General features: G+C 35.5%; 1 protein-coding gene and 1 pseudogene across 1 annotated transcript; one reads left to right on the forward strand and one right to left on the reverse strand.

Annotated features, from left to right (window-relative positions):
* Positions 1-3,549: 3,549 nt before the first annotated feature.
* Positions 3,550-55,199, reverse strand: GCSAML (germinal center associated signaling and motility like). The gene is made up of 5 exons (XM_047774364.1): positions 55,080-55,199; positions 31,647-31,706; positions 27,845-27,894; positions 5,092-5,120; positions 3,550-4,187 (listed from the first exon to the last, which is right to left on the reverse strand). The coding sequence occupies exons 1-5, from the start codon at positions 55,106-55,108 to the stop codon at positions 3,954-3,956; spliced, it is 402 nt and encodes a 133-aa protein (XP_047630320.1). The 5' UTR covers positions 55,109-55,199; the 3' UTR covers positions 3,550-3,953.
* Positions 18,480-19,050, forward strand: LOC125123880 (AP-3 complex subunit sigma-1-like; annotated as a pseudogene).
* Positions 55,200-72,089: the final 16,890 nt, after the last annotated feature.

Below are 72,089 nucleotides of genomic sequence, written 5' to 3' on the forward strand. Positions count from 1 at the left end.
TAGTCCTGTAGGTTCAAACACTTCATTATCATAATAAAATTTTTTAAAAAAGAAAAAATAAAGAATCTATTTATTTCCTTATTTCCCTTGCCCACATTTTATGATTTTAATGTCATTTTTTAAAATTTTATTTTATTTGAAACACCTTCATATTTAGATCTATATGCTGGCTTATTTAAAGATTGCTTTCCAGTTGTGTTTTCCTCCATCTTAGATCTCTCTCTCTCTCTTTTTTTAATTTAGAGAAACCCTTTCATTATTTCTCTTAGAATGGGTTTTGTACTGATGTATTCTTTTGGCTTTTGTTTGTTGGAGATATTCTTTATTTCCCCTTCTATTTTAATTGATATTATTGCTGGATAGTGTAATCTAGGTTGCATATTTTTTTCCTTTCAGTGTTTTAAGTATATCTTGCCACTCCCTTCTGGCCTGCAGTATGTCTGTAGAGAAATCAGCTGATATCCTTACTGGGGTTCCCTTATAATTAATGCTTGCTTTTCTCTTGGTGCCTTTAGAATCCTCTCTTTATCTTTAACCCTCGCCATCTTTATTATAATATGTCTTGGTGCAGGCCTGTTAGGGTTCACCTTGTTTGGGGCCCTCTGTGCCTCCTTCACCTTGATGTCAGTTTCCTTTAGATTTGGAAAGATTTCAGCCATGATTTCTTCAAATATATTTTCAATCCCCTTTCCTTTTTCTTTTCCTTCTGGAATTCCTCTTATGCATAGATTGGTGTGCTTTATATGATCCCATAGGTCTCTTATATTATTTTTCCATTTAGTCTTCTGTCTGCTGTCCTGATTGTGTGATTTCCATTTTTCAATCTTCTACATCACTCATGCCTTCCTTTGCATTATTCATTCTGGTCTTTATTGCCTTTTGCTCAGTTTGTATATCTGCAAATAAAATTTTCTGGGTTTTTTTGGCTCCTCCTTTTATTGTCCAGTTCCCTTTCCAAGGGAATCTGCATTACTGTTCATATCCTCTCTTAATTCCTTTAGTATTTTCACAATCTCCCTTTTGAACTAAAAGTCTGTAAGACTGCAGAGGTCTGTTTTATTGTTGACTGCTTTAGGTGAGTTCTCTTGTTGCTTTAACTGGGAATGGTTTCTGAGCTTCTTCATCTTGCTTATGTTTTTCTTTTTCATGGTGTTGGTGCACTCCCCTTTGCTGGGCAAGCTTTGCCCTGGCACTGCTGTGGAGTGCTTCCTGAGGGCATTGGTGTTGGCGAGACTGCAATGAAGCAGTGGGACTTTTCCCAAGGGTGGGCAGCCCTTGCTATGTCACTCCGCAACAGAGGGTGCTTCCTGAGGGTGGGCAGGGCTACCAGCATCACTCTGAGGCAAAGGAGCACTTCCTGAAGGAGGGTGTTGCTTTGCTCCCCTGGAGTGGGGCGGTTCCTAAGGGTAGGCAGAGCTAGCCGGCTCATTCCAAGCCATAGAAGCACTTCCCAAGCGTGGGAGGGACTGGCAGGTGTGCACTGTGGTGGAGGTGCACTTACCATGGCTGGACAAGGCTTACCCTGGTTCTCCTGGGACACAGAGCTCTTCCCAAGGGTGGGTGGTGCTAGGTGACTTGCTCTGCAGCAGTGGGGCATTTCTTGTGCGTGGGCAGGCTGGGCTAGGGAAAGCCATGTTGATGTTTGGTTTCCCACATGTAGTGAGGCCAATTTTCAGGATGGCAGGTGGCTTCTGGCCAGGTGTGTGTGGGGTGGGAGAGGGAGGATGTCCTAGGAAGCTCTGCTCTCTGTCAGCTGGCAGGCAAACTCCCACACTGGGGTGAAATGAGTATTGTATGGTGGCCTTCCCCTCCTTCTCTCCCCTCCCCAAAACTAGTACCTTGTCTCTCCTGTGGGTCCAGACCTTCTCCCAGGTTCATTCAATTGTGGCTTTCCACTCCCCAGTCCTTAGCCTATTGCTCCCTCCACCCACAACACACCACTTCCTACTCCCTCAGGCTGTCTCCACACCACCAACCTCAGCCTACTCCAAGGGACTAACCTCTGGAGCCTAGGTCTCAGTGTGCAGCCCCCACCTGAGCATCTCGGTTTTTGGTGTCTGTGCCAGTGGTTCAGATGATCTGTGTGGCTCTTGCTCTGCTTTTCAGATCTCAGACCCACTGCTGAACTTTTCTCAGCATCTGGAGATCCTTCCTACTCGGTTGATTTTTCCATTGGTTAGGTGACTTTCCAGGGTGTGGGTTCCCTTTCTCCTTCATAGTTCCCACTCAGGAGTGCCAGTCCTGTCCTGATTCCCCTTCTTTCTCTCTCCTCTTTTCTCTTCTTTTACCCAGTTATGTCAAAAGGTTCTTGCTGTTTTTGGAGGTTTAAATTCTTCTGCCAGCATTCAGTTGCTGTTCCGTGTGAGTCATTTTATGTGTAGATGTGTTTTTTGGTTGTGTTTGTGGGAGAGGGCAAGCACGTCCCCCTAATCTTTGGCCATCTTGCCTCCTCTCAAGAGTAAATAATTTTGTCATTTCTTAAAGTTGGCTGATTTCTGCAAGACTGGCATATTTCTGATAGGGTTATTTTTTTCAGAATTCCAAGATTTCTATTAAATTCTCCTTCTAGACATTGATGTCACCCCAAAGGCACAAAAATTTACCAAGAATAGAGTCAAACATTTTATAAAACAAAAAAAAAGTTACACAAGTAGAATATAGCAAATGTTCAATAAATGTTCATTATCAGCATCTTCTATTATATGGAAATATTCTTAATAAATAAAGAGAGTTACCCAAATTTTCTTGACATGAACCATCACTTTCTGTTAATTTGTTTATTCTACCCATCCATCTACCCACCCTATTCCAAATAATTCTATAGGGGAGGCAGTAATGGAATTCCAGTGTAGAAAATAACTCAGTTTAACCTCCTATTAGAGAGAAAATACTGTGCATGGGAGAATAGCCTATATTATTTTATATTAGGTCTGGTATTAAACTAATAAGTAGAAAACAGACCCATTTCTACCAATATATGTCACTGTATTGAAAATAAAAAACAAATAAGTTAGCTGAAGTCCACCTATTTATCCTAGTCAATGATCAAAAAAGTCAGTATATTTTAACTATATTAACAATAAATTATGAATGTTTGTCAATTATAATTTTTATGTCTTTATCGGGAAGTTGGCATTTCATTTAGAATATCCTTGAGAATGAAAGTAAAAATGAATGGATTAACACCAAATTGCCTATATTTTAAAAACAGACTCTATTCACCCTTCTTTATTAGAGATAACTCATCATAGGTTAAATTAACTATTACATTGTGAAAAAAGCAATAAGTACAAGTATACTTTCTTTTTTTTAATAATCTTTAAATGGAATAGTCTGATTTACTATTGGAAAGAAAAACAATGGGCAACTAAACCTGATTCATTTCTTCTTCTTTTTTTTTTAATGGCACTCTCAGCTTCTCCTCTCAGAAAGGCTAAAATAAAAAAACTATTAATACTTGAACTGCAACCACAAATTTATAAGCAAGAATCTCCATCATATGGAAAACACAAAACTGAAGTAAATATCAGGTTAATAAAGTGTCTGCCAACTGGTCTTATATTTTTAAAGTTTGTTGAATAGATTAAACCTCCAGTGTTGAGCAGATTACATTAGGAGTATGAATGCTTTGATATTTGGAAAGCAGGACTGGAATTGAATATTCTAGGTAATATATCTGTAGATGTTTATTGTCTTAGGAAGGTTTCCCCCACAAAACATTATAAATCCAAAAATGTCAAATACTCTATGTCATTATGTCAATTAATATGGCTTACCCAAACCACAGATATGACATGGTTTTGGAGTTTCTTAAGGCAATATAGTAAAAAGATCTCATGTCTAAAATCTGTCCATAAATTAATGTTTCATGAAATTATGAATTTGAAAATCTCCCTTGGAGGCAACTCTTCTGTATAATCTTTGTTACTGGAGGATGATGAGGCTTGAGGGTTCTAGTGAGGAAGCACAAGTTCATAATCATTCTCAGGGGTATAGGAAGAAAAACTAGGAGTGTAAGTCGTCCTGAGAAGGGCATATTCTGTTTCAGACCCTCCTCTTAATGGTCTCACTCTCTTTGTGACGTTCTCATAACCATCATCATTGGAGCTCAGGGAGGGTCTCCGATAGGGCCTGTGACTAATGACAGTGTAGCACACTTCTTCAGATCCACTGCCATTCTCATTTTCCTGTCGAGCACAAAGAAAACAGAAATCAAAGATCCAGGCTCAATCATCAAATTTGAGCTCTGTGACCCACCTCGTCTTTCTTCTTGTCTAATGATGATCTTACACCTCAGGTATTCAAAGCCCTTTCTCCAAGTCCTGATGTCTTAGAGATTACATTTTATTGACATTAACTCTGCTTCAAACTACTACTCATTCTGCTTTCATTTCACTTAATATAATAAAAGAGGAAGGAAAGACAATCTCATCTCCCTGAATATCTGGAGAAAAGCAATTGTATACTTTATGTAATACATTATGTGATGCAATGTATGCATCAGACCTCAATAAATAATTAACCAAGTTACAAAATAATAAATCTTCATAGGGTAAAATGCAATTAATAAAATTTATAGTTTAAATAAACTTTCAATTGTATAGACTGAAAAAAATTAAAACATTAAACTACTACATACTAAGTCCATAAAATGGTTGCAATGTACTATTAAAAAAATAAAAATTTTGTCATATGTTTATTGATACCCACCATGTTTATAAATATAAATGCTAAGTCTTAGACAACAATTTTAAAATAATGCAGAAAACTGAAAAGAACTGATGCTTTATGGTGGTCGAATTTTAGCTGAACTTGATTTCACTTATTTTTGTTATAACTTTGAAAATTAAAACAATAGACTTTGGTACACTTGGGGAAGCAATAAAATCTTACCAATCACTTCAATCTGTTAAAATATTTTGATTTTTAAATTTCTTTCCACTTCTGCATTAAAATTGCCAAGAGTAAAATTTAAAACATGAAAGACTTTGATAAGTGTATTGAGAAGTTACAAGTAAAGGAAAACCCACAACTAGATTATATGAAATTTTATTTTGACATTTTCAGACAAATGCAATAATTTTGTGTTACCTGATTAGAAATGGATGCATCATCTTTACCTGGAGGATAAAAATAAAAAGAAAGCAACCTAAGAGTTTTGGAAAATCATAAATTGGGAGTAAGAGGTGATGAAAAAGATAGAAAGCAATGCTAAAACTTCAGAGAGGCACACCATCTAAACATCTGACATTATTCTATGTTATTATTGAGGTTCTCAAGGTTGTATGACAAGATCAGGGAAGAATATATATTCTGAGGCATCATCAATACTACATTTCTATGTAAATGATGCATACCAAGGCTAGTGAATAAAACTGAATTTTCGAATTGGGTAATAGAATTTTGTCCATAAACTTGCTATGGCAATAAAGTATGGCAAGTATTTAAAAGGAATGATTATGCTTATAAATTTAAGATAAATTCTATAAAATTATAACAGGAAATTCATATAATTCTTAAGATAAGCATTTTAGAGATAGGTGCTAAAATTTAAAAAATAGCTTTCAGGAGTTCCCATCATGGTTCAGTGGTTAATGAACCAGAGTAGCATCCCCAAGGACACGGGTTCAATCTCTGGCCTCACTCATTGGGTTAGGGCTCCAGCATTGCCACGAGCTCTGGTGTAGGTGACAGATGTGGCTTGGATCCCACATTGCCACAGCTTTGGCATAGACCAGAGGCTACAGCTCTGATTAGACCCCTAGCCTGAGAACCTCCACATGCCATGGCTGCCGCTCCAGAAAGACAAAAATGCAAAAAAAATTACATATACAGGTTGATTACGGCTATGAATACTGAAGCAAATTATACATGTGTTAATCACTACTAATATTTTTAATAAAGAAGTTAGAATTAGAGAGGTTGCAGAACCCTAAATACAGTTAAATCCCAATTTATAAAAGGAACATTGACTGATTCTTAAATCTACAACCTAATAAGTTTGAAAGTGATTCTAAGAAAAATCTTAGAATATGTTAAACAAGTTAAACAGAATCTGTATAACAGAAGTATGTTAATTTTTAATACCTTTGTTCTTCACAAAAATGCCATGTTCAATGCACTAATTTAAAATATAAAATGTTATGTTTATTCATATGTCTTTATAACTATAACCATTTGTAATGACAGTTAAAATATATGTTTTAAAATTAGTATCATTTTATAATCATAAACATAGAATTTGTAGCCTGAGAAGAAGTCAAGTATAGCATTAGAGATAATGATTTGGAGAATCAAATGTCATGATGAAGGATATAAAGAAATCAAACACCAGTGGGTGAGGTCACAGTTTTTGATTCTGGAAATGTTAAAATATTTATGAACAAGCATATTTACTCTCAGACCAAAAATGTAAAATATTCCATCATCAGGCTAAAGGTCAGCTGAATTGATATCCTGAGTAGACTTGTTATTAGAAGTTAGGGCATTGATTGATTGGGAAAAAAATAGTAGCCTTAGAACCAGAATGGGAATATTGGAGAAAATTTCTGATGACTTTAACCTGAATTCCAAGCTGCAATAAGTGAGACTCTTCTGTGTGAGGAGGTATTCCCTCTGGTCCTGGAATATGGGACTCTTCCTTAATTGATTGGAAACCCTGAGGAAAATCATCTAGCAAAGGAAAGCCAGCCAATATCCTTCACAAGATCACATCTGAAAGTAAAAATCAGACCTAAGCATGCCCTTTAAATGGAGTATATAATAACAGAAAGAGAATGTTTTTTTTATTTGTTTTGCTAATATTTATTTTGAATTCAGCAGCATGGTGTTGCTATTGAATTGATTCTGTGAGTCCTGAATTATGAAAGAAAACACAAATATGTTATGGGAATGAATGGATGTCTCTGCACCAATAGGTACACCTTCCGGAAGATCTGGACTCCATACAGCAGATAAAGAGTTGAGAGCACTTCCAATTATTAATTAGGGTCTCTACCTAGGAATTGATCTCAGTAATGGTCTATATAAGACAGCATTGCTGTTTCAGGTTGTTTGTCTTATACTGCTGCTATTAACACAAAACTGATGTCTTTTTTTTTTTAAAGTTCATTGTGATTTTTATAGGACTGCATTGAATCTGTAGATCAATTTGGAAAAAAACTGACATAATAACAATGTATTTTCTGGTCCATGAAGATGTTATATTTCTCCAGAATATATGGTAGTTTTTAATGTACAAGTGGTGGACATATTTTTTTGTGTGTAATGATCACAATTGTTAGGGTTAGGGTTAGGGTTTAGGGTTAGGGTTAGGGTTAGGGTTAGGGTTAGGGTGATCATTACACAACTAAAAAAAAAATGATGTCTTAAAACAAGGCCAGTATGTTATCTTGCACTTCAGGATGTCAAAATTCTGAAATAAGTCTCACTGGGCTAAAATCAAGATTGACCAGGTTGCATTCTTTTCTGGAGGCTCTAGAGGATACCATAATTCTTTGCCCTTTCCAGCTTCTATAGGCTTCCCTTATACCCTTGGTATGAATGCTCTCTCCAGTGCTTCAAACAGCAATGGCCGTTTTAGTTTTTCTCACTATGACACTGCCCTTTCTGCTTTTCTCTTCTACATTTTAAGAAACTTTGTGTTTACATTGTGTTCACCTTGACAATCCAGGGTACTCTCCCACCTCAAGGCCTTTAATTACCTCTGCAAATTTCCTTTTGATATTAAAAAAAATTCAAACCTGGATATCTTTTGGGGCCTATATTCTACTTACCACACATGTATTCCTCATTATAAAGAAAAAAATGAAAATATCTAAATATTTAAGAACATAAGATATTTAAGTAAATATATTAATATAACCTTCTCATCCTTGCCCCAGACATCCAGAAAATGGCAAATAAAACCTTCTTTTCTGCAAGTCCATGAGACAACATATGGTGAGTATTGCATTATTTCTGAAATGCAAATTTTTCTTGCTGTTTGTTTGGTAAATCTGGTAGCACCTTTTAATGTTGCATAAGCCACTTGTAGACTGTCATGTCTTTTCTGAAATCCAATCCAATAATTATGACTGAACAACAACTGTTGGTACCAGGAATGGTTAAAGCAACAAACACCCAAGCGTATGAGAATCCGGGCTTAGTTACATCACCTGGTTTAGTTTAGAAGCAGAATGGATCCCATGAGTACTAAAAAAATCAGATACAAGTGATACATTGTACATATGGCAAAAGGCATAATAAAGTTTATCTGTGGTCACCTGAGTGGAAGACATTAGCCTAAATGACTGTTTTAACAGAATTTTGGGAAAATACTAAGGAATATAAAGACTGATCCATGATCTTATTCTTTTCTGAAGCACATAAACAAAGAATATGACACAATCATCCTGTTAGATTTGTGGTTCAAGAGGTCATCAAAGAACCAAGGAAACCGTCCTGAAAGAATCTTTTGTTTTTTAACTCTATCTATGTCATAATGTGCTGAAAGTGTCCATAAACACATACTATGAATTTCACCATGACTTGAAAACATTGGTGAAAAGAGGTATGTTACCCACTTGCAGCATCATCACATAGACTATCCTAACCTGTCATGTGGGCATGGTCCAAATGGAAAGTAAATTCAAGAACTAACAGCAATACAACTTCCTTAAGGAAATCAGGAAATTATTGACTTGAATATCAAAAAATGCAGAGATGGTCATTTTGATCACTTTTGCATTTAAATTCCCTTTATGACCTTAGTAAAGGATGGCTGGGTCTTAGATATTTTCATAACTGCAACTAAGAGCTCTTGTGCAGCACATCCTGAGGGAGCTAAGCAGTATGAGGTGGTTTACATGTGGTAGGGAGAACTACCACATTTATCTCTAGCTCCAGTGGTGGCAGTGTCCTGATACCAATAGGGGTCAGTGAACAGGCACCACTTGCAGCCCCAATCACCGCAAGGGCATCACAGGTCTTTGCTTCTGTTGAGAACCCAATGACCAGGCAGTGATTGTTGGCATTACCCATTCCCTCTTTCTCCCTGAAAATATACTGAGTATCCCAGGGTAACAACCTGCTGACACCAAGAAAGAGACATCAAAGATCCAAACTCCCACACCAAAGACAAAGAGTAACCCCCCAAAAAACAAAAAGGGGTGTTATTGCATAGAAATAGATTTACAAGACTACAGTATAGCTTCCCTAAACTCACAGAAAAAAACACAAGCAAGGTGAAGAAGCTCAGAAACCATTCCCAGTTAAAGCAACAAGAGAACTCACCTAAAGCAGTCAACAATAAAACAGACCTCTGCAGTCTTACAGACTTTTAGTTCAAAAGGGAGATTGTGAAAATACTAAAGGAATTAAGAGAGGATATGAACAGTAATGCAGATTCCCTTGGAAAGGGAACTGGACAATAAAAGGAGGAGCCAAAAAAAACCCAGAAAATTTTATTTGCAGATATACAAACTGAGCAAAAGGCAATAAAGACCAGAATGAATAATGCAAAGGAAGGCATGAGTGATGTAGAAGATTGAAAAATGGAAATCACACAATCAGGACAGCAGACAGAAGACTAAATGGAAAAATAATATAAGAGACCTATGGGATCATATAAAGCACACCAATCTATGCATAAGAGGAATTCCAGAAGGAAAAGAAAAAGGAAAGGGGATTGAAAATATATTTGAAGAAATCATGGCTGAAATCTTTCCAAATCTAAAGGAAACTGACATCAAGGTGAAGGAGGCACAGAGGGCCCCAAACAAGGTGAACCCTAACAGGCCTGCACCAAGACATATTATAATAAAGATGGCGAGGGTTAAAGATAAAGAGAGGATTCTAAAGGCACCAAGAGAAAAGCAAGCATTAATTATAAGGGAACCCCAGTAAGGATATCAGCTGATTTCTCTACAGACATACTGCAGGCCAGAAGGGAGTGGCAAGATATACTTAAAACACTGAAAGGAAAAAAATATGCAACCTAGATTACACTATCCAGCAATAATATCAATTAAAATAGAAGGGGAAATAAAGAATATCTCCAACAAACAAAAGCCAAAAGAATACATCAGTACAAAACCCATTCTAAGAGAAATAATGAAAGGGTTTCTCTAAATTAAAAAAGAGAGAGAGAGAGATCTAAGATGGAGGAAAACACAACTGGAAAGCAGTCACTTTAAGCCAGCATATAGATCTAAACATGAAGATGTTAAAAAGAAAAAGACATCAAAATCATACAATGTGGGCAAGGGAAATGAGAAAATTTAGATTCTTTTTCATTTTTTTAAGGATGCGTTTGAGCCTATATGTTTATCAGGGTAAAGCAAGCTGATATAGGAAGGGGTTAACATACTTAAAAAACAGGACAACCGCAAATCAAAACCAAACATTACATTCACAAAAAATGAAATGAAAAGAATTCAAGTATAAAATAAATGGAAATCATCCAACCCAAAAAATAAAGGAAGCAAAGAGACATATACAATAAATTGGAAATCAAGTTTAAAATGGAAATAAATGCATATATATCAATAATCATCTTAAAACTCAATGGTCTGAATGCTCCAATCAAAAGACACAGAGTGGCAGATTGGATACAAAAGCAAAAACCTTCAATCTGCTGCCTACAAGAGACTCGCATTAGGGTAAAGGACACATATAGATTGAAAGCAAATGGAAGGGAAAATATATTTCATGCCAATGGACAAGATAGGAAAGCAGCAGTTGCAATCCTCATATCAGACAAAATAGACTTTAAAACAAAGGCCATAAAGAAAGACAAAGAAGGACACTATTTAATGGTTATAGTATCCATTCAAGAAAAGGATATTACAATCATCAATATATATACCCCAAATACAGGAGCACCAATATACATACAACAAATACTGACAGACATAACAGGAGAAGTTGAGGGACTACAATAATAATAGGAGACTTTAACACCTCAATCACATCAATGGACAGATCTCTAGGCAGAAAAACAACAAATTTACTTCTCTCATAAAAACAACAAAATTCACAACTAAAAGCTGAGCAATCTCCACCCAAATGGACCAGAAACCTTAAAAGACATCCTACTCCAGAAGAAAGAGAGGAGGGACATCAAGAGGCAGGAGGGGCGATTTTGCAATATAAACAACCCCATTCCTCCCAGGTGGGAAGCCCCACAGACTGAAAACTAAGTGGTTCACAGAGACTCACCTACAGGAGTGAGAGTTCTGAGCCCCACATCAAACCCTCACATGCTGGAATCTGGCACTGGGAGAAAGAGCCCCTGGAGCATCCGGCATTGAAGGCCAGTGGGGCTTGTGTGCAGGAGCTCCACAGGACTGGGGGAAATGGAGACCCCCTTCTTAAAAGGCACACACAGACTTTCACGTGCACTAGGTCCCAGGGCAGAGCGAGGTCTCCATAAGAATCTGGGTCAAACCTGACTGCAGTCCTTAGAGGACATCCTGGGAAAACAGGGGTGAATGTGGCTTGTTGTGAGGGAAGGGCATTGAAGGCAAAGCTCTCAGGAATATTCAGCTGCAGCATGCCTTTCTCTGGAGGTGGCCATTTTGGGAAAATCTGGCCCCACCCATCAGTCAGCACAGACAAGCCCCAGGGCAAACAACAACCCAGGTGGGATCACAGCCCTGCCCCTCAGTAAACAGGCTCCTTAAAGACCCCTCAGGCACATAGCTGCCTCTAATCCCATCCAGAGACTAAGCCCCACCCACCAGAAGGATTAGGATCAGTTCCACCTACAAGGGGGCAGGCAACAGCCCCTCCCATCAGGAAGCCCACAGGAAGCCCCCCACACCGACTTCAGCCACAGGGGGCAGACATCAGAAGTAAGAGAGGCTACAATTCTACTCTCTGCAAAAAGGTCACCACACCAAAAACCTATCAAAATAAAAAGACAAAGAACTATAACTCAGATGAGGGAGAAAGGGAAAACCCCGGAAAATCAGCTAAGTGATGAGGAGATTCTCAGCCTCCAGGAAGAAAGACATTAGACTGTCGATGCTGAAGATGATGCAAGACACTGGAAGTAAACTGGAGGCAAAGATGGATAACTTACAGGAAACACTGACCAAAGAGACACAAGATATAAAACTTAAGAAGAGATGCAAAATGCAATAACTGAAATAAAAAATTCACTAAAAGCAGCTAACAGCAGAATACAGGAGACAGAAGAACGAATAAGCGAGGTGGAGGACAGATTAGTGGAAATTATGGATGCAGAACAGAAAAGAGAAAAAAAGATTGAAAACAAACGAAGAGAGTCTCAGAGAACTCTGGGACAACATTAAACGCTCCAACATCCATATTATAGGGATGCCAGAAAGAGAAGAGAAAGAGAAGGGGACAGAAAAAAATATTCCAAGAGATAATAGCCGAAAATTTCCCTAACATGGGAAAGGAACCACTCACTCCAATCCAGGAATATAAAATAAAATAAACCCAAGCAGGAATACACTGAGACACATATAATCAAAATGACCAAAGTTAAAGACAAAGAGAAAATCTTGAAAACAGATAGGGAAAAGAAACAAGTAACGTACAAGGGAACCCCCAATAAGGTTATTGGCAGATTGTTCAGCAGAAACTCTGCAAGCCAGAAGGGAGTGGCATGATATACTTAACGTGATGAAAGGAAAAAACCTCCAACCAAGATTACTCTACCCAGCAAGCCTCTCATTCAGATTTCAAGGAGAAATCAAAACCTTCACAGATAAGCAAAAGCTGAGAGAATTCAGCAACGCTAAACCAGCCTTACAACAAATACTAAAGGAACTTCTCTAGGCAGAAAAGAAAAGACAGCAACAGGAAACAAAAATTCCACAAATGACAAGGCTCACCAGGAAAGGTCTATATGCAGTAAAGATACGAAATCATCCATGCACAATTATACCACCAAAATCAGAAATCATGAGAAGAGGTGGGTACAAATGCGGGACACTGGAGATGAACTTGCAATTAAGAGAACAACAACTTAAAACAATCTCATGTACATATAGACTCTTATATCAAAACTTCAGAATAACTGCAATCCAAAAATCTACAAGTGATACACAAACAAGGAATCTCTGAAGAAGAAATATATCTCATAGTAGATAAGTGCATAATCCACCATGAAGGGGGTCATTTGACATCATTCTTGGGAGGCTGAAGTCTTCTTAGAAATGATTCTGATTTCCTCTCCATCAAAGAATTTATGATAATTATAATTAAACAATGCCACTGTACAATTAAATAATACAGTTCTACAATTGTACTATTAATAACCATTTCTCTCCATGGTACAATGTAAGGTCTATAATGTCTTGTTTATCACATCACCTGGAGTGGTGTGTAATGCCTATATGGAAGAATCAATAAGATGTAACAAATTGTGAGGACATATTTATATAGTTACTTTGTTTTTTAACCAATTTATGCATTTTATATTTTACTTATTTTCAGAGGGTGTATTATTTTTGTTATTCTTACCAGTTAAGTTATTCTTTTTATTATGCTATATAAAATATTTAATGGTATATAAGGCTTTCTTCTTTATAAATTTTAGTTGCATAATATACACAATTTTAATACAATGCTAATTTTTAAAGAAAAATTGAAATGTAATAGATAATACTAAGTAGTAAAGACGAAAGCCATCAAAAAATGGGGTAAAGTATAGAATAAATTTCCTATTTGTCTAAGCATATTTTCCATTCCACCTCTCCAGTGGGAGTCACTTAATCTCTTTCTTAAGATCCATGATATAATAATCTGTGTGAATGTAATTGTGTTTAAATATATGTATTTTATTCTGCAAAAAATAATAAAATAAAATTTCAAAAATAAAAAAATAAGAATGTGCTTCCATTTGTAAAAACGAAAATCAACAAAGCAACAGAGATCCTAAAGGAAACAATAGAAAAGTTAGACAATATTTTCAGGACATTACATGCATAAAATTCAAATTATATATTCTTCCCAAATGCTCATGAAACATTCTTAAGAACTGATCACAGAGCTAACCTCCACAAATTTAAGAGTACAGAAATTATTTCAAGTATCTTCTCTGACCACAATGGCATGAAACTAGAAATCAACCACCAGAAAAAAAATGAGAAAAAACCAACAACATGGAGACTAAACAACATGCTACTAAAAAAACAATGGTTTTTTGAGGAAATCAAGAAGGAAATTACAAAATACCTTGAGACAAATGATAATGAAGGCACAACCTCTCAAAATCTATGGGATGCCACAAAAGAGGTGCTCAGAAAGAAGTTCATAGCAATACAGACCTTCCTCAAAAAAGAAGAAAGATCTAAAATCAACAACTTAACCCACCACCTAAATGAATTAGAAAAACAAGAACAAACAAAACCTAAAGTCAGCATAAGAAAGGAATACATAAAGATCAACGAGGAAATCAATAAAGTAGGGATTCAAAAAACAATAGGCAAAATCAATCAAACCAAGAGCTGGTTCTTTGAAAAGGTAAACAAAATTGACAAACCTAAGGCTAGACTCACCAAGAAGAGGAGAGAAAAAAAAACAAAATAAACAAAATAAGAAATGAAAAAGGAGAAGTCAAAACAGAAACTGCATAAATACATAAACCATAAGAGAATACTATCAACAATTGTATGCCAACAAAATTGATAATCTAGAAGAAATGGACAACTTTCTAGAGACAGCCTGCCAAAACAGAATCATGAAGAAATAGATCACCCAAGTATACTGATCACTAGAAATGAAATGCAATATATCATAAAAGCACTCTCTACAAATAAAAGTCACAGACTAGATGGTTTCACAGGTGAATTCTAGCAAACATACAAAGAGGAAATTATACCCATCCTCCTTAAATTTCTTCAAAATGTTGCAGAAAATGGAACACACCCAAAGACCTTCTATGACACCACCATCACCCTAATTCCAAAGGCAGATAAAGATACCACAACAAAAAGAAAATTATCAGCCAATAACTTCAATGTTTTTGATGCAAAAATTCTCAACAAAATTTTAGCCAACAGAATCCAACAACATATCAAAAAGATTGTACAACACAACCACGTGGGATTCATCCCAGATGCACAAGGATGGTTCACCATTCACAAATCAATCAACGTCATAAACCACATTAGCTAAAGAAAAGTTAAAAACCACATACTCATCTCAATAGATGCATAAAAACCACTTGACAATGTCCAGCATCCATTCATGATCAAAACTCTCACCAAAGTGGATATAGAAGGAACATTCCTGAACATCATCAAAGCCATTTATGACAAACCCACAGCAAATATAACACTCAATGGAGAAAAGCTGAAAGCCTTCCCACTAAAATCTGCAACAAGACAAGAATGCCTACTGTCACGACTGTTATTCAACACAGTATTGGAAGTCCTAGCCACAGCAATCAGACAAACAAAAGAAATAAGAGGCGTCCAAATAGGAAGAGCAGAGGTAAAACTGTCACTGTATGCAGATGACATGATACTATATATAGAAAACCCTAAGGACTAAACCCAAAAACTTCCTGAATTAATCAACAAATTCAGCCAAGTAGCAGGATTTAAGATTAACATTCGGAAATCGGTTACATTTCTGTATACTAACAATGAAATATTAGACAAGGAGTACAAAAATACAATACCTTTCAAAATTGCACCCCCAAAAAAATCAAATACCTGGGAATACACCTGACCAAGGAAGTAAAGGACATATATGTTGAGAACTATAAAACATTAATCAAGGAAATTAAAGAAGATGTAAAGAAATGGAAAGATATTCCATGCTTCTGGATTGGAAAAATTAATATTGTAAAAATGGCCATACTACCCAAAGCAATCTACAGATTCAATGCAATCCCTATCAAATTACCCATGACATTTTTCACAGAACTAGAACAAACAATACAAAAATTTACATGGGACCTCAAAAGACCCAGAATCACCAAAAAAATTCAAAAACCAAGCTGGAGGCATCACTCTCCAAGACCAGGCAATGTTACAAAACCACAGTCATCAAGACAGTGTGGTACTGGTACCAAAACAGACAGACTGACCAATGGAACAGAATAGAGAATGCAGAAATAAACCCAGATACCTATGGCCAATTAATCTTTGACATAGGCAAGAATATAAAATGAGAAAAAGACAGTCTTTGCAGCAAGTATTCCTGTGAAACCTGGACAGCTACATACAAATCAATGAAACTAGAAAACAACCTCACACCATGCACAAAAATGAACTCAAAATGGCTGAAAGACTTAAATATAGGACAAGACACCATCAAACTCCTGGAAGAGAACATAGGCAAAACATTCTCTGACATCAACCTTAGAAGTGGTTTCTCAGGTCCTTCACCCAAAGCAACAGAAATAAGAGCAAAAATAAACCACTGGGACCTTATCAAAAGAAAGAAAAAAGAACAAAAATACAACTTATAGAATGGGAGAAAATAGTTTCAAATGATGCGAGTGACAAGGGCTTAATCTCTAGGACATACAAGCGACTTATACAACTCAACAGCAAAAAAGCCAACAACCCAATGGAAAAATGGGCAAAAGACTTGAATAGACATTTTCCAAGGAAGATATACAGATGGCCAACAAGCACTCAAAACAATGCTCAACATCCTGATTATTGGAGAAATGCAACTCAAAACTACCACCAGATACTACCTCACAGCTGTCAGAATGGCCATCATTAATAAGTCCACAAATAACAAATGCTAGAGGGGGTGAGGAGAAAAGGGGACCCTTCTGCACTCTTAGTGGGAATGTAAGCTGGTACAGCCACTATGGAGAATGGTATGGAGGTACCTTAGAAAACTATACATAGAACAACCATATGACCCAGCAATCCCACTCTTGGGCATATATCCAAACAAAGCTCTCCTTAAAAAATATACATGCATGTGCATGTTCATGGCAGCTCTATTCACAATAGCCAAGACAAGGAAACAACCCAAATGTCCAACAACAGACTGTTGGATTAGGAAGATGTGTTTATATATACACAATGGAATACTACTCAGCCATAAAAAAGAAGGAAATAATGCCATTTGCAGCAACGTGGATGGAACTTGAGACACTCATTCTGAGTGAAGTAAATCAGAAAGAGAAAATAAATATCGTATATCACATACCTAGAATATAATACACAGAACAAATGAACCTTTCCACAGAAAAGAAATCATGGACTTGGAAAATAGACTTGTTGTTGCCAAGTGGGAGGGGAAGGGGGAGGGAGGGGGAGGGCCTGGGAGCTTGGGGTAAATAGATTCAGAATGTTGCCTTCAGGATGGATTAGCAATGGGATCCTGCTGTGTAGCACTGAGAACTCTGTCTAGTCACTTATGAATGGAACATGTAGTGTGAGAAAAAAAGAATGTATACATGTAAGTGTAACTGGGTTACCATACTGTACAGTAGAAAAAAATTATGTAAATAAAAGACTAAAAAAGATACATGCACCCCTATGTTCATAGCAGCACAATTCAAAACAGCCAAGCCATGGAAACACTGAAATGTCCATTCACAGATGAATGTATTATGATGTGGTATATATACATAATGGAATATTACTCAGCCATAACAATTAATGAAATAATGTCATTTGCAGCAACATGGATGGAAGTAGAGATTCTCATAGTGAATGAAGTAAATCAGGAAGAGAAAGACAATTACAATATGATATCACCTATACATAGAATCTAAAATATGGCACAAATAAACCTATCTACAAAGCAAAACAGAGTCACAGACTTGTGGTTGCCAAGGGAGAGGTGTGATGGAGTGGGATACACCAAAAATTTGGGGTTAATAGATTCAAATTATTATATTTAGAATGGAGAGTCAATGAGGCCCCACTGTATAGCACAGGGAACTTTGTCCATTCTCTTGGACTAGAACATTATGGAGGACCACATGAGAAAAAGAATTTATATATATTCATTATAAATGACTAGGTCACTTTGCTGTGCACAGAGATTTATATAATAATGTAAATCAACTATACTTTAATAAAAAAGTAAGGCAAATGAAATTTTATTCCATAATAATATATTGGAAATAAATGAATTTTAGTAAAAGTTATTGACCAAATAGTAGATAGAAAGGGTTCTCTCTTGCTCTTTCTCTCCCCAGCCCCTTCAATAGCAATGTTAGGAATAAAAAAGAGGGCATCACTATAGAACCTGCAAACATTAACCCTAGACAAGGATATGATTAACAATTTTAAGTTTAGCACCTTGGAATCTTAATTGAAAAGGACAAATTTTATGAGAAATGTAATGTGATCTGAAAAGACGAAACATAATACATAAATAGTATAACTACAAAAGTATTTGAATCTGCATGTAAGAAAAGTTATTTACTGTGAGCTTTGGGGGTCAGGTGGGGAAGAATTGCCACCAAGATCTGGAGACAAGCCTCATGTGCCCACCATTGCCCTGGCTCCTGACTCCCACACAGTGGTCCTGGCTCACACATGATCAAGTTGTGCCTCATCTTTAATAACCATGGGAATTTGCAATTCTCCAAGTTCTACCAGCCCTACAGTGAAGATACACAACAACAAATCGTCAGGGAGACATTCCATTTTTTTATCTATGAGAAATGAGAATGTTTGTAATTTCCTGGAAGGAAGATTAATAATTGGAGCATCTGACAACAAGCTGATTTATAAACATTATGCTACATAATATTTTGTTTTCTGTGTGTATTCTTTATAATGTGGTGAACTTGGCCATTTTGGATCTAATTCAAGTATTTGTGGAAACATTAGACAAGTGTTTTGAAAATGTCTGCTTGGATTTAACTTGCCATGTAGATAAGGTCACAATGTTCTTGAAGAAATGGTGATGGGAGGAATGGTATTGGAGACCAACATGAATGAGATTGTTACACAAACTGAAGCACAAAATAAACTGGAGAAATCTGAGGCTAGCTTAGAAGGAGCACCAGCCTGTTCTGTATCAGCTATAAAGAATATGAATCTTCCTGAGATCCCAAGAAACAGTAACATTTATACTGACATCATTATACCCTCTTTTAAGTAAAAAATTTAAAAGGTCATTCCCAGGTAAAAATCTAGGTGGAAAAGTCCTTTAAGTTTTCTATGCATTTGTTTACCAAAAATAGAGGAGGAGAATTTTAACTCTTGCTCTTGGATTTAAATTAAGGTACTATATGGAACTTATGTAAAATCTGTATGGAAATTCAGCATAGCTTTTCTTTCTCAGTGATTTTGAAGAAATTGAGTAGTTCAAAGTGTTATTTTTTTTCTTTCTTTTCTAAACTGTATTCCTATGGCCACATAAGGCATGCCTTTATGTATTGGCTACTATGGTATTTTGAAGTGTGTGAGAAATTTATTTTAATTATGTACAACCAAAAATACTGGTGTTTTGTATAGATCATAAGGGCAGCTTTCCTTCATTCTTTCTGTCATTTGTCACAATTGTTTAAAGAACCAAGTATGTATTACAACAAAATATTATTACCTTTTTCTTTTAGTTTAAATACACTCCAAGGTAACTGGACTTCTAAAAAAAGTTATTTACAATAAATATAATATCCCATGGATGTCTTTCCCCATAAAATTGTACCAAGGCTTAGAAGAAATAAAATTAATCATACACAAACACTTCATAGATTAAAAAGTCTCTAAGTTTGGATCAATAAAAGCACCAGCATTTTAGATATACTGGATGAAAAGTAGTATCAGATAGAAGAGGGGTGTTCAGTGATTGAGGATACAAACATAGGGTGTAGCGTCAAAGGGAGGAAGGAAGAATTTCAGGAGTGAGATGTTAAGCAACATTTGTAAATTCTAGATATAGAGTGATTGAGATTAAGATTAAAAAACTGTCCTTTAGAGTCTGCACAATTTTTTGACAGAGGCATTCAACTTTTTAAACATGACACATAGCTAGAAATAAATTTTATACCTTGGTTTAGTGCAAAATAGCAAATAAAATTTTAAATAAATATATTAATACAAATGCAATGATTTTATGTGCAATGCATTTATGATGATTTTTTAAATATGTTATTCTAGTTATGACTGTGATGGTGTTTGGTAAAATGCATTACTTGTAGCCCATTGAATGTGTTCAGTGGAGTGGTAGTACCAGAAGGAAGCAACTGTAAGCTTAGAGGTGATTGATAAATGCAATGTTCCAAAAAATGAGGCCAGATGATTCTTTAAAGAAGCTTTCAATATTGGAGACAAGATAAAGGAGTATGGCTTGAGGTCACCTATTCTCACTAAAACACAAAAATCACAACACTTCTGAACATCCATCAACAAAAAAAGACTGGAACCTACCAAAAAATATATATTTTTTATACCCAAAGACAAAGAGGCTACAATGAGATCGTAGAAGGGGAGATTTCACAAGATAATCATCACATATCTGGTGGGTGGGAAACTCACAAACTAGAAAATAATTATGTCACAGAGTTTCTTCAGAAGGAATGAGAGTTCTGAGCTCCACATCAGGTTCCCCAGACTGGAGGGGTTAGCATTAATAGGAGGAGACACAGAACATTTGCTTCTGAAGAAAAGCAGGACGGGGGAAAATAGAGAATTTCCCCGTGGAAGGCACACACAAGGTGTCATGTGCACTAGAACCCAGAGCAAAGCAATGATCCACAGAAGCCTGGACCAGACATACTTGTGGGTCTTGGAGGGCCTCCTTAGGAAGCAGGGCTCGGCCCTGGATTGCTGTGGAACAAGGACACTGGTCATGGTGGACCCAGGGAAATTTCATCAGTGTGAGCTTTCCAATAGATCATCTTTTGACACTGAGACCTGGCCTCACCCAAAAACCTGAAAGCTCCAGTGCCATGAAGCCTCAGGCCAAACAACCAACAAAGTGGGAACATAGACCAGTTCCTCAGAAGACAGGTTGCCTAAAGTTTTACTGAGCCCACAGCCACCTTATCTATAAACATACAATTTAACATAGCCCTACACACCAGAGGAACCCAGACCCATATCCACAGATCATTGGGCAGGCAAGAGGTCCTCCAACCAGGGAGCCTACACAAGTCCCTGTAAAAAGCTCAACCACCAGAGGGCAGACACTAGAAGAAAGAATAACTATATTCCTGAAGCCTGTGAAATGGAAACCAAAAACACAGAAAGTTGGTCAAGTGAGATGGCAGAGAAATATGTTCCAGATGAAAGAATAATATAAAACTTAGAAGAACAACTAAGTGAGGTGGAGATAGGTAATCCAATTGAAAAAGAATTTAGAATAATGATAGTAAAGATGGTCCAAGGTCTCAGAAAGAGAATGGAGACACAGACCAAAAAGATATAAGAAATGTTTAACAAAGTTCAAGAATATGAAGAACAAGGAAACAGCAGTAAATAAAACAATAACTGAAATGAAATATAACCAGAAGGAATCAACAGTAGAATAAGTGAGTCAGAAAAATGAATGAGTGGAAGACAGACTGGTGGAAATCACTGCCATTGAACATAATAAGGAAAAAAGAATGAAATGAAATGAGGACAGTCTAAGAGATCTCTGGGACAACATTTAATACCCCAACATTTACATTATAGGGGTGCTGGAAGGAGAAGAGACCAAGAAAAGGCCTGAGAAAATATTGTAAGAGATAATGGCCAAAACTTCCCTATCGTAGAAAAGGGAACACTCAGGTTGAAGAGACACAAAGAGTCCCATACAGGATAGACCAAGAAAAAAAATGGCAAGATACATATTTATCAAACTAACAAAAGTTAATGCAGAGAGAAAAGACTAAAAGCAACAAGGGAAAGCCACAAATAACATACAAGGGAATCCCCATAAAATTACCATCTGATGTTTCAACAGAAATTCTGCAGGCCAGAAGGGAGTAGCATATTATATTTAAAGTGATGAGAGGGGAAAGCCTCCAGCCAAGAATATTATGCCCAGTAAGGCTCTCATTCATATTTGAAAGAGAAGTCAAAAGCTCTAAAAACAAGCAAAAGCTAAGAGAATTCAGCACCACAAAACCGGCTTTGCAACAATCCTACACAAACTTCCACAGGTGGGAAAGAAAAAGCCACAGCTAGAAACAAGAAAATTATGAACGTGAAAGCTCACTGGTAAAGGCAAACAAACAGTAAACATAGGAAAACATCCACACATAAATATAATATAAAAACCAACAATCATGAGAAGAGAGTATAAATGCAGAATATTGGAAAGGCGTTAGAAATTGAGACCAGCAATTTTAAAAAACCTTGTGTGTGTATGGCTATGTCAAAACCTCATGATAAACACAAACTAAAAATCTACAATGGATACACACAAAAAAAGGAAAAGCAATCCAAACACAAAACTAAATATAGTCATCAAATCACAAGAAAAGAGGACACAAGCGGAAAGGAAGAAAAAAGACCTACAAAAACAAAACCAAAACATTAACAAAATGGCAATAAGCATATAAATATCAATAATTACCTTAGCAAATGGATTAATGCTCAATTAAAAAACAAGGCCTGGCTGAATGGATATAAACATAAGACCTGTATACATGCTTTCTACAAGATACTTACTTCAGATTAGAGGATGGAATAAGCTATTCCATGTAAATGGAAATAAAAAGAAAGCAGGAGTAGCAATACTCATGTCAGAAAAATGGACTTTAAAATAAAGACTGTTACAAGAGAAAATAAAAGGACACTACATAATGATCGGGGGTCAATCCAAGAAGATATATCAATTATAAATATATATGCACTCAACATATAAGGAGAAATTGACAATAACACAATAATAGTGGGAACATTAACACCCCACTTAAATCAACGGGCATATCATCTAAACACAAAATCAATAAGGAAACACAAGTCTTAAATGACACATAGACCAGATGGACTTAAATGATGCTTATAGAACACTCCATCCCAATCAGTATGATAGACATCTTCTCATGTGCACATGGAATATTCACCATGATAAATTGCATACTGGGCTAAAAAGCAAGCCTTGATAAATTTAAGAAAATTTAAATCATATCAAGCATCTTCTCTGACCACAATGCTATAAGACTAGAAATTAAGTATAAGAAAAAACAACCTGAAAAAAAAACACAAGTGGAATCTAAATTACATGCTACTAGAAATAAATAAATAAAAATTTAAAAATTAACTAGGTAAATAAATGAATAAATTACATGCCACTAAATAAATAAATTAGATGCTACTAAACAACAAATGAATCAATGAAGAAATCAAAGAGGAAATCAAAAATACTTAGAGACAAATGATAATGAAAACACAACATTCAAAAAACTAGGGGACTCACAGAAAGCATTTCTGTATTGTTTATAGCAATATAACCTTGCATCAGGAAACAAGAAAAAAATCTCAAGCAATCTAACCTTACATCTAAAGCAACTAGAGAAAAAAGAACAAACAAGACCCCAAATTAATAGAATAAAATAAAGCTTAAAGATCAGAGCAGAAATAAGTAAAATAGAGATGAAGAAAATAATAGAAAAGTTCAATGAAACTAAAAGTTGGTTCTCTCAAAAAATAACCAAAATCATTAAACCTTAAGCAAAACACTTCAAGGAAAAAAAGGGCTCAAATCAATAAATTAGAAATTAATGGAGAAGTCACAACTGATACCACAGAAATGCAAAGGATCATGAGGTTACTATAAACAACTATATGCCAATAAAATGGACAACTTAGAATTGGACAGATTCATAGTAACCACAAACTAAAAATCTACAATAAACACACACACACACACACACACACACACACAAAGAAAAAACAATCCAAACACAAAACTAAAGATAGTCATCAAATCACAAGAAAAGAGGATACAAGAAGAAGGGAAGAAAAAAGGCCTAAAAAACACACCAAAACAATAACAAAATGGCAAAATCATATACATATCAATTAATCCTTCAAGACTGACCATGGAAGAAACAGAAAATATGAATGCATCGATAAGAAGTATTGAAATAAAAACAATGGTTTAAAACCTGCCAAAAACAAAAGTCCAGGACCAGATGGCTTCACAGGTGAATTCTATCAAACATTCAAGAAGAGTTTAGATCTATCATTCATAAACTATTCCAAAAGATTCCAGAGAAGAGACACTACCAAACTCATTCTATGAGTCCTCCATCATCCTGAAACAAAAACCAAAGATAACGCAAAAAAGAAAATTACAGACCAATACTACTGATGTATATAGAACAAAAATCCTCAACAAAATACAAGCATTCTGAAGCCAACATTAAAATGATTATACGCAATGAACAAGTGGGATGCATCTCAGGGTTTAAGGATTTTTCAATATCCAGAAATCAACTAGCATGATAAGCCACATTAACAAATTGAAGAATAAAAAACATGTAATCATCTCAATATATGCAGGAAAAACTTTTGACAAAATTTGATACACATTCATGATTAAAAAATAAGCTGTCAGAATGTGGGGGTCAAGGGAACATACCTCAACATAATAAAGGCTATATATAACAAACACACAGGTATTATACTGAATGTTGAAACTTTAAGATTAGAAATAAGACAAGGACATTCACTCTTGACACTATTATTCAACACAGTTTTGGAAGTCCTATGGCAATTATAGAAGAGAAAAAAATAAAATTTCTCAAACTGGAAAAGAAAAAGACTTTCACTGTTTGAAAATGACTATATATATATATATACACACTAGAAAAAAATATATATACTAATATATATAGTTCATGGGCTTGTTGTCCATCTGTATCTGCACAACAGGTGGACCACAAGAAAATGATCCTAAAGATGCTACCTGTAAACTACTAAAGCTCATTAATGAATTTGGCAAAGTTACAGGATACAAAATTACTATATAGGAATCTGTTGTATTTCTATAGGCTAAAAATAAAAGATCAGAAATAGACATTAAAAAAACAATCACATTTACCATCACATCAAAAAAATAAAATACCTAGGATTAAACCTACAGAGTAGGTGAAAGACATTTTATCTGTAAACTAAAAGACACAGATGAAAGAAATTGAAGATGACAAAAACAAATGGAAAGATATACCATGTTCTTGGAATAGAAAAATCAATAGCATCAAAATAACTATACCAGCCAAGGCAATTTACAGATTCAATGCAATCCTTATCAAATTATCAATGGCATTTTTCACAGAACTAAAACAAACATTTTTAAATTTATATAGAATACAAAGGACACTGAATAGCCAAAGCCATCCTAAGAAAAATGGACCTAGAGGATGCAGGATCCCTGGCTTCAGACTATACTACAAAGCTACAGTCATCAAAATAATATGGGATTGGTACAAAAACAGAAATATTAAGCAATGGAATTGCATAGAAAGCCCAGAAATAAACCCAAGCACCTATGGTCAACTAATCTATGACAAAGGAAACAAGAATATACTGTGGAGGAAAGATAGTATCTTCAGTAAGTGGTGCTGGGAAAACTGGACTAGCTGTCCATGCAAAATAATAAAAGATCACTCTTTAAACACCACACACAAACATAAACTTGAAATGGATTAAATACCTAAACATAAGATCAGATACTATAAAACCCTTAGAGGAAATCATAGGCAGAACACAATTTGACATAAATTGCATTATTGCCTTTTTGGATCTGCCTTCTAGAGTAATGAAAATAAAAACAATAATAAAAAAATTAGACCTAATTAAACTTAAAAGCTTTTGCACAGCAAAAAAAAAAAAAAACATAAACAAAAAAACCACCAAATGGGAGAAAATATTTGCAAACAGAGTGACTGACAAAGTATTCATCTCCAAAATATACAAAAATCTTATGTAACTATATATCATAAAATAATCTGGTTAAAAAAATGGGCAGAACATCTAAATAGACATTTCTCCAAATAAGAGATACAGATGGACAACAAGCACATGAAAATATGTTCAACATCACTAATTATTAGAGAAATACAAATCAAAAATACAAGGAGGTATCACCTCACACAGGTCATAATGCCCATCATCAAAAAGTCTACAAACAATAAATTCTGGAGAGGGTGTGGAGAAAATGGAACCCCCTTACACTGTTGGTGGGAATGTAAATTGGTACAACCACTATGGAAAGCAGTATGGATTTTCCTCAAAAAACTAAAAAATAGAACTACCATATGATCCAGTAATCCCATTCCTGGACATTTATTCAGATAAACCTATAAGTTAAAAACATACATGCATCCCAATGTCCATTGCAGGACTATTTACAATAGCCAAGACATGGAAACATGGAAGTTTTGGATTGGCATATGCACACTGATGTATATGGAATGACTGGCCAACAAGAAGCTGCTATATTTCACAGGTAACTTAACCCAATATTCTTTGATAATCTATGTATGAAAAGAATCTGAAATAGAAAGGATGTGTGTACATGTATAACTGAATCATTGTGTTGTACAGCAGAAATTATCACAAACTTTAAATCAACTATGTTTCAATAAAATAAAAAAATGAAAAAAAAGATGCATGCACCCCAGTGTTCATTTTAGTGCTATTTACAATAGCTGAGACAAGGAAGCAACTTAAATGTCCATCAATAGAGAAACAGATAAAGAAGATGTGGTACATATATATACAATGGAATATTACTCAGCCATAAAAAATGAAATTTGCAGCAATATGGATGGATCTAGAGAGCATCATACTATGTTAAGTAAGTTAGAGAAAGACAAACATCATATGATATCAATCATAGGTGGAATCCTAAAAAAAAAAAAAGAAGATCTAAATGAACTTATTTGCAGAACAGAAACGGACTCACAGAGTTAAAAAACAAACTTGTTACCAAAGGGGAAATGTGGGGTTAGGGATAAATTAGGAATTTGAGATTAACATATACACAGTACTATATATAATATAGGTAAGTAACAAGGACCTACTACATAGCACAGGGAACTCTTCATTATTCTGTAATAACCTATATGGGAAAAGAATCTGAAAAAATGTATGTATGTATATATATATATATATATATATATAACTGAATCATTTTACTGTGCACCTGAAACAGAGCATTGTAAGTCAGCTTTAATACAATAAAATGAAAATGAAATTAAATTGGAAAAACAAGCTTGACTGTAGAGGGTGAGAAGCAATAGTGATAAGAAAAGGTGAGTTTCGGAGTTCCCGTCGTGGCGCAGTGGTTAACGAATCCGACTAGGAACCATGAGGTTGCGGGTTTGATCCCTGCCCTTGCTCAGTGGGTTAATGATCTGGCGTTGCTGTGAGCTGTGGTGTAGGTCGCAGACGCGGCTCAGATCCTGCGTTGCTGTGCTGGGATCCTGCATTGCTGTGGCTCTGGCGTAGGCTGGCGGCTACAGCTCCAATTAGACCCCTAGCCTGGGAACCTCCATATGCCACTGGAGTGGCCCAAGAAGTGGCAAAAAGACAAAAAAAAAAAAGAAAGAAAGAAAAGGTGAGTTTCTTTCATAATTGTCCATTTTAAGTAATTACATGATTACTACACCTATATATGTCAAACAGCAAATGTTTGAGAAAAAAAATACTCAGTAACAATTCATATTCAAAATGGTGCTATTTAAAAATACCATTATAAAAATTAAAATTCATAATTTTTGGTTAAATTCTTCCCATAGTAGTCTATGAGGCGTTAGAAATAAACCTTATGGAAGTATTCCTATAATACAAAGAATAAAGAGAAAAGTTTTTGAGACAAAAAAGTGAAGAACTAACAAAGGACTCTTAGTGACATTTCCTCTAGCTGTATCATGGTATCAGAATGTCATCTAATTTGTATTTTAAATTTACAACATACATAGTATGGAAAATATTATGAAGCAATGACTTACTTTTCTTATCTTGACCTTGATTTTCTTTCTCAGATGTAGTCATTTCCTGCCTACAAAGGAAAAAGATAACAACATCAGACAATCCATTTCTCCGAAACTAAAATTTCACTTGAAAGAAATGTTTCATTGTCCTAAACCAAAGGTCATTGCTAGATTTACAATTCAAAGTTAAGTAAAATTAAAATCCTTCTTACTCTATCCCCTTCTGAAAAATCTTGAAATACAGTTCATAACACTGTATTGAATAATTGACATAGGCTAAGAGAGCAGAACTGAAAGGCTCTCACATTGAAAAAAAGGAAATATGTGAAGTAATAGATGTGTAAACTATCTCTGTGGGACAACCTTTCAAAATATGCACATATACCAAGTCATCCTATATACTTTAAATATCTTAAAGTTTTATTTGTTAATTATACTTCAATAAAGCTGAAAAAATCTCAAAAACATCTAAGGAAAGAATGAAAATGAAGAACAAATTCCATATTTTAGGAATTTGTTGAAGTTAGGAATTACTAAATTATTAAACCATGTATATTTTATGTTATCACATGAATGGAAAACACATGAGGAATGTAGTGAAATTGGGAAAGCTTCAAAAGAGAATATTTTAATTCTGTTTATATCTCTGCTGTTTTTGATGATGAACATATTTTTAAAGATAAATGTGAAGTCTTAGAAATTCTAACTACAAACTGACAGTGATAGACTTTAATAAGGGTGAGCTAGTAATGAGAGGACTAGAGATTAACTCTCTAGGGACACAATTCTACACCACAGTAGGAAAGACGAAGAGGGAATGGAGTTGCCAACACATCACTTTTCTTTTTTTCTGTTTCCCAGACTCCTAAACTTGAGGGAAGATATGGAAGTAACAAAGAATACAACCTGTAATGACCTGCCAACCTCAAAGAGGGTAATACACACAGAACAGAGGTATGCCAGTGCAGAAGGAAGAGAATACTTGGTGAGGAGGCAGTCTGAGACAACATATTGAAATCAAAGACCGTATCTTAGTTTTCTCCTCTCTCCCAAAACAAATGCACAAATGTACACACACATTACTTTATCTCATGAATGATCTGCTTGCATTCAAAGTACGAAGTATGAAGTTTCAAGCATGAACTGCATAACAAAAGTGGTACAGAAATTGCAGAAACAATGAATTAAAGGCAGATAAACAGTAATTAACAATAATTATTGTTGATAATAACAATAAATGGAGTGGGAAAGTGAACATCATAAATCAGGAAAACAATTGAAAGAAAAGGCAAAAATTTTACAACATTGAAAGAAAAAGGTAGAAAACGGTGAGAAAGAGTGGTTAGAGAAAGAATGGTAATTATGGGAAAAAAATGCCTAATATAATCATAACTGTTATTTCTGAAGATGAGAACCAGAAACAATAATGAATGCATATAAAGATATAATAATTTTTTAAAATCCTGGAATGAGAAATACTTGAATATGAAAATTGATTTTACAGGAGAATAAAAACCACAAATTATATGGAATATTAATATGCAATAGCTTAAGAACCTCAACAATAAATAATGAATCCTAGAACATCTATGGGGATAAAATTGCAGATGTAGAGTACAATCAGAACCTTGGTTCAGTAGCATCATGACATATTTGTTATCTCCTATCCATCTGCAAAATGTAAAGGGAAATTGTAAAGAATCAAAGTGCAGGCATAGACACTATGATTTCTACCTTTTCCTTTGTATAGAGAAAGCATGGGTGAAAACTTCCCTTGGAAATGATTGACTCCTGCAAAAATTATTTAACATAACCAATCAATATCTAGGCATTTTTCTCAATCCCCCATACTTTTACATATTTGTAAGAACAGAAATGGACTTCTCAGAGATATAAAGCCAGCCCCTGATATGAAATGATTAGAAAAGAGGTTGAATATAAAGATATGAACAACACATGATTAACAAACAAGTCAGAGCGTTTCTGTTAATCTAAGCCAGGGCAAGATATCAGTGTCCCAATACAGATTGGTTTTTTGCTGTTGTTGTCACTCAGTTTTGTTTTTTTTTTCTTTTTACCTTTGAGGGTCTTTTAAGAGTTGGTCATTAAATAGGCCCTAGCAAGTCAAGCAGTGGTCACAGTCATGATGAACACATGGTATATAGAGGGAGATGGACTGTAAAAATCTAAACTATCTGATGATGGTCTTATGGCTGGTGTAATGTGATACCTCATAGTAGTTTTGGTTTGCATTTCTCTAATAATTAGTGATGTTGAGCATCTTTTCATGTGTTTTTTAGCCATCTGATAGTAAGAGCGCAAAGAAAAGGAAACCCTCTAACTCTGTTAGTACAGTATTGGTGGGAATGCAAATTGGTGCAATTACTGTGGAAAACAGTATAGAAGTTCCTCAAAAACTAAAAATATAACTATCATATGATCCAGTAATTTCACTCCTGGACATCTATCCATAGAAAATCCCATAATTCAAAAAGATACATTCACTGCAATGTTCATTGCAGCACTATTTACAGAAGCCAAGACATGGAAGCAACCTAAATGTACACAAATAGAGGAGATAAAGATGTGGTACATATATACAATAGAATGTTATTCAGACATAAAAAAGAATGAAATAATGCCACTTTCAGCAACATGGATGGACCTAGAGATTATCATACTAAGTGAAGTTAGTGAAAGACAAAAAACATGTTATTTCTTATATGTGGAATATTTTAAAAAGAACAAAAATGAACTTATTTTCAGAATAGAAACAGACTCAGACTTTGAAAAACTTATGCTTACCAAAGGGGATAGCTGCGGGGAGTGGAATAGGGGTTTGGTATTGACATATGCACACTGAGTATATGGAATAATTGGCCAATGGTTACCTGCTATATAGCACAGAAAACTCTACCAAATATTCTGTGATAATCTATGTTGGCAAAAATCTGAAAGAGAATGGATGTGTATATATATATAACTGAATATCTTTGTTGTACAGAAGAAATTATCACAACTTTGTAGATCAAATATACTTCAATAAAGCTTAAAAAACTAAACTAACAATATAAAGCTATAAGTTAAGGGCAGACATGGCAAGTATATGTAGGGGGCAGTGTAGGAAATCCATGAGGTGTGGAAACATTCATATATAATCTAGTTGGGGAGGATTTCAGAAAAATCATAAAAGCCAACATCTCCAAAAGAGATGTTATCAAGCACAAGTAAGAAAAATAAAAACCACATTCACTAACAGAGAGGCAGGTACCGGAGCCCTGAGGTGAAGACGATTGATTGCTTGAAGATCATAACTCCTTAGGAAGTAGTGTGTGAGCATGGAGGGCGAGAAATGAGATTGGAGAGATACACAAGGATCAATCCTTATTTGGCTGTAGCCTGTAGAGATGAGTTTGGATTTTACTCTGAATGCAATAGAGATCTATTGAGGCATGTTAAGGAAAAGCCATGGTTAGACTTATATTTCCCAAAGATTATTCTGGCTGAGCATGAGGACTAGGTTGGAAGTACAGTTACTGCAAATAGCCAACCAAAACCAAACAACTTTTATTTAGCTATACATGTCAACTATACATTTGCTTTATAGAACTATTAAGAAATGAAACATGTGCACTAATACCCTGTCTTTCATATTTAGGTAAAGTCTCCATCTAACATTCTACCAAGTCTTAGAGGCAACCACCAAAGTATTCTATCATTATGGCTGTAAGAGGTCTAAGATAAGATCTTAGCTCTCATTGGACAGAGATTCTGGAAGTCAGTCTCAGAGAAAAAATACTCTGATATGCTGTGTACTTACCGTTTTCTCTTCACTTCTGGGTTTACCTTCTCAAGCTGATTTTGATTGTCTTTCAGGCAACTAGATGAAATCACAAATTAAAAAAGAGATTATTACCTCCATGCATATGTTTTCATCTCCTTTTCTCGCTTACTTTACTATTAAAAACAAGCAAGCCTGCCTTTCCTTTTTTCCAAACCTCTCTTCCTTTTGAAATTGCCAGTCACTTGGAGTTCCTGCTGTGGCTCAGTGGAAATGAATCTGACTAGCATCCATGAGTATGCAGGTTCAATACTTGGCCTCCCTCAGTGGGTTAAGGATCTGGTGTTTCCATGAGCTATTTTGTAGGTCACAGAGGTGGCTTGGATCTGACATTGTTGTGGCTGTGGCATAGGCCAGTGGCTACAGCTCTTACTCAACTCCTACCCTGATAACATCCATATGCTATGGGTGTGGCCCTAAAAAGCCAAAAAAAGAAAAGAAAAGAAATTAGCAGTCACAAGTACAGAATGAAATTTGGAATTGACCACAAAGGTCAGGCTTATTATTGCATAAAATATCTCTGATCTTTGATTCTCTCGGTCTTGTTTCTAATAATCAGGAAAGTTCCAGGGCTGGGATCATGATCAGGCATAAAAATTTCCTGAGTCTCCAGAAGAGAAAGGAGGATACAAGAAGACAGAAGGACCCTAAAAATGGGAATGTGCAGCTTCTCCAGTGAGTCCATAGAGAATCAGCATTTTATAAGTGTCCAAGGGGAGTACTAGAACTATTGACCCTGGCTCTCTAAGCTGCCACAGTCTCCAAACACTGCTGTTTTGCCATCCATGTAAATAGAGGGCAATACAATCTTCACCTACATTTAGGGAATTTTATGCTGTCCATATTACTTTTAGGGTTTTCCTATCAATTATAATCATTGTTATGAGAAATCAAGCAAACACTGAATGATGAAGTAGAGACCAGAGAAGCCAGTAATCTGTGTGATTACACAGTGTTTATATGATATTTAGCAACAGAACCAAGCCAGTGTCAGTCAATTTCTTCACTACACCCATTATAAAAACATAATATTTATTTGAATAGTCCTTTCCCATTGATAATAGTGGGAAATCCCCCAAACTGGTCTATTTTCTTGTTTCTATAATGGCTGTATGTAAAATACTTCAGACTATAAACCTCACATTTGCTTACTGGAATTATCCAGAAAAGTAATTTCCTCAGTATTGGTGTTTAAAGTTTAAGAAATACAGTTATATTTTGACATATAGGAAAGAAGGGAATTTGTTAAATACAAAATAAATCAGATTTGCAAAGGAATGGACCCTTTTCTTTAACAGAATATGCTCTAATCTAGAGCTTTCTGGATAATATTTTAAAATAGTCAAATTTGGATGTAATGTTATTAAGTAGTATATATTGTAAATCAGACAAAATTGAATCAGTATCCCCTGTTCTGTTCTCCTAGAGTCCAGTTTTCTCATGATTTCATTTTCCTAAACTGGCCAATGAATAAAGAATCTGCTAAAATAATTCTCCTTGAAGATATTAATGATTAAATAATTTATATGATAAGGAATGTTTGTGTTTTAAAGTTTTTTTTTAAAAAAAGAAGCATAAAGTTCTTAACTTAGGAACCTAAATGGAATTCCATGTCATTAATACTACTGAACATAACTTTGAATTAAATTCTGTTGTAAATAAAGTAAAAGACTTTTTTAATCAAGTAAGATTCAAATAACATCAGGCATCGTGATATACAAAGATTTGTTGACTTGAACTAGTAAATTATCAATATTCTATCATTAAGAGAGCATAATGTTGTTAGGCTTAAAATATAATTGTGTGAGAAAATTATGTACATATATATATGTTTATAGAGGACTGGGTCACTATGCTGTACAACAGAAATTGTCACAACACTGCAAATCAACTATAAAAAATAAATAAATATATATATAATAAAAATCTGTGTTGGCCAAAGTCCTGAGAAAATGATTTCCCATATTTTCTGGGCTTTTCTTCCTTTCTTTTTCTTAATGTTCTGAAAGATTGGCATTAACTTCATTAGACATCATAGCTCCATAAAAGAAATCTAAACAAACACCAAAAAGAAATCAATAATTTGTACAGTATTTCTCCATCTTATTGAGATTTTTCCTTTTCTATAGGTTTTAGAAAAGACTCTTCAAAATTTCTTTTAGGGTAAATTTAATATTGATGAATTCTTTTAGTTTTTGCTTGTCTGAGAATATCTTTAGCTTACTTCCTATTCTAAATAATATTCTTGCTTGATAGAGTATCCTAGGTGCTAGCCAATATCTTAGAGGCATATAGATGCAAAAATTCTCAACAAAATATTGGCAAGCCAAATCCAACAATATATAGAAAGGATCATACACCATGATTAAGATGGATTTATTGAAGGGACACATGGATGGTTCAACATTTGCAAATCAATCAGTGCAACACACCATATTAACAAAAGGAAGGATAAAAATCACACAACCATCTCAATAGATTAAGAAAGTGCATCTGACAAAATTTAACATTCATTCGTGGTAAAAACTTTCATCAAAGTGGGTACAGATGGAATTTACCCAAACACGAGAAAGTCCATTTATGAGAAATCCACAGATAGCATCATAATCAATGGTGAAAACATGGAAGTCTTTCTCTAAATTTAGGAACAAGACAAAGATACTGATTCTCACCACTTGTATTTGGAAGATGTGCTATATATACACAATGGAATACTACCGAGACATAAAAAAGTAGTGCCATTTGCAGCAACATGGATGGAACTAGAGACTCTCATCCTGGATGAAGTAAGTCAGAAAGAGAAAGACAAATACCTTATGATATCACTTATATCTGGAATATAATATATGGCACAAATGAACCTTTCCACAGAAAATAAAATTATGGGCTTGGAGAATAGACTTGTGATTGCCAAAGGGGGGGGGTGGTTGGGAGCTTGGGGTTAATAGATACAGTCCACTGCCTTTGGAATGGATTAACTATGAGATCCTGCTGTGTAACACTGGGAACTATGTCTGGTAATTTATGATGGAACATGATAATGTGAGAAAAAAGAAATATACATGTGTGTGTAACTGGGTCACCATGCTGTACAGTAGAAAAAAAATGTATTGGGAAAATAACAATTTTAAAAAATGTGAAGAAAACACATAGTATTGGGAGTACAATCCTCAACAATCATACAATAAAAAGAAATATAATCCATCCAATATTGGAAGGGAAGAAGTAAAACTGTCCCTGTTTGCAGGTACTTTACATAGAAAACCCTAATATTCCCACCAAAAACTATTATAATAAAAAATCAACAAAATTTCAGGGGATACAAGATTAATATTCAGAAACGCATTGTATTTCTATATGCTAAATATAAACATTTCTCAGAAAGATAATATTTTTTAAAATATCTCATTTAAAATTACATCAAAAATGTATTTCCCATTGTGGTTCAGCAGAAAAAAAAGAACGAGTATACTTGAGGATGCGGGTTTTATCTCTGGCCTTGCTCAGTAGGTTAAAGGGTCTTGCATTGCCGAGAGCTGTGGTGTAGGTCACAGAAGCAGGGTGGATCCAGCATTGCTGTGACCATGGCAAATACTGGCAGCTGTAACTTCATGTTGACCCCTAGCCTGGGAACTTCCATATGCTGCAGGTGTGGTTGTAAATTAACTAATTAATTAATAACAAATTTAAATAAGGTTTGGAGGCTCTTCAGAAAACTAATAACAGACCTACCATATGATCCAGTAATCCCACTGCTGGGCATACATCCAGAAAAAAAAATAATTCAAAAAGATACATGAATGTTCCTGTTGGCCATTTGCATAACTTCTTTTGAAAAATGTCTGTTTAGGTCTTCTGTACTTTTTCAATTGGATTGTTTGGTTTTTTGATGTTGAGTTATATGAGTTTGTATATTCTGCAGATTAAGCCCTTGTCCATTGAATTGCTTGCAATGATTTTCTCCAATTCCACAGGTTGTGTTTCTTATGGTCTTTGATGTGCAAAAGCTTGTAAGTTTGATTATGGGCTATTTGGTTTATTTTTGTTTAGTTCTGTCACCTTGGGAGTCTGACTTAAGAAAACATTTGTACAGTTGATGTCAGAGAATGTTTTTCCTATGCTCTCTTCCAATAGTTTTATAGTTTTATTTCTTATGTTCAAGACTTTGAGCCATTTTGAGTTTATTTTTTTGCATTGTGTGAGGGGGTATTCTAGTTTCATTGATTTACATGCAGCTGTCCAGCTTTCCCAGAACTACTTGCTGAAAAGGCTATCTTTTCCCATGTGGTATTTTTGTCATCTTTGCTGATGATTAATTGACCATAGTTATCTGGGATGACTTCTGATTTCTCTATTCTGTTCCATTGGTCTGTATATATGTTTTTCTTTGTACCAGTACCACACTGTCTTGATTCCTGTAGCTTTGTAATATTGCCTGAGGTCTGAGAGAGTTATGCCTCCCACTTGTTTCCTTTTTTTTCTTTCAGGATTGCTTTGGCAATCCTGGGTCTTTTGTGATGCTGTATAACTTTTTGGATTGTATGTTCTAGTTGTGTGAAAAATGTACTGGGTAATTTGATAGGGATTGCATTAAATCTGCATATTTCTTTGGATGCTATGGCCATTTTAATGATATTAATTCTTTCAATCCAGAAACATGGGATATCTTTCCATTTCTTTGAATGATCTTTAATTTCCTTGATTAATGTTTTACAGTTATCAGCATACACATCTTTCACATCCTTATTCAGGTTTAATCCTAGGTATTTAATTTTGGGGGTGTGACTTTAAAGGTATTTTATTTTTATATTCCTCTTCTAGTATTTGATTTTTGGAATACAGAAATGCAACCAATTTATGAATTATAATCTTGAATCCTGCTACACTGCTAAATTCATTGATCAGTTCAAGTAGTTTTTGTGTGGAATCCTTAGGATTTTCTATATATAGTATCATGTCATCTGTGTAGAGTAAAAATTTTACTTCTTCTCCTGTGATTCAGATACCTTTTATTTATTTTTTTGTTTGTCTGATTGCTATGGCTAGGACTTCCATTCTATATTTAAAAAAAGTGGTGAGAGTGGGCATCCCTGTCTTGTTCCATAGTTTCATGGGAAGGCTTTCAGATTTTCTCCACTGAGTAGTGTATGAGTTTTTTGTAAATGGATTTTATTATGTTAAGGTATTCTGCCTCTATATCATTTTGGTAAGAGTTTTTAACATGAATGGATGTTGGATTTTGTCAAATGATTTTTCCACATCTATCGAGATGGTCATGTTTTTTTTTTTTACTTTTCTTTTGTTGACGTGGTGTATGACATTGATTTTTGTATGTTGAACCATCCTTGTGAATTTTGGATGGATCTCACTTGGTCATGGAGTATGACCTTTTTTATGTGTTGTTGGATTCAGATATATAATACTACTTAGCCATAAAAAAGAACAAAATAATGCAATCTGCAGCAACATGGATGGATTCACATATGAACTGAAGTAATTTGGAAAGAGAAAGAAAATGCCTTATGATACAACTTATATTTGTAATCTAATATATGGTAAAAATAAACCTATATACAAAACAGAAACAAATACATGGATAGAGAACACACCTATGGTTGCCATGAAGGAAAGGGAGTGGGATAGACTCTGAGTTTGGGATTAGTAGATGCAAACTATTGCATTTGGAAAGGATAAGATATTATGTCCTGCTGTATAGCACAGGGAACTATATCCAATTACTTGTGATGGAACACGATGGAAAATGTTATGATAAAAAATGTATATATATGTATAACTGGGTCACTTTTCTATACAGCAGAAATTGACAGAACTTTGTATGTCAACTGTAATAAAAAAAAGTTTAATGATACATACATGTGCTCCTATATTCATTGCAGTGCTATTCACAATAACCAAGGCAAGGAAATAATCTAAATGTCAATCAATAGATAAATGGATTATGAATATGTTGTGCATGTAAACAATGTAATACTACTCAGCCATTGAAAAAATAAAATAATTCCATTTTCCAGCAACATGGATGCAATTATAGATTAGTGAAGTGAGTCAGAAAAAGAAAAACAAATACTATATGATATCACTTATACAGGGAATCTAAAATATTGTGCAATTGAACTTATATACAAAACAAAAATAGACTCATGGACATAGAAAACAGACTTATTGTTGCCAGGGTGGTGGGGCAGTGGGATGGATGGGGATTTTGGGGCTAGTAGATGCAAACTATTATATTTAGAATAGATAAGCAATGAGGTCCCACTGTATAGCACAGGCAACTCTATCCAATCTTTTGGGGTAGACCATGATGGAAGAAAATACAAGAAAAGGAATACACACACACACACACACACACACACACACGCACATATAACGACTGGGTCACTTTGCTGTACCACAGAAATTGGCACAACATTGTAAATCAACTATAATTTTAAAAAATAAAGAAAGACCTATAGTATGAAAACTATACCATATTGATGAAGGATGTTGAAGATGACACAAAGAAATGGAGATGTATCCTGTGCTTTTGGATCAAAAGAATTAATATAGTTAAAAAAACCGTATTACCCAAAATAATCTACACATATTAATTGCTTAATTGAATTAAGGAATATCTATCAAAATTTCCACAATTTTTTCACAGAACTAGAGAAAATAACCCTAAAATTTGTATGGAACCACAAAAGACCTCAAATTTTGAAAGCAATTTTGATAAAAAATTAAAAAATCTGGAGATATCAGCTTCCCAGATTTCAGATTATACTACTTACCTACAGTAATCAAAACAGCAAGGTACTGGCACAAAAACAGAAACATGGGTCAATGAAACAGAAAACCCTCCACATAACTGGATAGAACAAAAGGGAAAATAAGAGACAGACAGAGAGAGAAAAGGAATCAGGATGGGACTAGCACTACTGAGAGGGAGCTGTGAAAGAGGAAAGGAACCCACACACCCTGGGAAGCCACCTAAGTGATGGGGAGATCAGCTGAGACAGAGGAACTCAATATCTAAGAGAAAAGTGCAGCAACTGGACTGAGGAAGGAAAAGCAGACAGAGAGACACTCAGGCAATTGGTACCACCTCCCAGTACACCACATCCTGAGATGCTCAGGCAGGGTTTTGGTGCTGAGATTCAGGCTCTGAAGCTCAGTTCTGGAAAAGGGAGTAGGGTTGGCTGTGTGGAGACAGCCTGAGGGGATAAGGAGAGGTGGACCATGGGCTGAGGAGGAGAGAACCACAAGAAAGGAAACTGGGGAGGATGTCTGGGCCAACAGGAGAAGCAAGGTGCCATTGCTGGTGAAAACAAGGGGAGGAAGGGTGGACTGCCATAAAAATATCTTTCCCTGCACAAGCACAAACTCTCAGAGGGTGGGGAAGCTCTGGCACAGGCTACTGGTGGTGAGGCACTTTTTGCACAGGCCACAAGCAATGGGACACCTCTTGTATTGGCTATGGGTGTCCAGGCACTTCTTGCATGGACTAAGGGCAGTAGGTCACACCCTGCACAGTTAAGCACAATGTGGCACTCCTGGCATGGTCTACAGGAAGTAAGGGCAAACGAGAGGAGTCATCTCAGACACCAGAAATGGGCATGGCCTGCCACCACTAGGGGTAAAAGAACAGGCACAACCTGTGGCCCCAGTCAACTCAGAGAGCAGCACAGAAGAGGACACTACAACTGATCACCACCCATTGTTGCTCTCACTCCCCTGAGAACATACACATCCTGCTGCTGTCACTGCCAAACCCTCTAGGGTGTACTGCCTACACCTACCTGAGCCACTTCAGAGGGCCCAGCAACTAATAGCAGCCTGTATCACCTATGCTTGGGTCCATGCCACTGTCAAGGACCCAGAAACCAGGCATTGTCTACAAGCCCTGCCCATTGCCTCAATCTCCCTGGAAGCACACACAGTATCCTATTAAGGGGATGACAGTTTGCACACACAAGGAAAGAGACACCAAAGCAGCCCTCACACCAAAAAAAATATATATAGTAAGCCCTTACAAAATTCCCATGGGTGTTCTCACAATATAAATAGCACTACAAGATGACATCAGTTGTTTTCCCTAAACTCGCAGAAAAGGAAAACTATAGGCTAAATGAGGAAGCTTGGGAACCATTGTGGTTAAAAAATGGGAGAATTCACCTGAAGGAGCAAACAAGGAAACAGACCTCTGCAGTCTAAGATTCTGAGTTCAAAAAGGAAATAGTGAAAATACTGAAGGAATTAAGATTAACTATGCAGGAATTATAGAGGATATGAAAAGTAATGCACATTACTTCAGAAAGGAACTAGAAAATACAAGGAGGAGCCAAGAAAAATTAGAAAATTCATTTGCAGTGGCACAAGCTGTGTTAGGGGCACTGAAGAGCAGAAGGAATAATGCAGAGGAACGAATTAGTGACTTGGAAGACAGAATAATGGAAGTCATGCAAGCAGGTGAGCAGAGAAGACAGAAAACCAAATAAAAAAAATATGAAAGCAGTATAAGAGATCTATGGGGTACTATAAACCAAAAAAAATCTATGCATAATAGCGATTCCAAAAGGAGAAGAAAAAGAAATGAGGACTGAAAATATATTTGAAGAAATGGATAAAAACTTTCCAAATCTAAAGTAAAGAGATATAAAGGTACAGGAAGCATAGAAGGCCCCAAAACCTTTCAACCCAAACAGAACCATAGCAAGACATATTGTAATAAAAATGACAAAACTTAATTATAAACATAGGATTCTAAAGGAAGCAAGAGAAACACAAAAAGTTAATTATAAGGGAACCTCCATAAGGCTATCTGTTGATTTCTCTACAGAAACACCACAAGCCAAAAGAGAGTGGCAAGATATATTCAAAATTCTAAAAGGAAAAGTTTTGCAGTGTAGAATACTCTACCCAACAAGAATATCATGTTAAAACAGAAGGATAAATAAAGAATTCCACAAACAAACAAAAGGTAAAAGAATACATCAATATTAAATCCATTCTAAAAGAAATACTGAAAGGGCTCCTCTAAATAAAAAATAAGTAAGAAGATACAGGATGGAGGAAATAATAGGTAGAAAACAATCAGTTAAATAAGCCACTATACAGATTTAAAGGGGGGGAAAAACTACTGTAAAAGCAATGATAAACCCAAGGAACAGTAAAAGAACAAATATGAAGATGTTTAAAAAGGACATCAAAATCATAGAATGTGGGGAAGGAAAGTAAGAAAATCTAGACTGCTTTTTTATAGGATTCATTTGAGCTTATATGTCTATCAGGATAAATCATCAGATATGGGAAAGGGTTAACATACTTGAAAAACAAGGCAACGACAAATCAAAAGCAAACAATACATTCACAAAAACTAAAAAGAGGAGGACACAGGTGTAAAATAAAAGTAAATCATCCAACCAAAAAAAGGAAGGAACAAAAAAGAAACAATGAATCAACTAGAAAAAAAAAAGTTTAAAATGGCAATAAATACATATTTATCAATAATTACCATAATTATCTATGGATTGAATCCTCCCATCAAAAGATATAGAGTGGAAGACTGAATAAAATAAACAAGATCCAATAATATTTTGCCTACAAGAGACACAACTTTGGGAGAAGGACACATATAAATTGAAAGTAAGGAGACAGTAAAGATACTTCATGCGAAAGGAAAAGACCAGAAAGCAGGAGTTGTAATACTCATATCATACAAAATAGACTTTAAAATTAAGGCCATAAAGAAAAGACAAAGAAAGAAATCTATTTAATGATAAAAGGATCCATTCAAGAAGAGGATATTATAGTCATCAAAATACATGTACCTAATACAGAAGCACCCAAATACATACAACAAACACTAACAGACATAAAAGGAGAAATCGATGGTAATACAATTATATTAGGAGACTTAACACTCCACTCAGAGCAAATAATAATAGGAGACTTAACGCTCCACTCAGAGCAAAAGTGAGAACTTCTAGAGAAAAAATCAATAAAGCAACAGAGACCTTAAATGACACAGTAGAAAAGTGTGCCTTCACTGGCATTTTCAGGACATAATATCCAAAAACATCAGAATATATATTCTTGTCAAGTACACATGGAATATTATCAATAATTGACCAAATACTGGGGCATAACACTAACTTCAACAAATTTAAGAGTATAGAAATTATTTCAAGTATCTTCTCTGATCACAAACGCATGAAACTAGAAATCAACCACAGGAAGAGAAATGAGAAAAAACTGACTACATGGAGATGAAGCAACATGCTATTAAAAAACAAATTGGTCAACTGGAACTGCTTAAAAAAACAATTAGACCCATTGGATTTTTAGTAGCATGTTGTTTCATCTCCATGTAGTCAGTTTTCTCTCATAACAAAGCCACAGTCATCAAGACAGTGTTGTACTTGTACCAAAACAGACATACAGACCCATGGAGCAGAATAGAGAACCCCGAAATAAACCCAGACACCTATGGTCAATTAATCTCTGACAAAGGAGGCAAGAACATAAAGTGGGAAAAATACAATCTTTTCAGCAAGTATTGCTGGGAAACCTGGACAACTGCATGCTAATCAATGAAACTAGAACACAGCCTTACACCATGCACAAAAATGAACTCAAAATGGCTGAAAGACTTAAATATAAGACAAGAGACACCATCAGACTCCTGGAAGAGAACATAGGCAAAACATTCTCTGACATCAACCTGACAAATGTTTTCTCAGGTCAATCTCCCAAAGCAACAGAAAGAAAAGCAAAAATAAACCAATGGGACCTAGTCAAACTGAAAAGCTTTTGCACAGCAAAGGAAACAAAAAAGAAAACAAAAAGTCAAATTGTAGAATGGGAGAAAATCGTTTCAAATGATGCAACTGACAAGGACCTAATCTCTACACAAACAATTTATACAACTGAACAGCAAAAAAGCCAACCACCCAATGGGAAAATGGGAAAAAGATCTGAATAGACATTTCTCAAAGGAAGATATACAGATGGCCAATAAGCACATGAAAAAAATGCTCAACATCCCTGATTATTAGAGAAATGCAAATCAAAACTACCATGAGATACCACCTAACAGAATGGCCATCATTAGCAAGTCAACAAATAACAAATGCCAGAGGGGGTGTGGAAAAAAGGGAACATTCCTGCACTATTGGTAGAAATGTAAGCTAGTACAACCACTATGGAAAACAGTCTGGAGATACCTTAGAAATCTATACATAGAACTACCCTATGACCCAGTCCCACTCCTGGGCATTTATTTGGACAAAGATTTCCTTGAAAAAGACATATGCATGAGTATGTTCATTACAGCAGTATTCACAACAGCCAAGACAAGGAAACAACCCAAATGTCCACCAACAGACTGTTGGATTAGGAAGATGTGCTATATATATACACAATGGAATACTACTCAGCCATAAAAAAGAGGAAATAATGCCATTTGCAGCAACATGGATGGAATTAGACTCCTATCCTGAGTGAAGTAAGTCAGAAAGAGAAATATAAATACCATATGATATCAGATACCTGGAATCTGATATAAGGCACAAATGAACCTTTCCACAGAAAGGAAAATCAGGGACTTGAAGAATAGACTTGTGGTTTCCAAAGGGGAGGGGGAAGGAGTGGGGTGGTTGGGGAGCTTGGGGTTAATAGATACAAACTATTCCCTTTGTAATGGATTAGCAATGAGATCCTGCTGTGTAGCCCTGGGCACTATGTTTAGTCATTTATAATGGAGCATGATAATGTGAGAAAAAAAGAATGCATACATGTATGTGTAACTGGGTCACCATGCTATACAGTGTAAAATTGACAGAACACTGTATACCAGCTACAATTGGAAAAAATAAAAATCATTAAAAATTGAAGTAATAAATAAAATTAAAAAAACAATGGATTAACTAGGAAATCAAATGAGAAATTAAAAAGTACCTTGAGCCAAAGGGTAATGGAAACACAACCATTCAAAATCTATGGGATGCTGCCAAAGCCATTCTTAGAGGGAAATTCATAACAATACAGGCCTTCCTCAGAAAAGAAGAAAAATCTCAAATTGACAACATAACCTACCACCTAAAAGAATGAGAAAAAGAGAACAAACAAAACCAAAAGTCAGCAGACAAAAGGAAGTCATAAATATCACAGAGTAAATCAATAAAATAGAGTTTGAAAAAAACAATAGAAAAATCAATAAAAGCAAGAGCTAGTTCTTTGAAAGGGTAAACAAAATTGACAAACCCCTGGCCATACTCACCAAGATAAGAAGAGGCATGACTCAAATTAAAAAAAAATAATGAATGAAAAAGGAGAAATCTCAATGGACACTGCAGAAATACAAAAAAAAAAGAGAGAATACTATGACCAATTATATGCCAACAAATTTGACAATCTAGAAGAAATAGATAACTTTTCAGACATACACCCTGCCAATACTGAATCAAGAAGAAATAGATAAACTGAACAGACCAATCACTAGAAACAAAATTGAGTATGTCATAAAAACACTCCATAAAAACAAATGTCCAAGACCAGATGGCTTCACAGGAGAATTCTACTAAACCTACATAGAAGAAATTATGCCAAACTTTCTTAAACTTTCCAAAAGATTAAAGAAAAAGGAATAACCCCAAAGACATTCTATGAAACCACCATCACCCTAATACCAAAACCGGACAAAAATATTACCAAAAAAGAAAATTATAGGCCAATATCTTTGATGAATATAGACATAAAAATTCTCAACAAACATTGAGCCAACCTAATCCAACTACCTATAAAAAAGATCATGCACCACGTGGGATTCATCCCACATTCACAAAGCCTTGCTCAACATAAGCAAATCAATGTCATACACCACATTAACAAAAGAAAAGTCAAAAGCCACAAGATCATCTCAATAGATGCAGAAAAAGCATTTGACAAAATCCAACATCCATAAATGATAAAACTCTTACCAAAGTGGGTATAGAGGGAACATACCTTAACATAATAAAAGCTATTTATGACAAACCCAGAGCCAATATCATAATCAATGTAGAAAAGCTAAAAAACTCCCATTAAAATCTGGATCAAGACAAGGATGCTCACTCTCACCACTTTTATTCAACGTAGTTTTGGAAGTCTTAGCCACATCAATCAGATAAATAAAAGAAATAAATGTATTCAAATAGGAAGAGAAGAGGAAAAATTGTCACTCTATGCACATGACATGAGACCACAGGTTAAAAAAAAAACCCTAAGAGAACTATAAAGCATTAATCAAGGAAATTAAAGAGGATTCAAAGATATGAAAGATATTCCATGCTCCTGAATTGGAACAATTAATGTTTTTTAAATGGCCATACTACCCAAAGCAATCTACAGATTCAATCCAATCCACCTCAAATTACACATGACATTTTTCACAAAAATAGAACAAACAATCCAAAAATGTCATGTGGAAACATAAAAGATCCAGAATTGCCAAATAATCCTGAGGGAAAAAAAGCAGTAGCAGGAACAAAAACTCTCCCAGACTTCAGACAATATTACAAAGCCACAGCAATCAAGACAGTGTGGCACTTATACAAAAACAGACATAAAGACCAAAAGAACAGAATAGAGAAGCCAGATATAAACTCGGACTCCAGTGGTCAATTAATCTTAAACAAATGAGGCAAGAATATAAAATGGGGAAAACAGTCTCTTCAGGAAGTAGTGCTTGAAAAGCTAGACAGCTGCATGTAAATCTATGAAACTAGAACACACCCTCACAACATGCACAAAAATAAACTCAATATGGCTTAAAAACTTAATCACAAAACAAGACACTATAAAACTCCTGGTAGAGAACATAGGCAAAACATTTTCTGACATCAAATGCACAAATGGTTTCTTAGGTCAGTCTCCCTAGGCAATAGAAATAAAAATAAAAATAAACCAATAGGACTTAATCAAACCTAAAATCTTTGGCATAAAAAAACATAAAAAATTACAACCTACGGAATGGGAGAAAATTGTTGCAAACAATGCATCTGACATGCATTTAATCTTCAAAACATACAAACAACTTATACAACTCAACAGAAAAAAAAAAACAAATTGAAAAATGAGCACAAAGCTTGAATAGACATTCCTCCAAAGAAGGTATACAGATGGCCAATAGGCACATTAAAAATACTCAAAATCACTATTAGAGAAATGCATCCCCAAACTACTATGAGGTAACACCTCACACTGGTCAGAGTTAACAAATATTAAGTCTACAAAATAAGTCTACAAATAGCAAACGCTGGAGAGGGAGTGGAGTAAAGGGAACACTTCAGCACTGTTGGTGGGAATGTCAATTGGTACAACCACTATGGAAAACAGAACGGAGGTACCTCAGAAAACTAAATATAGAACTAATGTATGATCCAACAATCCCACTTCTGGCCATATATCTGAAGAAATTTCATTCAAAAACATACACACACACCTATGTTCATCGAAGCACTATTCACAATAGTCAAGACATGGAAACAACATAAACATCCATTGACAGATGAATGGATTAAGAAGATGTGGTACATATACACAACAGAATACTACTCAGCCATAAAAAAGAAAAATTAATCCCATTTGCAGCAACATGGATAGAACTAGAAATTTTCATATGGAATGAAGTCAGAAGGAGAAAAACAAATCCCATATGATACCACATATCTGTAATCTAATACATGGCACAAATAAACTTGTCCACAGAAAAGAAACAAATTCATAGACATGGAGAATAGGCTTGTGGTTGCCAAGGGTGAAGGGGAGAGAGTGGGATAGACTGGGAGTTTGGTGTTAGTAGATGCTAACTATTGCATTTGGAGTGGATTAGCAATGAAACCATGGTCTATAGTATAGGAAACTATATATAGTCACTTGTAAAGGAACATGATGGAGGATATATGTGAGAAAGCAACCTATGTGACCATCAGCAGATGAATGTATACAGAATATGTTAGATATATATGGACATAGAGATATATTTAATTGAATATTAATTATATTAAAGAATCAATTTCTGCCATTTGAAGCCACATGGATGGACCTAGAGAATGTTATGTTTAGTGAAATAAGTCAAACAGAAAGACAACATATGATTTCACATGTGGAATCTAAAAATAACCAAAACATAATAGACACAGAGAACAGATTGGTGGCTACCAAAAATGAAGGGAGGGAAGTTGAAAAAATATATGAAGGTGGTCAAAAGGTACAATCTCTGCTTATAAAGTAAATAAGTCCTGGGGATGTAATGTACAGAATGATGGCTATCGTACATGATGGCTATTGTATTGCAGATTGGAAAATTGCTAATAGAGAAAAATCTTAAAAGTTCTCACCACACACAAAAAATTGTACGTGTGTGAGGTGATAGATATTAACTAAACTTATTGTAGTAAATATTTTGCAATATATACAAATATTGAATCATTATATTGTACACCCAAATTCAATATGATGTTATGTCAATTGCATCTCAATAAATAGAAGAAAGTAATAAATAATAATAAAGTAAATAAGAATTCTGTAGTATGATTAATTTGATAATCTAAAATTTTAAAAATAAGCAGGTGAATCTCTGGACAGAGATTTAAACCCAGGCTGCATCATATTTATACCTTATACCTATCTTCAGTTTCCTTCTTAGTGATGATTTTCTTGTTCCTTTCTTAACTTTTAAAGTATTTGCAACTTCATTAGAAATTGAATGAACTCTTTGAGGAAAACAGGCATAACACACTTTGACAGGAATTGCAACAATATCTTGTTTGATATACCTCCTAGAGTAATGAAAATAAAAACAAAAATAAACCAATGGGACCCAATTAGACTTACGCTTTTTTATTTTTCCTTTTAGAGCCACACTTGAAGCATATGGAAGTTCCCAAGCTAGGGGCCAAATTGGAGCTGCATCTGCCAGGCTATGCCACAGACACAGCAACATCAGATCCAAGCCATGTCTGCAACCCACACCACAGATCACAGCAATGCAGATCCTTAACCCACCAAGCAGGGCCAGGGATCAAACCCATATACTAGTTGGGTTTGTTACCACTAAGCCACAGTGGGAACTCCCAGACTTAAGCATTTGCACAGCAAAGGAAAACAGTAAAAAATAAATAAATAAATAAAAGAAAACCCACATAGTGGGGAAAAAAAATCTTTGCAAATGCAAAACTGACAAGGGATTAAGCTCTAAAATATACAAACATCTCATATAGTTTTATATAAAAAAAACAAAAAAAAGTGGGCAGAAGATCTAAGTAGATATTTCTCCAAAGAAGACATATGGATGGCCAAAAAACACATGAAAAAAAAAATCTCAACATCACTAATCATTATAGAAATGCAAATCAAAGCAAGGTGATATATCACCTCATACCAGTCAGAATGGCCATCATCAAAAATCTACAAACAGTAAATACTGGAGAGGATGTGGAGAACCCTCCTATACTCCTGGTGAGAAAGTAAATTTGTACAACCAGAAATGGGAATCCTCCTATACTGCTGGTGATAAGGTAAATTGGGACAACCACTATGGAAAACAGTATGGAGCTACCTCAGAAAACCATATGATCTAGCAATCCCACTTCTGGTAATATATCTGGACAAAACTTTCATTCAAAAAGATACATTCACCCCTATGTTCATTGAAGCACTATTTACAATAGACAAGACATAAAACAACCAAAATGTCCATTGACAGATTAATGGCTTAAGAAGATGTAGTACAAAAAAAAAATGAATAAATAAATAAATAAATAAATAAATAAATAAATAAATAAATAAAGATGTAGTACATATACACAATGGAATATTACTCAGCCATAAAAAGAGCAAAATAATACCATTTGCAGCAACATGGATGGAACTATAGATTCTCATACAAAGTGAAGTTGTCAGAAAGACAAATATCATCTGATATCACTTACATGTGGAATATAAAATATGGCAAAAATGAATCTATCTAAAGAACAAAAACAAACTCATGGACATAGAGAACATACTTATGTTTGCTGTGGTATTGAGGGAGTAGAATGGATAGAAAGTTTGGGTTTAGTAGATGCCAACTATTGTATTTGGAGTGGATAAATAATTAGATCCTGTTGTATATCACAGAATTATATGCAATCACTTTTGATGGAAGATGATAGAATATGAGAAAAAGAATGTATGTATATATGTCATTTTTTCACTTTGCTTTACAGCAGAATTAACAGAACATTGTAAATCAACTATATCTTTTAAATCTAAATATAGAACTGGTATATGATCTATCAATCCCTCTCTTGGGTATATATCCCAAAAAAAATGATAATACAAAATTTGCAATCACCCCAATGTTCATACCAGCACTATTTACAATAGCCAGGACATGGAAGCAATCTAAATGTCCATCAACAGAGGAATGGATAAAGAAGATGTGGTGCATCTATACAATGGAATATTATTCATCCATAAGAAAAAGTTAAATAATGCCATTTGCAGCAACATGGATAGATTTATAGATTGAAGCCAGTCAGACAGAGAAAGGCAAGTATCATATTTTTTTTTGTCTTTTTGCCATTTCTTGGGCCGCTCCTGCGGCATATGGAGGTTCCCAGGCTAGGGGTCGAATCGGAGCTGTAGCTGCTGGCCTACGCCAGAGCCACAGCAACGCGGGATCCGAGCCGTGTCTGCAACCTACACCACAGCTCATGGCAACGCCGGATCATTAACCCACTGAGCAAGGGCAGGGATCGAACCCGCAACCTCATGGTTCCTAGTCAGATTCATTAACCACTGCGCCACCACGGGAACTCCCCAAAGTATCATATAATATCACTTTTATACTGAATCCTTTTAAGGAAACAAAATAAGTATTTATAAAATAGAAACAAATTCACAGATTTCATAACCAATCTTATGGCTATCATAGGAGGAAGGGAGGAATTGGGAGGATCAGAATAATATATACACAACTATGTTATAAAATAGATGATTAATAAGAAACCTACTGTATAACACAGGAAAGTCTACTCAATAGTTTGTAATAATCCATGTGGGGAAAAATGGATATATTTATATATTTGTATTTATATGTTTGACATTCACTCTGCCGTACATCTAAAACTAATAAAAAATTATTAGTCATCTATACTCCAACATATTTTTTAAAAGAAATTGAGTGAAAGTGGGAATGCAAAATATCTTTCAATGGTCACAAAGAGTGGTTACTTTTGAAAATTTACATCCCATTTTTTCTTTCTGCCTTTTGGAAGGTAAAATGGCACCACCCAAAAGCTTTATATCCTACCATAGTTTAACTATTATATAGTAATAATAAAGAGCGTAAAGTTAGCTATGTTATCATCTACACATGGAATAGTCACTTGATTCAGCCTTGGTATTTTGCCTCATATGCTCTAGTCTCTGATGTCTGGCCAAGCACTTTTTTGGTCCTGAATACAATTTTTATAGTAATGGAAGAATGATGAGATGGGAATAAATTTCCTCTTAAGGCCCATTTGCTTTTTCTTTGTTTTGTTTACTCTTTCCTTTTTGCTAAAGTTAGGCACACAAAAACTTTGTTCTCTGGGGGAATATCAAAGTTTTAATTTGATTATTTTAGCCCTGAGCAGGAACACATGGCTTCTTTATGAACAGTTATGGGGATTTAGTTATGAAGTTTTCTCCAAAAAATAAGTTCTAAACCCATGTTTCCCAAGGAAATTTAGACTGGGTCAAATTCCATGGGAGGCAGTATATATTTTCTGTTACTAAACCTTCCTTTAAACTATCATCAATGAAAGGATGTGTCATACAAAAATCATAAGGTATTCAAGATGATAAAGAACAATAAAAACATTAATCTATTCTTCTGAAATTTTTGTGCCATTATTAATAAATTGCCCTATTATTTTTAGTCACTCAGGGCTTGTTTGCTTGGTGTGCGCATATATACATACAAACTTCAGATAGATAGATAGATAGATGATTGATAGATAGATAGATCAGTCGATCTCTGGGTCTAAAAATTAAACTGGCATAAGAAAGACTAGCATAAGGAAAGCATAAAAATTCATTGAATTTTTACATGTACATGGGAGTGTTCACAGGAGAATGAAGACCAGAAGAAATGCTCAGGGCAGAAAGCTTTTATGCCTTTTAGACAAAGAAACAATAAATTTGTAAAGGAAAAAAAATAAAAAGGCAGAGGGATTTGAGCAATGGCTGGTAAGTGGTGAAGATGTAACTAGGTTTGTTTATATAGTTATCTTGACCCTAAATTCCTCATCTCTGATGATAGGAATGTCTCCCTTTCTACTGGTACAGGGAGACCATCTTTCACATGAGGGGTTTATCTGCTGCTTTTAGGAAATAAAGGCAAATGTGAGGAGATAAGAAAAACCATCCTGCTACTGCTGTTTCTTCAAACTCCTTTAGCCTAAGATAGTCATTATACTACAGTGCCAGAGTTTGAAGTAGTGCATCCTAAACTCTATCATTGGTGGAGAGAAGATTCATGCATTCCTCATGTAATGCAAGTGTCAGCTGTAGATTTCCAGAAGAAGTAAAGAGTTCTTATGTAGTAAATGTTGAACCCTAAAGATGAGCAGGAGGCAGAAGGCTGCACAGCATGTCCTCATTCTCCTGAGAACCACCAGCAGGCTTCACACCCTCCCATGTTCCAAAAGCCTGGAGTACAGCCTGGGTTCACCCTCTCCTTGGAAAGAAGCATTCTAGAAGGTCTTTCTCAAGTAATCAGATGGGGCTTGAAGGATATGGAAGCTTTCTGTATTCATATCTAAAGACTTAACCACTTCTTCTAACTGTGAGACTGAAACTGTGGTCTCCTAAATGTGAAAATTTATAAATATTGAGATAATAATGTCTCCTTCATGGTATCACTAAGAGGATTTAACCCAACTACACAATATCTTTGGCACTCTTCAGTTGCTTAATAAATGTCATTTCTCTTTCCTCTCAGCGCCATTGGATTAGAGTCTGAGAATTAAAACTGGAAAATCTTTAATACAAGTCTCACTGCCTTTCATTATGTGAATCACCATGCAGAAGCACAGGGTTAATGGTTGTATATGGAAAGAGTTAAAAAATATTATCAAAGAGAAAGGAAAAGGGGTGAGAAGAGCCTGATTCTTATCTTTTCTGTTTCCTCCATGTGGTAGATTTGATGTGGATTTGCTTGACAGCTGCAGGAGGAAGTTGCATATCTCCAGTACCACTTCACCTAAGAGCCATTACTACTCTCCCTGTTTCTGTGTCTCCTCCATTTCCAAATATGTACAGTGTATTCCAAGATTCTTTAATGACAGAGAGGTTCCCAGAAGAGGCAAGGAGTAGATCTAAACTTCATTAGGGGGAATAGTTTTATCCTTCTTCCACACCATATTTGTAAACTAAATGACACTGAAATGAATCCCTGGAAATGGATTTACTTTCACAAAATTCTTTTTTCATTTTGGTTATTTTCCTGAATTTCAGCTCTTCATTTCCTCTTAACTGATAAATTTTAAGAATAGAATGGATAAACAATGAGGTCCTACTTACAGCACAGGAAATTATATCCAATCTCTTGGGATAAAACATGGTGGAAGATAGTATGAGAAAAAAAATGTATACATGTGTATGACTGGGTCACCATTCTGTACAGGAGAAAAAAATGTATTGGGGAAATAAAAAAAAGACAGAAATGGCAGAAAAGTATTTTTTTTACTAACCTAAGTTATATATTCTTTAGAGTCTTATTTTGCTTTTGGGGGTATTAGGGGCTGCAAAAATATATTCAAATAACAGTTGCCTTTGAAAGAATCCCTATTAGGTAGGAATTGCTTATTAAACTTGAGTTGCTAAGCAAGACAACGGAAGAAATGTCCAAAGTGAGATGAGAACCAGAAGGATGGAGTCATTAAAACAGAATATACAAGAACTTATTTTTGTTTTTTTTTTTTGCTTTTTTTTGGTTTTTAGGGCCACATTTGATCTACATGGAAGTTTCCAGTCTAGGGGTCAAATCAAAGATGCAGCTGCTGGCATCTGCAACTTACACCACAGTGCACAGAAATGCTGGATCCTTAATTTACTGAGCAAAGACCAGGGATCAAACCCACATCCTCATGGATACTAGTCAGGTTTGTTACTGCTGAGCCACAATGGGAACTCCCATAATATACAAAACTTTAAATTACAAAATGAGTAGTCTACACTTTAGAGGTTAGCTAGTGGGAAATAGATATAGTCATTGGAACACAGGAGTAATATGGATTGATTGTGGCCAGATCAATCCAGTTGTATGAAAGAACACATCCAAATGACCAATGGGTTTATGAAAAAGTGCTTAACATCACTATCAGGGAAATTCAAATCAATCAAAACCGCAATGAGATATCACATCACACCTGTTAGTGTGGCTACTGTCAAAAGACAAGGGGGAGAAAAACAAGACAAGATATATCAAGCATTGGCAAGGATGTAGAGAAAAATAAATACTTGTATGCTCTTGGCAGTTCAGTCACTACGGAAAATAATTTTAAAAATTAAATATAGAATCACTACATAGCACAAAGAAATCTGCCTGATTGTCTCTGATAATCTATATGGGAAAAGAATCTGAAAAATAATGGCTATGTCTATATGTGTAACCAAATCACTTTGTTGTACATCAGAAATTATCAAAATATTGTAAATCAACTATCCTTCAATAAAATTAAATAATGGGAAAAAAGAAAAAGAAAAAATGTGATCACCATATTATCCAGGACCATGTTATCCTACTTCTGCACGTATATGCAAAAGAAGTAAAAACAGGATATCCAAGAGACATCTGAACTCCCATGTTTATTGTAGCATTGTTCACAATAATGAATAGATACTGAATACTACTCAGCCATGAGAAAGAAGAAAATCCTACCATTCATGAAAACATTATTGAACTTAAAGGCATTAAGTAAGTATGTCAGACAAAGAGAGGTAAATACTATGTGATCTGACTTATATGTGGAATCTTAAAAAACCAAAAGCCAAGTTTCATGGTGGCCTAGCAGGTTATGGATCTGGCAGTGCCACTGCTGCTGCTCCGGTAATTTCTGTGGTGTAGGTTTTATTCCTGGCCCAGGAACTTCTGCATGTAATGGATGTGACAGGAGAAAAAAAAAAAAACGAAAAATGCCAAACTCATAGAAATAGGGTAGAATGGTGATTACCAGGGGGAGGAGAGTAGGGGAATTGGGGAGATGTTGTTTAAGGGTACAAACTTGCAACTAGAAAAATCAGTAAGTCCTGGATATCTAATACACAACATAGTGATCATAGTCAACAATACCATATTATAAACTTCAAAATTGCTACAAGACAAGAATTTCATTGTTCATAGCACAAAAAAAATGATAATTAATGAGTAGAGGTGATAGAAGTGTGGGCTATGGTGGTAATTACATTGCAATATATAAATGCAACAAATGCACATTAAAGTTAATGTTATATTCATTTATTTGTCTTTTTAATTATTTGTCATTTAGTAAAATTCTCTGGAAGGTGTTAGGGAGAGTGGATAGGAGTGGGGTGCTACAGAGGCAGTCCTTTAATATTAAGCAAGATGTAAAAAAAAATAATGCCTGTCATTCATATCTGTTCTAAAAATTCAAAAGCATTTGATGAGGATAGACATAAAAATTACCCCAAAAGGCACTACTTAAATTGAAAATATTTAAGTGAATTGTTTTGCTTCCACAATTTTCAAGAACCTGTATGTTTAGTCTCATACTGATCCCATGAAGTTGATGAATGTGTGTATAAGCACTTTACCCCGATAAGGAAAGAGAGGTATAGAAAGATTCAAGTGGCCTTAGACCAAGGTTGCCAGATAAAATACAGGATGCACAGTTAAATGTGAATTGCAGATAAACAGCATTTGCTTAGCATAAATATAACCAGGCAATAACACTCCAACTTTTTTTCCACTGTCTCAAAAATGTTTTTCTCTTTTATTTTCCCACATGGATTATCACAGAATATTGAGTAGAGTTCTCTGTGCTATACAGCAGGTCCCTGTTGGCCAGTCATTCCATATACCTCAGTGTAATGCTCCAAATATTACCTGGGGCAATACTGATTCTTAAAAAAGTATTTGTTTATATACAATTCAAACTGACTGGCATTTTGGTACTTTCTTTTTCTAAATCTATCAGCCTACCATGATTCCAAAGTAAGGCAAGAGAAAGTGAAGTTGGAGGTCTCTGTTCTTTTAGAGGATGCTGTCTTCAAGTTCATCCTTCTTAAAGCATAGTTGCCCTTCTATTCCAAATGCATATACTTAGCCTTCTCTATGTTCTCCTTCTCCCTAGAAGGGCTGTTTCCAGAGTCAGAACTTACCTGAGTTCTCTCAGGAGATAATTTCCCATCCTCTCAGTGTAACTCTGTTTCTCAGATCCTTAGTTTTACTTCACTTTGAGTGTCTTGACCGAAGAAACAACGGCCACGATACAGGGCAGAACGTTGCATCTGACCACTGGCTTATGTTTTCACCAACCACAAGCTGCCAGGGGATGGGCCTGGGCATGGTAGGAAGGCAGGAACCATTCTGAAGGGGAGGGGAAAAGGAAATGGTGTGGGTGTGGGTGTGTGTGTGTGTGGATTGTAGAAAAAAATCAGACTGAAACATGAGAAAATAAATCTAACACCCTAGGTGAATTTTGTTTTTCAAACAAATCCCAGGGTTTTAGGAATGTACGGGGCAGGGAATTCTGAATTCTTGAGACTCCCAATATGTTGTCTTCTTCCAAACACACAAAAAGAAACCCTCTTCCAAGAAAAAGAAGTAAAAAATTTAAAAATAAAATGTCTATTTGTGCTTCTATTTATAATAATCAAATGAAATGTAAATGTCTTTCTTCAGTTGCTTGATAATTTAAAAGACAAGACTGCAAAAAAAGAGAAGACTATTAAAATGGAAGGCCCTGGACATTATTCAATGTAGGTGGAAAATATTTTTTTTTCTTCCTGTGGTTCCAAGGCTAACGTTGCAAGGGGGAAGGAGACAGGGCCTAACATACCCATCTCCACCATCTGGTCCTCTACTTCCTCCCCTACATGGCCCATCGGAGCCACAAAGCTAAAGCTGGCCACAGTGATAATTTCAAGTCAGTAGATTAGCAGACTGCTGCCTCTGAGCCATTGCTGTTGGGAGAGTGAAATAGCTTATTCATTATGTTTCTCACCCAATGGAGAGCAAAACAGGTAGCCAGTTTTCCTCAGTTTCCATTCAACATGAAATTGATTTGTTAAATTCAGAAAGTATATGCTTATCTATGCAATCTTTTGTTCCAAATAAAGATGCCAAGGCTGAGAATGATTAAGTTACTGCTACCCATCCACAAAGCACAACTTATAATCATTTCAAAATTTTGTTCTAGTTTATGTTTCCATCATAAGTATAGGAAAAATATATTTGAAGCAGGATGGTCACATATCCCATTCTGGGTTTATGGTTGACCTAATTCATTTTTGAGAACCTATGTACTAAAGCCCTGCTTCCCAAACTTTCACATCTATAGCAATCATCTGATGATCCTGTAAATGCAGATTATGATTCTGCCAAGCTGGGGTCAACATTCCGCTTTTCCAAGATGCTCCTGTGGTGATGCCGCTTCCGATGGTCCTTTAAGGAGCAAGGTGCCAGACCAGCGATTATAAAGGCATGGTCCCAGACCAAGAGCATCATTATCATCTGTGAACTTAGAAATATAACTTCTCTGGGCCCGGATCACATAGTTGCTCTTTAGCAATCAGAAACTCTTTGGATGTGTTCCTCCTATTGCCTGCTAAGATTTGAGAATCAGTGCAATGAACCACTTATTAATCACAGATAAATTTATCAATCCACGAGTGCTCAATTAAGTAAATCCCTCTTGGGCTCCAGACACCTAATGACAGAGATATGGTAACACCAAAGGTCTGTAGTTCCATAAGCTTCTTTAACTTCCCCTTTGCTCACACTAGCTTGAATCAGCCTGGGAATGGACAAGATTTTAATTCTACTACCAAAGGCTAAACAGTGAACCTCCTGGATCGTGTATTCTATATCTATAAATCAGATAGTACGTAAGCAAAAGTGAGTTTTAGTAAACTATAAAGTATTCTGCGATGATGATGGCTTTGACTGTTGACTTAGCACAACACGCATGCTATTAAAACTTCATTTAGGACTCAGTGCTTTGTAGAAGAAGTGCTAGTCCTTTTAATTTTAATTTTTTATTAAAGTTGATTCACAATGTTTCTTCAATTTCTGTTGTACAACAAAGTGACCCAATCACACACGATTCCCTGTGCTGTATATTAGAACCCCATTGTCCATCCATTCCAAATGTAACAGTTTGCATCCACCAACCCCAAACTCTCTGTCCATGCCACTCCCTTCCTCCTCCCCTTGGCAACTACAAGTCTGCTCTCCATGTCCTTCGTATGTTTCTGTTTTGTAGATAGGATCATCTGTGCCATATTTTAGTTTCCACAAATAAGTGATACACATGGTATTTGTCTTTCTCTTTCTGAATTACTTCACTTACTATGAGAGTCAGGCCTCAACTTGCCCACCTGATACGGGTCATTTCTATCCTCTACCAGAGTTCTCCCTGTCAGTATTCTCTTCTTGTTTGTTCTCCTTACTTGGGCTCCTGCCTAGAAATGACTTCAGTTTTCATTTATTTGGAAAGGACACAAAATGCCTTCTATTTACCCTGATAGGGAACTATCATCTCACTTTGTGTTATCAAAGTTAGACTTTTAATAACATGGATTTTTCTTATTATTACATTATTATTTGTTTGGCATAGAAAAATATAGAAAGTATAAATAAGAAAAAATAAAAACATTGAGCCTACTACCCAGAAACTATCCCCATGTATATTTTAAGGTATATTTGTAGTCTTTGCTCTGTGAATACACACACACATCCACTGTCTTAAAAAAATTACAAAAAAAAGACATCATTTGCCTGTCTTTCTGTGCCATTAAGGAGATTTTTCAAAGACCATTTTCTTTTTTTCCAGCTCTTTTGAGGAATAATAGGTATGCAAAATATATATATATAATTAACATATACAATTTAGTGATTTTAGACCACTAAAATACCATCACCACAATCAAGGTAATAAATATTTTCATCACCTCTGAAATTTCCCTATGTTCTTTTGGGTTGTGCATGAGTGTGTGTGTGTGTGTACATGACATCTATCCTTTTAACAAATTTTAAGGTGTACAATACCTTTTTGTTAACTATAGGCTTTAAGTTATAACATCAACAGAGGGAAAAGACTACCTACAGAATAGGACAAGAAGTTTTCAAACTATGCAACTGATAATGGGTTAGTTTCCAAAATATATAAAGAATATTTAAAAATCAATAGCAAAAATAATAAAGATAAAATAGGAATTCCTATTACAGCTTAATGGGTTATGAACCTGACTAGTAGCCATGAGGTTGTAGTTTCAATCCCTGGTCTCCCTCAGTGGATTAAGGATCTGGCAATGCTGTGACTGTGGCATAGGCTGGTAGCTGAAGCTCCAATTAAACCCCTAGTCTGGGAACTTCCATATGCCATAGGTACAGCCCTAAAAAGCAAAAACAATAATAATAAAAAAATAAATAACCTGATTTAAAAATGGTCAAACTACTTGAGTAGACTTTTTTCCAAAGATGACTTACAAATTGGCCAACAAATATATGAAAATATGCTAAAAATCACTGCTAATCATGGAAATGGTAATCAAAACCATAAGGAGATTTTACTTCATACCAGTTAGGATGGCTATTATTGCATGTTCATAATATCATTACTAATAAAAGCAAACTATCCCACTATATAATCACATAAATGATTGTTTTCAGTCTTTATTTTTGGTTAATTCGATTTTTCTATTATAACCAAAAAGTCTTGATATAGCATTGCTGACAATTTTTAAGATTTCTAATCCTAGCTAGAAATTTCCCTCTATGAAAATAATATATATAGGTAACATTAAATTACATCACCTTATCCAAGATATGGGAGATTTTATCTTAGTTGCTTCTGTAAGACTTGAAGCTAGACCAAGCATGTGAGATCAAACAAGATTCTTATCTGTTAACAGCTAGTCCCTGCTTATTCGCAGATAATATTGGAACAAAACCATTTCCTTCCAAAACACTGGGTATAGAAACTGACTCTCAAATCTGACTCAATTATTTTGTTTGGAAGGGAAAACAAATAAGATGAGAATTAACTACTGGAAAAGTTAGCATGCCAACAAATCAGACAGTTGGCTTAAACTGTTTTCAATGTCATTAATTGACTAAATTTAAATTTTGTTATATTTACGATATAAAAAAGAAATTGTATCAAATTTAAGGAAAGGTAAAATGATGATTGTATAGGAGATCAAAATATGCCACAAAATATGCTGCTTTGGAATAATGAAGTCATTTGATAATCAACAAATACAAGATGAAGCTTTCTTTGAACTTTTCTTATATGCTTAAAAACAGATCTTCCAAGGAGTCCCCTGTTGGTTCAGTTGGTTTAGGATCTAGCATTGTCACTGCTGTGGTTCAGATCACTGCTATGATGTAGGTTCAGTCTCTGGCCCATGAAGCATGCCATAGGCAAGCTCCCCCAAAAAGAAATCCTCTTAAAAAAATAACTCAATTGTCATAAATCTCTTCCCTGGGAGTTTTAATACAAGGAAGATTGACTCTTATCACAGGAAAGGAGATGAGAAATCAGCACCACATCCAGACAGACATTGTCACCACATATTATACCTCCCCTTATTCTCCTAAGAACCTAAAATAAAATTGCTTTCTCATAAATGGCCTTTGCCTCTCCCTTTCTCCTATTAAGATGATTTGTAAGCTCTCCTTTCTCACTGTTTCTTTGCATATTTACTTTCCAAAATGTGGAAATAAGGTTAAATGGACATAAGATTAAAAAGTAAGGAGTTCCCATTGTGGCTCGGTAGAAACCAATCTATCATCCATGAGGACGCAGGTTTGATCCCTGCCCTCGGTCAGTGGGATAAGGATCTTGTGTTGCCATAAGTTGTGGTGTAGGTCACAGATGTGGTTTGGATCTAGAATGGCCGTGATTGTGACATAGGCTGGCAGCTTCAGCACAAATTAGACCCCTAGCCATAGGTGCATCCCTAAAAAGACAAATAATAATAATAAAATATATTTTAAAATAAACAAATAACTAAATAAAATGTAGTAATTCCCTCAACTTTCTTCTATTAATCTATTGTCAGTTTAATTAACAGGGCCCCAGTCACTAAGATTAAGAGGGAGAGACAGAAAAAAAGAGTTTCCTCCCCTACAATTGCCTTATTGATGATGATGATGATGATGATGATGACTTCATGCTAAATAATGTTATAATTATCTTAATTGATCTTCATCCAGAACTTATGGGGAATATACATTTGCTGCCATAACATATTTTCAAATGTAGAAGGAAAATTTTCCTTAATGACACCCTTTAGCTAAATATATCATAACTGAGTGTTGTTTCCTCCTAAGTTGCTATCCAGAAATGAACAGAGACTTTGAATGATAAAAGCCAGAGCTAACAGTGTTAAAGAACTTGAGGAGGTCATTTTGGGATCAAGACCTAATTGAAAATATTTTCCTGACCCATGAATGATGTCAATTGGTTTAGCAAATTGTACAGATCTTTGGACTCATTCAGTCCATCCAGAAGGCAAGTGTTCAACATTTCATTAGCATTCTCATCGTGAATGCCCTTTCTATCACATACCAGGAACTTTCCCCTCAGAAAACTGCATGGTGCGTTTTTCCCTAGCATATATTTCTTTACCTAACGGTTAATAAATTCAGCTTTCTTGAATGGCATGGCTGTCCTTGACACTAAGACTTAGCAAGTCTTGAAGTTTCTGATGTTTACAACCTAGTAAGATTAGAGATTATGTTGAAGAAACGGATGACATTATGGATTTATAGCTAGCAGAGAAGTTGATGGTTTAGATTTATTATAAGTATAAAGTTAAACATACTTAGTTTAGCAATCTTAATTTTAGCATTGTTTCTGGAATAACTATAAAAATCCCTATTATTCAAATTTTCTTTGAACCATGCTTGTTAATAACTTTCAACATTCTGTTCTTATGTTTCTCATTGAAAGACACATCATACTAAAGATAATTACCTAGTTTATATGGTTAAATCCCACATACATGAGCATATCTTTCCCATTTTTTAAAGTTATGTCAGAAGCTTTATTTTTCATGTTATCAATATATAATTTACATATAAAATGCTAATTTAAGGTCTGTTGATTTGATATGGTTTATGCATTATTATGTATTAAACATTACTTATGTACTGCAAGATGATTCCCACCATAGATGACACCTCCATCACATCACATAATTACTATCTCTTTCCTTTACATGTAAGACAATTTAAGATTAAGTCTTCTGGCAAATATCAAGTATATAATTTGATATTGTTAACTATAATCACAATGTTGTGCATTTGGTCCCCAGAACTTATTCATCTTCTAACTTCAAATCTGTACCCTTCCATTAACATCTCTCCAATTTTCAAGGGCACTAATTCTAGCCATGAAGCTGAGTAAATTCAGACTGGCACTCATTGTGGATTATATCCTGAGACTACAGAGGCCAGGCACAGATAATAGCTGTAGAATATGAGCTTAACTACTCTGGTTTGCAACAGTAATCAGTAACTACCTAGAAAGCAAAAGCTATTCTTTGGAAATACAGCCTTTGTAACCAGTATCTTTTATCTAAGCCTTGTTTATAATAAATATTTTAATTGCATTAAATTAGGATTTTGATTCTGTTTTTCAAATATGTGATTATTAATTAGGCAAAATAACAGTATGACTCACTGCTATAAGACCAAGAGGCATCCATCTCTCATTAGAAATTCGAATTTTAGGAGTTCCCATCATGGCACACCAGAAACAAATCTGACTAGGAACCATTAGGTTGCGAGTTTGATGCCTGGTCTTTCTCAGTGGGTTAAGGATCCGGCATTGCCATGATCTGTGGTGTAGGTTGCAGATGTGGCTTGGATCTGGCATTGCTGTGGCTCTGGCATAGGCCAGCAGCAACAGCTCTGATTCAGACCCTAGCCTGGGAACTTCCATATGTCATGGGTGTGGCCCTAAAAAGGACAAAAGACAAAAAAAGAGAAAAAAATCTAGTTTTAGTAAATGGACATGGCACTGTGGACAGAAATCCCTTAATATCTGATTAAATAAACTAACATCACAAATTTGGCTCACTTCTGAAAGAATGGAAAATTCTAATTGAGATTCTAGATATTATAACAATTCTACCTCAAGCAACTCCAATGTGTAAAAACCACAATTTTTAAAAGAACAACCTAAATGTCCATCAACAGCTGAATGGATTAAGGTATGGTATATATATGTGATGTAATAATACTCAGCCATAAAAAATGACACATTAATGCCATTTACAGCAACACGGATGCAACTAGAGATTCTCGTATCATGTGAAGTAAGTCAGAAAGAGAAAGACAAATACCACATACCACTTCTATAGGGGATTTAAAATATAGCATGAACAAACCCATCTACAAAACAGAAACAAACTCACAGACATAGAGAACATGCTTGTGGTTCCCAAAGTGGTGTGGGGGGGTGGTATCAACTGGGATTTGGGGGTTCATAGATGCAAACTGTTACATTTAGAATGGATAAGATATGAGGTCCTAGTGTAAAGCACAGGGAACTCTATCCAGTCTCCTGGGATAGAATACGATGGAAGATAGTATGAGAAAAATAATGTTTTTATATGTGCATGACTGGGTCTCTTTGCTGTGCAGCAGAAATTGATATGATGTTGTAAATCAATTATACTTTAAGAAAAACAAAAAATAGAAAAGTACCATGGCTGAAATGAAAAAAATAATTAACAATAAAAGTCCTAAAATAAAAAAGAATAGTATCCAAAATATTATTTCTAATGCTTCACTCTGAAATCCTACACAATTGTAATTGCAAATGTTTCCCAAGGATCCCTTTGCCTCCATCATCTCATGCTCTGACCCAGAGTGAACATTTAGGAACAGAGTGAAAACACAAGTGGAAGAGATTTTCACAATCCCCCTCCCCATGAGTCCCCAGGCCCATTATAAGTCATGCCAAATGGGAACCTCACACAGGTGGGGATCTGAGTCTTGCCTTGTCCTGGAGAAAGAGAATAAAACTCAGGAGGGGGGCATTATTAAAGATGCTGATTTAAGCATCTTGTTTCAGGCAGTAGATCCAGGATATTGAAAGAGAAAGAGCTGAGTATGTGAAGAATATTATGCTTACAGTGATAGTCACATTTGCTCTGTGATTTGTTGAGATGAACTTGGATGAAAATATTTTGGAGAGAAAGATGCAGCACTGGCTTCATAGAGAATGTAGTGTCCTCATACATCTCCCTGGACCAAAGATCAATGTTTCTGTATTATTATTACTATTGTTTATTTATTTTGTGTATTTTTAGATTTGAAAAATAAAATTGTATATACTTAAATTGTTCAGTGTGATAATTTGATACATTGTGAAATGATCACAGGAAACAATTTAATTATCACATTCATCACCTCATATATTTACATTTTATGTGGTAAAAACACTTAAGATGTATATTGATCAAATTTCAAGTATATAATAGAGTATTCAGAATAATCATGATGCTGAGAGTTCCTGCTATGGCCTAACAAGATTGGCTGTGTCCATGCAGCACCAGGGACAAGGGTTTGATCCCCAGTTGGCACAGTGGGTTAAAGGATCTGGCATGGCCACAACTGAAGCTTGGATCTGACCTGTGGCCCAGGAATTCAATATACCATCGAGCAGCCAAAAAAGAGGAAAAAAATGTCACAATGCTGTACCTCAGAGATTAATCTTTTTATGATTAAAACTTTGTAATTTTTGATCTTGCCATTTCAATTTCTCCCCATGTCCTGGCAACCACCATTCTGCTCTGTTTCTATGAGTCATACAATATTTGTCTTTCTCTCTCTGGCTTATTTCACACAGCAGAATGCCTCAGGTTCATCCATGTTGCCACAAATGGCAGAATTTCTTTCTTTTTATATTGGCTGATTGATATTCTATTAGATATGTTTAGGTACCACCTTTTCTTTATCCATACATTCTCTGAAAGAAACTGATGTCGTATCCATATCTTGGCTATTGTGAATAATGGTACAAAGAACGTGGGGATATATATACTGGCTGACAGTACATGGAAAGATACTCAACATCACCAGTCATCACCAATGAATAGGAAAATGCAAATTAAAACCATAATGATATATCATCTCACATCTGTTAGGATGGCTAATAGCAAGAAGACAGGAGATAACAAATGCTGGTTAGGATATGGAGAAAAGGGAACACTGTGCACTATTGGTGGGAATGTGAATTTGTACAGTCTTTTTGGACAACTGTGTGGTGGTGGAGTTCCCACTGTGACATGGTGGATTAAGAACCCAACTGCAGCAATTCAGGCTGCTGCAGAGGTTCAGGTTCAATCCCTGGCCTGGCACCATGGTTGAGTTGCCAGAGCTGTGGCATAGATCACAGCTGTGGCTTGGATTCCACCCCTGGCACAGGAACTTCCATATGCCTTAATTTTTTTAAAAAAAAAAAAGGAGAAAATAATATGAACTCTTCTCAGCATTTTTACTTGAAAACTCAATTAATCCAATAAGAACTTCATCACTAAGTAATCAGATAATTGAGTCAAGTGGTATCTGGCTTTTGCTTTTTCTTTTCCCAAAGTACCTAGATTCTCTGATATGGTTTTTTGCATCAAAAATTGCTTTTGGAATTCTTTAGGCAGACTGAATCATAGTCAGGTACTAAACTGTGTATTTTAGCAAAGGTTCTGAGCCAATATAACAAGGGTGTTCATAGGTGTATATGAATGTGTACATCTGTGCACACAGACATTATGCATCTATGTCTACTGTGTATAGAAGGAATGTAAGAGGTGTCACATCAGCCTAAGAGGTGGCCTCTGTGACATACTCATTTCTGAATTGCTCATATAAATAGGAGGCTTAAATCGTGCCAGAAGTAACTGTATGGTAAAGGTACAAGTTTTCAGACATAAGTTCTGAATGAGTTCTCAAAAACGTAATGAACAGAAAGGTAAATATAATTATTAGTACTATGTTGAATACTCGAAATCTGCTGAAGGAGTAGGTCTTTGATGTCCTCACCATGCATACACACACACAAACAAAACATATATAAACACAAGGTATATATGTGAGGTGATAGATGGGTTTATTAGCTTGATTGAAAGCATCATTTTACAATGTGTACCTATATAAAAACATAACACACAGACTGAGTAAAGAGACAAAAATAATCCAAATCAAATGTTACCCTCATATCAAAAATAAATAGGAAACCCCCACAAAATACCCAGGGGAAATTTCACATGTAAACATCCCTCCAAGACTATAGTAGTTATATTCACTAAACTCAAAGATTAAGAAAATTATATGCAAAATGTAAAAACACAGGAACCATTCTCAGTTAAAAGAAAAGGAAAATTCCCCTGAAACAGCAAAAAATGAAATTGACTTCTGGAGTCTAACAGAGAGTGATTTCAAAAAGTTTATGAAAATCCTGAAGAAATAAATCTGAGCAGCATCCATGAACATGCAGGTTCAATCCCTGGCCTCACTCAGTGGGTTAAGGATCCAGCATTGGCTTAAGCTATGGTGTAGGTCTCAGACATGGCTCGGATCTGGCATTGCTGTGGCTGTGGCATAGGTCAGTGTCTACAGCTCTGATTCAGACCCTAGCCTGTGAACCTCCATATGCCATGGGTGAGGCCCTAAAAAAGACCAAAAAAATCTATGGGGTGCCCCCAAAGTAGTTCTTAGAGGGAAGTCTTCTTCAGAAAAGAAGGAAAATTTCAAATTGACAGCTTAACCTACCACCTCAAGGAATGAGAAAAAGAAGAACAGACAAAACCTAAAGTCAGCAAAAAGAAGGAAATCATAAAAATCATAGAGGATATCAATAAAATAGAGATTCAAAAACAAAAGAAAAAAATCAATAAAACCAAAAGCAGTGTTCTTTGAAAAGGTAAACAAAATTGACAAACCTCTGTCCAGACTCCAACAAGAGAAAAATAACTCAAATAAACAAAATAAACGAAAAAAATGAGAAACCTCAAAGGATATCAAAGAAGTGCAAAAAAAAAGTAGGAGAATACTGTGAGCAATTATACACCAACAAATTTGACAACCTAGAAGAAAAGGATAAGTTTCTAGTCCAACAAAACAGAATCAAGGAGAAATAGACTAACTGGACAGAAAAATCACTAGAAACAAAATTGGATATGTATTAAAAACACCCCACGAACAAAAGTTCAGGACCAAATGGCTTCAAAGGCAAATTCTACCAAACATACAAACAAAGATATGAACCCATTTTTCTTAAACTTTTCCAAATTTTTGAAGAAAAAGTTCAGTCCCAAAGACATTCTATGAAGCCACCATCACCATAATACCAAAACCAAAGATACAACCAAAAGAAGAAAATTATAGGCCAATATCTTTGATGAATGTAGAAGCAAATTTTCTCAACAAAAATTGAGCCAATAGAATCCAACAACATATCAAAAAGATAATACACCATGACCAAGTTGGATTAACCCAACGTTCAAAAGGATAGTTCAACATACACAAATCAATCAATGACATATACATTAGCAAAGGCAAAAATCAGATGACCATCTCAATAGATTCAGAAAAAGCATTTGACAAAGTCCAACATCCCTTCATTATAAAAACTCTTACCAATGTGGGTGTAGAGGGAACATAGTCTAACATAATAAAACCGATTTATGACAAACCCACAGACAATATCATAATCAATGGAGAAAAGCTGAAAGCCTTACTGCTAAAATCTGTAACAACAAAAGGATGCCCATTCTCACCACTTTTGTTCAACGTACTATTGGAAGTTCTAGCCAGAGTATTTGATATTTTGAGGTGCAATTTAAAAGGTATTGTATTTTTATATTCCTTTTCTAAAATTTCATTGTTAGTATACAGAGATACGCCTGATTTCTGAATGTTAATCTTATATCCTGCTATTTTTTTGATCAGTTCAAGTAGTTTTTGGGTCGAGTCCTTAGGGTTTTCTATATATACTATCATGTCATCTGCACACAGTGACAGTTTAACCTCTTCTTTTCATAGTTGGATGCCTTTTATTTCTTTTGTTTGTATGATTACTGTGGCTAGGACTTCCAATACTATGTTGAATAACAGTGATGAGAGTGGGCATCCCTGTCATGTTCCAGATTTTAATGGAAAGGCTTTCAACTTTTCTCCATTAAGGATTATATTTGCTGTGGGTTTGTCATAAATGGCTTTCATTATGTTCAGGAATGGTCCCTCTATCCCCACTTTGGTAATAGCTTTTAATCATGAGTGGATATTGGACATTGTCAAATGCTTTTTAGGTACCCATTGAAATGATCATGTGGTTTTTGACTTTTTTTTAATGTGGTTTATGATGTTGATTGATTTGTGTATGTTGAGCCATCCTTCTGCTCCTGGCATGAATCCTACCTGATCATGGTGTATAATCTTTTTGATATGTTGTTGGATTCTGTTAGATAAAATTTTGTTGAGAATTTTTTCATCTATATTCATCAAAGATATTGGCCTATAGTTTTCATTATTGGTGATATCTTTGGTTTTAGAATTAGAGTGATGGTGGCATCATAGAATGTCTCTGGGAGTGTTCCTTCTTCTTCAACGTTTTGAAAAAGTTTAAGGAGGTTGAGTATAAATTCCTCTTTGTATGTTTAGTAAAATTCGCCTGTGAAGCCATCTTGTCCTGGACTTTTATTTGCAGGGAGTGTTTTTATGACATATTCAATTTCATTTCTAGTGATCTGTCTGTTCAGGTGATCTATTTCTTCTTGGTTCAGTTTTGGCAGGCTGTAAGTCTCTAGAAAGATATCCATTTTTTCTAGGTTGTCAACTTTGGTGGCATATAATTGTTCATAGGATTCTCTCATGGTTTTTTGTATTTCTGTATAATCCACTGTGACTTCTCCTTTTACATTTCTGATTTTGTTTATTTGGGTTTTCTCTCTCCTCTTCTTGGTGAGTCTAGCCAGAGGTGTGTCACTTTTGTTTACCTTTTCAAATAACCAGCTCTTGGTTTGCTTGATTTTGTCTATTGTTTTTTCAATCCCTATTTTATTGATTTCCTCTTTGATCTTTATGATGTCCTTCCTTATGCTGACTTTAGGTTTTGTTTGTTCTTATTTTCCTAATTCATTCAGGTGGTGGGTTAAGTTGTTGATTTTAGATCTTTCCTCTTTTTTGAGGAAGGCCTGTATTGCTATGAACTTCCCTTTGAGCTCTGCTTTTGCAGCATCCCATAGATTTTGAGTGGTTTTGTCTTCTTTATCATTTGTCTTGAGGTATTTTTTAATTTCCATCTTGATTTCCTCATTGACCCATTTGTTCTTTAGTAGCATGTTGTTTAGTCTCCACATAGTCAGCTTTTTTCTCACTTCTTTTCCTGAGGTTGATTTCTAGTTTCATGCCATTGTGGTCAGAGAAGAGGTTTGAAAGAATTTCTATACTCTTAAATTTATGGAGGTTAGCTTTGTGCCCCAGTATGTGATCAATTTTTGAGAATGTTCCATGTGCACTTGAGAAGAATGTCTATTCTGATTTTTTGGGATGTAATGTCCTAAAATGTTAAGTCTAGCTTTTCTAATGTTTCCTTTAGGATTTCTGTTGCCTTATCAATTTTCTGTCTAGAGGATCTCTCTGTTGATGTGAACGGGGTGTTAAAGTCTCCTATTATGAGTGTATTCCCATCAGTTTCTCCTTTCATGTCTGTTAGTATTTGTTGGAGGTGTCTGAGAGCTCCAATATTAGGGACATATATATCGACGATTGTAATATCCTCTTCCTGAATGGATCCTTTAACCATTACATAGTGTCCTTCTTTGTCTTTCTTTATGGCCTTCATTTCAAAGTCTACGTTGTCTGATAAGAGTATTGAAACTCCTGGTTTCCTGTCTTGTCCATTGGCATGAAATATCTTTTCCCATCCCCTCACTTTCAATCTATATGTGTCCTTTGCCCTAAGGTGAGTCTCTTGTAGGCAGCAGATGGAAGGTTTTTGCTTTTGTATCCAATCTGCCCCTCTGTGTCTTTTGATTGGAGCATTCAGTCCATTGACATTTAAGGTGGTTATTGATAGATATGTATTTATTACCATTTTAAACCTGTTTTCCAGTTGGATCTATGTTTATCTTTTTTTCTTTTCTCTTTTGGGTTGGGTGATTTCCATTTATTTTATTTTATTTTATTTTCAGTTTTGTGAATGTAATGTCCAAATTCAGCAAAGTAGCAGAATATAAGATTAACATTCAGAAATCAGTTGCATTTCTTTATACTAACAATGAAATTTTAGAAAAAGAATACAAAAATACAATACCTTTCAAAATTGTACCCCCAAAAAATCAAATACCTGGGAATACACCTGACCAAGGAAGTAAAGGACCTATATTTTTAGAACTATAAAACATTAATTCAGGAAATTAAAGAAGATGTAAAGAAATGGAAAGATATTCCATGCTCCTGGGTTGGAAACATTAATATTGTAAAAATGGCCATACTACCCAAAGCAATCTACAGATTCAATGCAATACCTATTCAATTATCCATGACATTTTTCACAGAACTAGAACAAACAATCCAAACATTTAAATGGACCACAAAAGACCCAGAATTGCCCAAGCAATTCTGAGGAACAAAAACCAAGAAGGAGGCATCTCTCTCCCAGACTTCAGGCAATATTACAAAGCCACATTCATCACGACAGTGTGGTACTAGTACCAAAACAGACATACTGACCAATGGAACAGAATGGAGAATTCAGAAATAAACCCAGACACCTGTGGTCAATTAATCTTTGACAATGTAGGGAAGAACATAAAATGGGAAAAGACAGTCTTTTTTTTTTTTGATTGTGAGCAGGTTTATTGACCAACAGAGTGGCCTGAGGCACTGAGCAGAGAGAACTCAGGAACCCCGCTATTGGGGCAAAAACTTTTTTATAGTTAGGGTTTCCTGTGACATGTCATGTGGTCTCAAGGAGAAAGGGGAAGGGGGCTTGGTAAACAGGGAAGGAGCATTAAGTCATTAAGTGTGAATTTTAACATTTCTTATGGCTCTGTTTACCTTGATGTTTAAAAACTCCTTAAGTTGTCTTGGTCCTGGGGTCTTAATCCACGCTGGAGTCTGTTTTCCTGTTGGTATGTTCAGCTGAAATTGTATCTTGAGCCTGGAGGGGGTGGTTCTTGATGGTATGGTTATGTCACATCCTGCATCTGGTCTCTTCCCTCCAGTTTATAGATACCACTTAACAATCACCTATTCAAAAATAGTTGAAAGTATCTTGGTAATAATTTCACTAATTTCGACTTTGCTTCTAGGGAAGGATCACAGCAGGGTTCCCAAGTGGGTTTTCAGATGAGCTTTAAGGGGAGGGTCTGTAAGCCTCAGGGAATTGTCTACATAGATACAAATGCCTAGCCTAGTCAGGGGATGAGGTCCATCATTTTCATCAGATTCTCAGAGTGGTCCAGGATCTCCAGAAGGTTCATAATTGTTACTTTAGAGATGAGGCTTCACCCAGAGCAAGCAGGATGAGTTTGTGCAGCTGAAAGCCCCAGTTATGACTCACTGGGGGACCCTTAGCAAATCATTTCAGTCTTGCTGGGTTTAGAAATTGATGTTGGGTCAGAGTGTCCTCAGAACTTGATGTTGATTGGCTTACTTTTTTTTCTTATTAAGATCATTGTATTTTAAAAGTTCTCAGGAGTTCCCATAATGGCAGAGTGGAAATAAATCCAACCAGGAGCCATGAAGCTGAGGGTTCGATCCCTGGCCCTGTTCAGTGGGCCAAGGATCCAGGGTTACCATGAGCTGTGGTGTAGGGCAGCAGCTACAGCCCCAACCAGACTCCCAGCCCAGGAACCTCCACATGCTGCAGGCATGGCCCCAAAAAGACCAAAGGCAAACAAAATAAAATAATTTTAAAAAATAAAAAGTTTTCAAATAGCAAACTTGAAATAACTTTCCAGGCTATTGACTGCTTTAGTAGCTCCGGCTTGGTGTCTCAAGCTTAATTGTCCAACAGTGAGGGGAACATGGTGTAAAGGACCAAAGTGCACTGACTTTGGCATCAGATGAGAGTCCAGACCAAGGCCTGGAATTTCTCATTCTAAACTAATAGAAAAGAACAGACTGCTGACTCATTGACTCCAGAAAGGGCAACACCATCCTTTTACTTACTCAGCACCAAAGCCTCAGAATCCTCCTATCTCCTTTCTCTCACTTCCAAAATTTAAATTGTTTAATTAATAAGTGGTAGAGCCACAATGTGAAGTTGCCAGAATGGCCACTGATGCGGAGGGAGGTACGGAAAGTCAAGGTGGTTTGCCCAGGGATGAGCAGAGAGTAAATGCATACAACTAGGGTTTTAGCACTATGAATAGCCAAAGCGATATAACTAGAATTGTCAATAGCCTTACACAAATCACTGATTATACCTGGAACAGTTATTGCTACAAGAAATGAAAACCCTCCAATGGTAATATTGGATTATATATTGAATTTCATAGTATATATATTGTATTACAGTATATATACCTTTACTGGTGAGCCTTGACATTTGTGGTATTTTTGGTTCTGGTTACAGCCTTTTCTTTTCTGCCTAGAGAAGTTCCTTTAGTATTTGTTGTAAAGCTGGTTTAGTATTGCTGAATTCTCTCAGCTTTTGCTTATCTGTGAAGCTTTTGTTTGTTTGTTTGTTTTTGTTTTTGTCTTTTTGCCATTTCTTGGGCTACTCCCATGGCATATGGACATTCCCAGGCTAGGGGTCTAATCAGAGCTGTAGCTGACAGCCTATGTCAGAGCCACAGCAACTCAGAATCTGAGCCGGGTCTGTGACCTACACCACAGCTCACGGCAACACTGGATCATTAACCCACTGAGCAAGGGTGGGATCGAACCCGCAACCTCATGTGTTCCTAGTCGGATTTGTTAACCACTGCGCCATGATGGGAACTCCACAGATTTTCTCTTTGTCTTTAATTTTGGCAGTTTGATTAATATGTGTCTAGGGGCATTCCTCTTTGTGTTTATTTTGTATGGTATTCATTGTGCTTCCTGGATTTGAGTGGGTGGTTCCTTTCCCATGTTAGGGAAGTTTGCAGATATTATAACTTTGAATATTTTTTCTGTCCCTTTCTCTCTCTCTTCTCCTTCTG

The sequence above is a fragment of the Phacochoerus africanus genome, chromosome 4 (genome assembly GCF_016906955.1).
Source record: "Phacochoerus africanus isolate WHEZ1 chromosome 4, ROS_Pafr_v1, whole genome shotgun sequence".
Taxonomy (NCBI): Eukaryota; Metazoa; Chordata; class Mammalia; order Artiodactyla; family Suidae; genus Phacochoerus; species Phacochoerus africanus.

Coding starts and splice junctions, on each gene's coding strand:
- GCSAML (XM_047774364.1), bottom strand. CDS start 55,108: ATGGGAAATTATCTCCTGAGAGAACTCAG. Junction 27,895..31,646: donor CCAGAAGTGAAGAGAAAACG/GTAAGTACACAG, acceptor TTTCCTTTGTAG/GCAGGAAATGACTACATCTG. Junction 4,188..5,091: donor ATGCATCCATTTCTAATCAG/GTAACACAAAAT, acceptor TGTGCTCGACAG/GAAAATGAGAATGGCAGTGG.